Source organism: Arachis hypogaea, chromosome 8 (genome assembly GCF_003086295.3).
Source record: "Arachis hypogaea cultivar Tifrunner chromosome 8, arahy.Tifrunner.gnm2.J5K5, whole genome shotgun sequence".
Taxonomy (NCBI): Eukaryota; Viridiplantae; Streptophyta; class Magnoliopsida; order Fabales; family Fabaceae; genus Arachis; species Arachis hypogaea.
In genome coordinates, this window is record NC_092043.1 from 28,604,319 (window position 1) to 28,676,407 (window position 72,089).

At 32.3% G+C, this 72,089-nt stretch overlaps 5 protein-coding genes across 9 annotated transcripts; 4 read left to right on the plus strand and 1 right to left on the minus strand.

Annotated features, from left to right (window-relative positions):
• Positions 1-13,370: 13,370 nt before the first annotated feature.
• Positions 13,371-14,504, plus strand: LOC112706795 (protein S40-4). Its single transcript, XM_025758275.3, has one exon. It carries the CDS (start codon positions 13,718-13,720, stop codon positions 14,204-14,206), a length of 489 nt encoding a protein of 162 aa, XP_025614060.1. The 5' UTR covers positions 13,371-13,717; the 3' UTR covers positions 14,207-14,504.
• A 2,002-nt stretch (positions 14,505-16,506) lies between these two features.
• LOC112706794 (vacuolar fusion protein MON1 homolog) lies at positions 16,507-22,118 on the plus strand. 4 transcript variants are annotated; one of them, XM_025758272.3, is made up of 15 exons: positions 16,507-17,286; positions 17,524-17,603; positions 17,726-17,797; positions 17,915-17,954; positions 18,278-18,379; positions 18,555-18,676; positions 18,951-19,083; positions 19,160-19,251; positions 19,415-19,496; positions 19,589-19,653; positions 19,801-20,118; positions 20,208-20,299; positions 20,913-20,977; positions 21,497-21,622; positions 21,711-22,118. In XM_025758272.3, exons 1-14 carry the CDS (start codon positions 16,894-16,896, stop codon positions 21,590-21,592), a joined length of 1,752 nt encoding a protein of 583 aa, XP_025614057.1. In that variant the 5' UTR covers positions 16,507-16,893; the 3' UTR covers positions 21,593-21,622; positions 21,711-22,118. The 4 variants fall into 4 exon arrangements, with proteins under 4 accessions (XP_025614057.1, XP_025614058.1, XP_025614059.1 ...); XM_025758273.3 differs by having other exon boundaries at positions 21,497-21,616; XM_025758274.3 differs by having other exon boundaries at positions 19,822-20,118.
• A 1,260-nt stretch (positions 22,119-23,378) lies between these two features.
• Positions 23,379-29,491, plus strand: LOC112706796 (double-stranded RNA-binding protein 2). Its single transcript, XM_025758276.3, has 3 exons — positions 23,379-25,894; positions 27,457-27,676; positions 28,100-29,491. Exons 1-3 carry the CDS (start codon positions 25,649-25,651, stop codon positions 28,852-28,854), a joined length of 1,221 nt encoding a protein of 406 aa, XP_025614061.1. The 5' UTR covers positions 23,379-25,648; the 3' UTR covers positions 28,855-29,491.
• Positions 29,492-33,515: 4,024 nt separating this feature from the next.
• On the minus strand, positions 33,516-34,835 carry LOC140174695 (uncharacterized). Its single transcript, XM_072200187.1, has one exon. It carries the CDS (start codon positions 34,833-34,835, stop codon positions 33,516-33,518), a length of 1,320 nt encoding a protein of 439 aa, XP_072056288.1.
• A 24,741-nt stretch (positions 34,836-59,576) lies between these two features.
• Positions 59,577-65,518, plus strand: LOC112706797 (homeobox-leucine zipper protein REVOLUTA). Of its 2 annotated transcripts, none has more exons than XM_025758278.3 (18): positions 59,577-60,629; positions 60,831-60,990; positions 61,127-61,224; positions 61,314-61,404; positions 61,561-61,656; positions 61,753-61,866; positions 61,948-62,031; positions 62,131-62,286; positions 62,367-62,441; positions 62,716-62,822; positions 62,918-63,101; positions 63,182-63,370; positions 63,595-63,675; positions 63,847-63,981; positions 64,137-64,468; positions 64,579-64,684; positions 64,775-64,924; positions 65,055-65,518. In XM_025758278.3, the coding sequence occupies exons 2-18, from the start codon at positions 60,895-60,897 to the stop codon at positions 65,202-65,204; spliced, it is 2,244 nt and encodes a 747-aa protein (XP_025614063.1). In that variant the 5' UTR covers positions 59,577-60,629; positions 60,831-60,894; the 3' UTR covers positions 65,205-65,518. The 2 variants fall into 2 exon arrangements, with proteins under 2 accessions (XP_025614063.1, XP_025614062.1); XM_025758277.2 differs by having other exon boundaries at positions 59,577-60,620.
• The last annotated feature ends 6,571 nt before the right edge of the window (positions 65,519-72,089 follow it).

A 72,089-nucleotide genomic window follows, 5' to 3' on the forward strand; every position in this document is an offset into this window, starting at 1 on the left:
AGACTATAATCTTTATATAACATATTCGCTCTCTATTAGTCACAAATTTTCCACCTTTCTCAGGATTTTGTGCTGTCACCTGCACTCCATTCAAAAGAGGACCTATAAAAAGTGATATATGGTTTTCTTTAAACTCCTTATATATCCAAAGCATCCTAATTATACTCAACATAATAAGAATCATAAACAAATAAACTCTAAAAAAGGAAAAATGATGGAAAAAAAAGTTGTTCTCCCGTTGTGCTAGAGCTTTCAAATCTTCATGCAATATCAATATATAGATGCCTTCTTAGAATATTTACTTGAACCTTTGTATATAAACTAAGCATTGTTGTGGTCCATACTGACAACGCAATTCTTGTAAAACCTAGAGAAAAAGAAAAATATAGTAGAAAAATACATTGTAATAATGGAATTTCATTGTATCAAAAACTGAAAAAATATAGTAGAAAATTCAAATACTCCCCATCGGTGTTAGATTTGAAGGGAAAGAAAAGTCGCTGAAAGAGGATTAGGGTTTGTCCTCGTAAAAGAGGGGAAGAGAAGGGACAGCACGAGAACAACGATGATTGACGACGACGAGAGTGATAGAAGTCCCAAAGGTGTTGATGATGGAAGAATGCGGTGGATGAAGGCGCTGAGGAGAAAGATTTGGAGTGTGAATGGAGAGAAAAATGATTGTGAATCTCTCGTTTGGAGTGTGGAGCTCGTGAGGATAGAGGGAGGGTTGGATTTAACTCAATATTTTCGACGAAAAATTTTAAATTACAGACGAATTTTTCGTCTATAATAATTTAATAAAACGCAGCGTTTTTGTCCCTTTAATTACAGACGAATTTTTCGTCTGTAAACATTTTCCACGAAAAAAATTAATTTTTCCGACAGAATTATCGATGGATTCTTTTTTCGGTCTGTAATTTATACTAATTCATTTTTTTTGTTTTTCAACAAAAAATTCTTCTGAAATTCTGTCTATATTTCTGTGGGATAAAATCCGTCGAAAATATCCATCTGTAATACTTAGTTTTCTAGTAGTGTGTTTTGTATTTATAATTTTATATTGTACTTTTAAATTTGCATGGAATTATGAATTATTTTTATTAATCAATTAACTTAGGTTTATAAATTTATTTTTTTACTAATAGAGAAATATTTCAAAAGAATATCATTTTTGGAGATTGGATCCCAAAACAATTTATCTACCTCTTTTAATAAAAAGAGGTTTTTAAAATTTTAAGTAGAAAGTCTTATAGCAGATCCACAACAACGACCAAGGATTTTAAGTTATTATATTTTACAATACCATAGTACAATTGTAAAAATTATTATTATATTATGTATATTTTACTCCTTCTGTAAAAAAATTCTAGATTTATCACTGTTTTCAAATGAGTCCAATAAAATATGTGCAGACTAAAGGAGATATTCTAAAAACTACCCGATTGACATAATCGACCTACTCAATACTGCAAACTCGAGCCCGACCTAATTTAGAGAGCAAGTCATTATTTCTCCTCTTCCACTACTTTGTTAAAAACCACATGAGGACATATTATTACCAAAGTATTGACTAATCGACTTCGACCTTTTCTTCTAGATATTGTTAGTCCTTTACAAGGAGGTTTTATTCCGGGTCGTGGTGCTCTTGATAATATTATTGTGGCCCAAGAAATTCTGAATTTCATGAAGCACACAAAATCTAAGAAAGGTACTCTTGTTTTTAAAATTGATCTTGAAAAAGCTTATTATAGGGTGGATTTGAGGTTTTTGGAGAGTACTCTCATTGCTTTTGGTTTTCCTATCATCACTGTTAATTTGATTATGAATTGTATCCGTGCATCATCTCTTTCTATTATGTGGAATGGGAATAGATTGGATAGTTTTACTCATAGAAGGGGGCTTAGACAGGGCGATCCAATATCTCCTTACTTATTTGTGCTTTGTATGGAAAGACTTTGTTAAGTTAAGAAATTAACTAAATAAATTAAGTGATGACAAACATTATTTTTGGGCAAGATAAATAATTAAGTGTTGATTATTTATATCTACCCATAAACTAATTGTTTATTGTTGTAGGCCAAATGTTAATAGCTCAAAAGAAATGAAAAACAAACAGAAAAGAATAATGGGCTGAAAACAAAATAGAAGCCCAAGAAAAAGAAAAGAAAGAAGTCAGATAGGTTGCTCAGATGGATACCTGAACCAAACCCAACTTAATTTCAATTCCCTCCATCTTGCTCCAACCAAAGCAACGTTCCTCTCCTCTCAAATCAAGTCAAATCAAGTTTCAGAAAAGTAAGAAAGAGAAAGAAAGAAAAAGCTTCCTTCATAAGCTAATAACCAAAGAAGCAAGAAAGAGAAAGTTTAAGCTTGAAGCACAGAAGCTAAAGTAGAAAATCTAATCCAAATCAAGCTTAGGTTAAAGGTAATCCATCTCATCTTGCATGCATCAGATCTTCCTCTCTTCTTCCCATCCTTCTGCTCTATCCGAAAATGGCATTCAAGGGAAAGTTGATCTCTGTTCTTCACTGCTACAAATCCACGGTCACTAGAGATTCTTGGGGACCAAGTTGCATCTCTATGGTTTGGATTTGGTTGACCATTGGAAGACAAATTCGGTTACTTCTTCCTGGCTTTTGGTCAAGTTGGAGGAGTCAGAAGCAAAGGTCCTACTTTGTTGTTTAAGAAGGAAAAGTGAGCCTATGGGTTGGTGAAGCTCAAGGCTCAAGGTGTTGACCTTGGAAGAAGAACCAAGTAACTTGCAAGGAGATAAATGAAGCTGGCTGGTTATTCAGAGAAAAAGGAGAGAAAACCAGTGAATTGAGGTTTTGTTCTGAGACGAGCTCTTTGAAGAAGTTCAACTAACTGGACAGTGTAACCTAATCAAAGGTGCATTCCGCCAGTATGAAGAACTGAATCAGAGGCTTGCCAATCTGGTTTTTCGCATAGCACAGAGGCTTTTGATGAAGTCAATCTCCTTCATGTTTTACTGATTGTAATGTACTTTTCTAAGTTTATCTTTTTGTAATTTCTTGTGAGAAAATGCATTGTGAGAAAGCTCAAGAAAAAGCCATGAGTGGAAAAAGGCTGAGTGAAACTCTTGAGAGAAAAGCCTAGAGTTATTTTCAGATTTCTTTAGGATGGTTAAGTGTCTTGTATCTTGTACCTGTAAGATATCCCTTTCTTAGTTGGGTTAGCACTAAGAGGTATAGTTAGGTATTAGCATAGCCAATGTCAAGTTAGGTTAGAACTTGAGTGTGAAAGGATTGGGTCAATCCTGTATTATTGGTGTATGTAATACTGTTAACTATAGTGAAATTCTTCCATAGTTGTGGAGGAGACTGGATGTAGGTTGCATAGCACAAGGCAACCGAACTAGGATACATGCTGGTGTTAGCTTTTCTCTTCTCTGCTGTAACACCCTAATATTCAAATCCTTATGCTCGAGTCATAAGTCAATGATATTACGGTGGTACGACTCTCAGGTGGATTTTTAATATATAAACATAGGTAATTTCGAAAGGAGTATTAATCGAGGAGCCTGAAAAGAGTAGAAATAAAATCGCGAAGACGTATCACTCACGTTTCGACAACGAAAAGTTAAAACGTGAAGTCGAAAGCGATATACGGACAAGGCATAAAGGAGATCAAGAGACAGATAACAGATAGATATATATAACATAAGTAAATAGCCACTAGTCGCGACCCGCGAAGTTTAGGCCGGCTAGGGTACAGTATGAAAGTAGTTGACAACAATATATCCTAATCTCTCCCAAAGGAAACATAAGAGCCTCTATAGGCAAGTTCCAAAGGAGTTCAATACATAATATAATCTTTTCAGAACAAAGGTGGAGAGATTCTAAGCAAAACACAAAGTAGAGAAAATAAATATCTTCGCCGTCTCTCAGACGAACCGCAGCTCACTTCTGAGCACCTGAACCTGTATCTGAAAAACAAGAGATATATACGGAATGAGAACCCCGGGCCCATGGGTTCCCAGTACGGTAAAAGTGCCAAATAAATACAATGCACTGCAATAAAAACTCACTAAGCATCCTAAACTCCTTTTCTCCAAGTATCCAGCCTAGATTCTCACTAATCCATGAATATGCATCTGTCGTAAGTGGATACTAAATCTAGTTTATGTTACACATGTTTTCCCAACTCGCTGATTCTTACACGAATCATACTCAGAATCATAAGCAAAACCATCACCAGTTGTTCTGTCTCAGCAACTCTATATCAATACATCATACCCTCGCCTGGAGCTAGTGAAATCACATCACTGCGTCTACCCAGGGGACTCAAATTATCTCATTCAAAAATCATCATCATCATGCAATCGCACTATCAATTCATCTCATCAAGAACAGCCACCAACATCCACCGACACCAACATGAGGGATCTCTCAGTTGTACAAACACAAGCAATACAGACAAGTAATACACAAATAAGGTACAAGTAGAACAAGTAGCACGTAATCAGGTAACATAGCATGTATGATATAGAAATCCAAAACAAATAGGCAAACCCAAACAATTCAAACATATGCAAATGATGTATGCCTGCCCTATGGCTGATGATATCATCTGTCGGTTATATAGCCAACCCGACATGTCCTGGTAGCTAACCATTGGATAGAAACACCCCTTGCGGAGCAAGTAGGTTTGAGCTACAACCCCCTTGCTACTACCCGCTCAGCCCAGAGCCAGTGGAACAACCACTACTGCGGCTACTACCCAGGCGGGTGTTTAAAAGCTCAACCTGGAGCGAGTGGATTCACCACTACTGCCGCTACTACCCAGGCGTCACAATCTCTGACCTGGAGCAAGTGGGACGAACCACAACCCTTGCTACTACCCAGGTATCTTAAGCATTAACCCGGAGCAAGCGGGACGAACCACAACCCTTGCTACTGCCCAGGTATCTTAAGCATTAACCCGGAGCAAGCGGGACGAACCACAACCCTTGCTACTGCCCAGGTATCTTAAACATATATTCATTCAATCTCAATTCATATTATCAATCTTCATCGTTATCAAATCTCAAACATTAACCTGGAGCAAGTGGGACGAACCCCAACCCTTACTACTGCCCAGGTATCAGAGTTACATTCATTCAAAACTCCATAATTAAACTCATTTATCATAAACATCCTTTTCCGTCTCACACCCGGAGCAAGTGGACAACGCCACTGCCTACTACCCGGGGTTACACATCACATTTCAACATCTTCCATTATTATCCATTTAACACATTCATTCATTAATCATATATGCAATTATTCTCAGCCATAATCAATAATGGCTTTGCCGTGACCCGGCAATAACTCAGCCATCCGGCTCATGGTCCAATCAAGAACCAGCCATTTATCAATAAATATAGCCCTTCGGCTCATGGCATACACGGTACTCCCACCGTCATCCTCCATATCTCATATAATCATCGTTGATCATCATTGATCATAACTTTTCCCCTTGCTTCACTCGCAAGTTACCACATCCCCTAGCTCCTTTCTCATTGCTAGGCATATCATAATGATTTAATACATAAGGGGTGAGATTGGAGGCTTAGAAGTATGAGATTTGGCTTTTAATACTCAAAAATCAACTTTGGGATGAAAACAGGGCCACGCGTACGCGTACTCCACCCGCACGCGTGGATGACCACAAAACTCATCGGCGCATACGCGCCATTCACGCGGACGCGCGGATTGAAAAATAGATAACGACGCGTACGCGTCAGCCACGCGTACGCGTGGGTACACTTGCGCCCCAGGCACAAGACTGGCACAACTCTGGCACAACTCTCGGGAAAATGGCTGGGCAATGGGTGCAGCGCATCGACGCGCACGCGCACACCACGCGCACGCGTGGATGGTGCCTTCTCGAAGAACGACGCGTACGCGCCAAGTGCGCCTACGCGTGGAGGGTCATTCTGCTAAAAATTTTCTAAGTTAAAAGCTGCAGAATTTACAAATTCAACCCCCAATCTTCCGACGGACATAACTCTCTCATTTTAAATCGTTTTTCACCCGTTCTTCGAACGGCATGTACATCCCGGATCCAATTTCATTTTTAAACAAGCTTGGCACAAAACAGAGATCCGTAGTCCAAGTTATGTCCCGTCAAAGTATGCCCAAAAACCATGTTTTTCATACAAAACCACAAAGTGCCATTTTCAAAATAAGTCATTTTCAACTCTTTTCAAGATCAATCAAAACATGCCAATTTCATCCCTTTTCTTTGAAATCAATCAGAATATATCAAATTCAATATCAAGCCTCCTCAACTCATACATTAACACTTTACTACGATTCACAAAACCGCCATATAACCATTTTTACCCATTTCAAACAAATGGCTAAATTACAAACACATCAACATGTCATACATCCTTTCTCATCTCAATTTCCAACAATACTATTTCCAATCAACCATCTTTATACATAATCAATATCATAATCACTATCACGTGGTTTCTCCCACAAATCAACCTTAATCATTCCTCAAGCATATATCACAATATATATACCTCTCATGCATCATCATACCATCAAGACATCAATAATCATAATCACATATATGACCACATAATATTTCTCAACCCAAAACCAAACATACCTCATCTACATAATTTCACCCAAAATTACCAAATTCCACACTTCAACTCTTCAAACCTTATTATTCAACAATCAACCCAATCATTCGCATATTCATTATCTGAAATTCATCCAATCACTTGTGTCATCATACAATGCGCACATCAACTTACCTTCCTTACCTCTTTCCGGCCTCCGGCCCAAAATTTACGGCCTCCGGCCCAATTTCACAATTTAAATGCATAAACCACAAATTAATACTCATTACCCAATACATCAAATTTTCAATACACCAAGCATACAAGGCCACACAATTCTTAATCCAATCATCAATTCACATTACATACCAACTATGCATATTAGCATCAACCATTTACACAATCCAAACTTAATCCTAGGGGCATCTAGCCTAGGAATTCTCATCACACCACACGGTACTTAAATGAAACTTAAACCGTACCTCTTGTAGCCAAATCAATTGAGCCTCTTCTTTGGGAGTCTCCACCAACCTTAGCTCCAAGCCTCACCAAAACTCCTCAAGCAACACCAATCTCCCAATCGTGCACCAAAACCATCAAATGCACTAACATAACCAATATTACATACATACATCAACCTAGGGCTCATAAAGATGATAAATCACAAGGGTTTGAGCACTTCTTACCTCAGCCCATATGAAGTAGGGATAGAACCCACTTAGAATCCATGTTGGAGTATCCCTAAACACCCAAAATCACAAGATTTCAACACTAACTTCCCAAAAACGTGTAACAGTGGGGAATTTCGAAAACTGGGCAGAGATGAATGGAATACTCACCACAAAACTTAGATAGAATTGTAGAGGATGAGAAGAGCGACGCGTGACCGCAAACGGCTCGTCAATCGGAGCTCCGTAGCTCAAGTTATGGTGGTTTGAAGATCAAAGAGGGTTAGGTTTTCTCTCTTCTCTTCTCTCTTCTCAATTCAGCGCCCCACACACCTTCTTTAGGGCAAAATGAGCTGAAATGCTCATGACTAATGTTTATATATGTTGGGTCTTGGGCCCACTTAGGCCCGGTTCACTTATTTTTGTCCGTTGGCCCAATTTTGGACCAAAACCTTTAAGATTAGCGCTCTAAATCGCACTTCAAATATTTCTACCTCCCCTAATTATAATCCCTCATTTCTTAATCTTATTTACTCATAATCAATTTTCTCAGCTGCAGTACCAGACAGGTCTCAGCCGGTACTGTCGGTCAAAATTCCACTGCGCGCTTTTACGCAGAAAACTATGTCTTCCGACTCGAAAAAATTCACTGAATCCAAAAATCATATTTAAATCATCAAATTCCAATTGCCAAATATTCCAACCATATTCGCTCCTACTTAACTCATTATTTAATTAATTTCGGTTAGACCGGGTATTACATCTGCTGTGTTCTGTTTTCTGATATTCATGAGACAAAAATAATTGTCTCATAAATTTTCGCTGCTGAGTTCAAACAGAATCAAAACTGCAAATTTGTTTTAAAAGGGTAATAACAGCAACCAAAAGGAAGGCATAGATTCAACCCCCCTTCTCTAAGCCTACCACAACCTTCAGACTTGCTTGCTATATATCTCATAAGATGGCCGAGGGTGTGGAAACCAGTTTCTGTCACTAGGGGTGGCCCAAAATTTTCTCATTTGATGTTTGCAGATGATCTCTTACTTTTCTGTCAGGCTACAAAGAGTCAGGTCCAAATGGGCATGCATTCTCTTAACATTTTTGTAAGGCATCTGGCATGAAAGTAAATCTTGAAAAGTCTAAAGCTTTTTGTTCTAAAAATGTGATTGCTCGTAGAAGAGATATTTTTACTAATGTTTCTTCAATACATTTTGTTTTGGACTTAGGAAGATATCTTTGAGTTAACCTTAATCATTTCTATACCAGTAGGGCTTCTTTTCATTCGGTGATTGAAAAGGTGAGGGGAAGATTAGCTAATTGGAAAGGAAGGCTTCTAAATAAAGCAGGGAGACTTTGCCTGATCAATTCTGTTGCAACATCCATTCTTGTCTATCATATGCAGGTATCTTTTTTTCCAAATTGGGTTTGCGATAAATTGTCTTCTATGATGAGACAGTTCCTTTGGAAGGGTCAACTTGATGGTATAGGTCTTTCTCTTGTTAATTGGAGGATCGTGATCACTCCAAAGAAATTTGGTGGCCTGGGTGTTAGAGATCCTGCGTGTGTTAATATATCTTTACTTGGTAAATTGGTTTGGCAACTTTTTCATTGTTAGGACAAGTCTTGGGTTGCTCTATTGAGGGCGAAATATTTGAGGAATAAGGGAGTTTTAGATGGCCCTATCATTTGCAATGCTTCTCATGTTTGGAAAAGTATCTCAAAGGCTTTTGGTGCTCTTAAGGATGCCTTCTCTTGGTGCGTTGGGTCACTTGATCAATCTTTTTTATTTGACAATTGGAGTATTGAGGGCCCAATTGCTCAAGATGTCCCTTTTGTACATATATCTAACTCTGATTTAACTATTAGAGATGTTTGGAAAGATGGTCAATGGAATCTCCATGATATTTTCTCTATCATTCCAGAAGATGTCAAACAGCGTTTGAATGCTTATAATCCGGATTTGAATGTTGGAGAGAGTTCGGGTTGGTCGTGGGGTGTGGCATCTTCTAGACTCTACTTAGTTAGAAGTGGGTACAGTTGGCTAGCCAAAAGAAAGTTTGACTGGAATGAGCATGATAATTAGATGTGGGTATGGCAACTGCATATTCCTGAGAAGTACAAGTTCTTGATTTGGCTCCGTCTTCATAATGCTATTCCTACGGCAGAATTTCATTTAGGTCGTGGCTTAACTTTATCTAGCTCCTGTCATCGATGTCAGAATGGTTCTGAATCCATTCTTTATTGTCTTCGGGAGGGTCCTAGTGCCAAGGAGGTCTGGAACCTTTTAGGCCTGTATTCAGATAACTCGGATTTACGTGATTAGCTCTACAGAAGTGTAAGGAGTGGAGATATTTTTCTTTTCTTTTCGACTATCTGGTGGATTTGGAGAAGCATGAATCATGACTTATTTAATATAGGTGATTCTTGGAGTGCTAGTAAAGTGGTGAGTTTGATTCGTAGTTCAGTAAGAGAGTTTCACACTATTTTTGCTATGCATCAATCTTTGTCTCCTCCTTCGCTTTGTTTGCATTCGATTCCACCTCCAGTTTATTCTGTTAAATTGAATTGTGATGCTAGTTGTTTTGCTCCTTTTGGCTATGCTGATTTTGGTTGTATCATTCGCAATCCTGGTGGATATTGGTTGAAAGGTTACACTTGGAAAGTCGAAGTGTGCAGTGTTTTTTGCTGAATTGTATATAATTTGCAGAGGTTTACTTCTTGCTTGGGAGAGTGGATTTCGTGAGGTTATTTGTGAAACAGATTATTTAGAAGCTCTTTTCTTGGTAAACCAAAGAATGCTTGGTAAGGATATTTCGGAATGGGATTTGGCAAAGCATATATAGGAGGTTACGAATTTGAATTGGAGAGTCTCTATTCTTTTAATTCAAAGGAATGCAAATAGTATTGCAAATTGTATGGCTAAAGCAGCTGCTTCTGACGCGGACATTCACTCGAATTAGAGCTAACCATGGAGTAAGCTTCAACATCTAATAGATTTAGATATGAACCTAGCCAATTAATTTAGTTTTGTGTCTATTTTTTTTCTTTCTTTTTTATTTAGTCACAAAAAAATATAAAATAGGCTAACTTCTCACCCAATAAGAGAAAAATCACTTATTATTTTCAAAAAAAAAAATTTAATAAATGATAACCAAATCATCACCATTCTCTATAATTATTCCATCACACTTAGGTATTTTTCAATTTCAATTATCATAAATCTGTTTAAATTTTTACTAACTTAGCTCGCAATTGTCGTCTCAAAACTGACATGAAGGTACTCTCAACACTCTTATCATTACCTCCAACTTCTTTTACGAAAGTCCAAATTATTTATAGTTTGTTTTAGGTACGTCTTTTAACAGACACCAAACCCACTTTTTTTACATAAATTTGTTTTTAGCGAGTTTACAAAAAAAAAAAGCAATGTTGATTTTAAAATTCAATTTTTAGCATAAAAAAATAGCTTTCATAATCTTACTTGACATACAATATCTGAGAAAAGAAGAGGGAGATTAGACTCCAATTTTACTGATCATTACTCATATGATTAGCCATCATCGAATTACTCGAGATTGGTCTAGGAACGAGAGTGAAGAGAAGAGCCTGAAGCAAAACCAAAATCAATTCTAATCATACAAAACTAATTTTTAACGAACTAGTTTATATTATAAATGTAGTTTTGTTTGGCTTTTAAATTTAAAAAACTAGTTAATTTTAAATGGTTTGATGTAATTTTAATTTGATTTGGTTCACATTTATATTTTTTAACACTTCTATACACAAACATGGACATTAATTTTGGTTGTAGACTAATATCCTTGAGTTTTGAGGGAGTATTCCAAGACATTAAATACAAAACACTTGGTTGCGAACTTTTATATTATTAAGACCTAATTAAAGAATAAATTAATTATTAAAATTTATAGAATATATAATCATATCTAGATCATATTATATTAAATAACTTTTAAATAATTTAAAAATTAGGTAGTATATATTTTTGCTAATTAATAATATGCCGTGTAATATAACTTAATTTGAAGAAATATCTGTTTGATTTGCCTTATCCTATATAGTTTTAATGCCTTGAAAATGAATTAAATACAAAATTCTGGTAGTTGTTGGAATGTTGGCTATACGGGTAACTTTAATATCTCACATTCTCACATATTATATCAGAAAACCTTATATATAATAGCATGCTGTTGTAACTTTATGTGGCGCGAAAAATAAAGGCTACATAACAATATGCATTAACTAAACAGCAATATAATATATCCCCAGTATTAATTAAAGTGCACACCTGAGGACTTAAAAGGAGCAAGAGAGGGAGATAAAACAGTTTGATAGGTTGCAAATTAAATCATTAATTTAAATGTGTTACTCCCATCCGGAACCCAAAAGATTAGTTTATTACCATTGACTTTCTAAGGGAGATAAATTAAAATTTCAACATATTGGATGAACTTTTATTGACATAGTAAACCAAGCATATATACTTCAACATTATTATACATGAAATAGGATCTGTAACAGTTTTAAATTGAACAAATTACATAAGTGATATTATATAATAATGGTGTACTTCTCAAACTATTTTTCTCGATAATTAGATTACATTACTCTTAGTCCTCTTGTATTTTGTTAAACATGTTGTTGATGTACTTCAATTATATATTCATCTCTAATATTATAAATTTAGAGGTTCAATCCCTTTTGGGCGGCGAGCTAGGTGAGACACTCTGAATGCACTTACTTGCAATTAAAAAAAAAAATCACCAAAAGTAAAATAAAATGTTAGTGGACATCTATGCCATTATATATTTAGGCTTTAGGAATTAGGAAATCGTTTACAATAGTACAGTACTAATATATATACCCACACTTGCTTTGTTTATTGCAACTCAATTTGTGAGGCGCCTAAATTTAGAGTGGGTTAGATACTTTAAACTTTAATTACTATATGTATTAGGTGGGCATGTCACATTAAAGTTTACATATGTTATATAATTCTTATTATTATGAGAATCGGAATCAAAATTAGGACACGGTTGCAAGATGCCCGATAATTATTAATTGTACAAGTGAAGTTTTATATGTTAATTAAGAACAATGAACTCAAGTTGCTAGCTACCAATGAAATGGCAGAATATGTTTTTCATCTTACATGATTGGACGATATATCATATGAAAAATATTTAGAAGATAAGAAATATTAAAATTATTTATTTTATATTTTTAATTATTATTTATTTTATTTTACATAAATACTTAATTATTGTCAAAATAATTAAATAATATTAAATATACTAAATATATAATTATAAATATTATATATAAAATTATAAATATTAAATTAAATTCAATAAATTTTAAATTATTATCTCTTTAATCTTATAGATATCATATATTAGATATTATTAACTATACCTGATGCCAAATAGCCAATTATATAATTATCATATTAACAATAAATTTTTGTTATTTTTTATTGAAAAAAAAAGTGTGCATAGTGCGTACGAAAATATATAATTTGATTGGATTTAATTAAAAAGTAGTTGGCTGTCTAATATTTTTATAAGTAACCACTTCTATTTATTTTATAATAAGTCAAGGAAAAATTGTATAAAACTATGTAAAAGATTAATATTGTGAAAGAAAAAATATTGAGTTAATTAGACTGTATTTATTTTTGAGAATAGGACACAATAAGATAATAAAAATAAAATATAAATAATAAAAATATAAAATTTTATATTTTTGTATTTTATTTAATAATAAATTAAAATAAATTATAAAAATTTAATTTATTTTTATTTTTTTAATAAAATTTAAGACAAAAAATATAATAATAAAATTTTAACAAGATAATTAAAAAAATAAATTATATTTTTTGTTAGTATTTTTATTAGAATGAACACAAAATTATTAATTTAATGTCACTAAATACATTATTTCCTGTAACAGACACGGTCATAAGGTTTTTATTTTATAAAGAAAAAAGAAAAAAAAGAATGAGTGAGTAAATTGTAAATTCCATTGACCTGGAAATTCTCTTACCGAAAAGGCGAAAACAAACTACCCCAAATGTGAGGGCCTGTTGGTAATTTAGCACACACCAATCCAGTAGCTTAGTTACAGCTTCAGCTACTCAGAAGAATGCCTTATCCACAACGCTAATGTAAATGCGACCTAACTTTCTCTTTCTCTCTCTTTCTTTTCTTAACTCCATTCATTAATCACTTTCTTTTTCTTTTTCTTTTTCATTTTTTTCTTTTCCAAAAAAGCAAACGAAGCTTTATAAAAGCACTTCCCAAGGAACCGAAACAGAGTTAAGACCCGCACCGAAGAAATCAAAGAAGAAGAAGAACCTCTTCGCTCTCACCGCTGAAAACTGAAAACCCAGCCAAAATAAAACCCTCTTAATTTGATCAGAATCGGGGGAAAAAAAAAATACAGGTTTGACATGGCGACAGGTAAAGGCCACATTGCTAGGTCAAGCTACCGCTTCCTTCCTTCTTCCATTGACAGGGACACTTTCACCGATTCCGCCTTCGAGTTCGACGAGTCAGACCTTTACAGTAACTCGGCCCGAGCCAACTCGCCCGAGTTTCGCAAAACCGTTCGCGCATCATCCAGACTGTCCAGCAAGAGCAAGTCATCGTCTGCGTCGTCGTACTCCGGTGGTCGACCGGCGTCGGTGCCGATGAACGTGCCGGACTGGTCGAAGATCCTTGGGCAAGAGTACAGGGAGAATCGGAGGAGGGAGGTTGAGGAAGACGACGATGCTGAGACCGACGACGGTTGCGAAGCTAGGGTTCCGCCGCATGAGTTTCTGGCGAGGACGAGGATGGCTTCGTTTTCGGTGCACGAAGGAATCGGTAGAACTCTCAAAGGCCGTGATCTCAGTAGGGTCCGAAACGCGATTTGGGCCAAAACCGGGTTTGAGGACTAAACCCGATCACGCCCCGAGTTGACTTCGAGAACAGGACCATATAATTTGGTAAACGGTAAACCACCACTCGCGGAAATTTTTCTTTTTTCTTCTTTCAAATTTTTTGTTTCATTTTTCTTTGACAGAGGTTCTACAAATTGGCAGGTTTGTTAGCTTTTCCATTTTTTACTTTTTTTTTTGGGTTTTTAGATGATGAGTTTACATGTATGAGAGGAAATGGAAATGAGGTTCAATTTGTTAAACGGATATCTGATATTTTAATTTTCAATTAATTTTGCTTTAGGAGCTTTTGTTCTGATTTCTATGGTTCTTTTTCCTGCACTACTAGATTTCTATTTTTTATTTTTTACAAATCAACGTTATGTGGTTAAGTTTCATTTGATTCAGCATTTCGCATTCGTACTAAAATCAAAATCTAAAACGGTGGAAATGGTGGGGCCATGGTAGTAGCAGTAGTTCAATGATTGGTGGGGTTTGGGTTCTAATGTGGTTGGGTTTAGGTTGGACGTTGGAGGCTAAAAAGCTAAGCCTATGAGCCTGTGTCCGACAATTCATAGAATATATAGAACATATATCAAAACTAAATTGGATTAGTTTATTCATTAGTTCATTAATCCACTTAAATAAGTGTATAAAGTTCAAATTCAGTTTTGTGTATACAACAACTTCTTAATCAAAAATAAACTCTTAAATAGAATTTTGATTTGAGACAAATTAATTTTGGTCGAAGAGGATATCGGAAAAAAATATATATATATATATCAAAATTTAAAAGTACCCATATTAGTTGTCAAATTATTATTTTTGTGTTAAATAGTGGACATTAGTTATAATATATCATATATTCACAACGAGGATTGTGTGAGATGCAACCTGCTATAAAGTAAACTAGTTATTTGAGATGCAAGTGCAATACAGATCATCCATCTTTTGATCGGGATTAATGTTATTTTTATATATGAATGAGTGGTGATTACTCTAATGGTTTATTCCAATTTTATCAATTTTGACAACAATACCAATGAATGCTAATTTCAATTTTCAAATGTGAAATTGTACTAAAGAGTGGCTTTGATAAAAGTAGTATTAGTATTGGGAAAATGCAATAAGAATAAAGCACGTATAAGCAAAAATTAAAGGATAGAAATTGTGAGTTGGTCTTTTTGTCGATAAGTCCTTTGGGTTCAATTTCGAAGTGGGGGGCCAACTGCATAATTAGTGACTGACTAAGTTGATAGGTGACTGTCAAATAGGGTATAAAATGTGACAAGAAATTGTATGAGATTGGTGAAGTTTCTTTAGAACAAAGGTATTTGGGATAGATTAAATTTATCAGCAATAGTCATAGTCTAAGACCTGTCCAAAAATTTAAAATAAAGAAAGGGTCTAAGAAGCGAGAACTAGATAAAATTAATATTTAATACATGGACAAGATGGTGTGGTGAATTGGGTAATGTCGACATCATAAGAACAGTATTAAACTGATATTTTTGGCATCAGGACAACAACTTCATAGCTACTAACTGGAAACACTATCTTCCGTTAATAATTTTGGTTGACTGAACGGAATGATACTTCTTTGGTTATGTAACTTCTTTGTTCAATGAATGTTATCAGGATGTGCCATTTCAGGTTTTGTAGTCTTATACTTTTTAAATTATAAATAGAAATCTGATGAAGCATATTGACTCAAAAAATTACACAACTGATAGCAAGAATCAAACGCAGGCTGTTACGGTCAAAGACTGTGAGCTACATTGACTGGGCCTGAAGGCCCATTACATGATTTGATTTTGGTCAACCAGCTTTACACAGAGCCGGATAAAGTAATAGTAAGAGTTAAAACTTAAAAACACGAGGTGGTCGCTTCCATTATTGACCTTGAACGGATCTAAAGCAAAGCATCGGAAGCAATTGTAGCTACCATAATCTCAACTCTCCTAGCCATTCCTGCCACAACACAACTACTAACAATGTAGCATCTTGCATATGACACTTGGCACAAATAATATATTTGAAACATGGGTTTGTTTATTCCATATTGTGGAATAAAGATCTAGGATTAGGAGTTGTCATCGATCTGATAAAAAAAAAATGTATTATTATTATTATTTATGCCAAACCTTCAAGTAATGAGTAATGTTTTATGTATTTATTTTGTAACTTGTATCGTAAGTCAAGTTGATGTACATTTTTTTATTGCTAAATAAATATTGAACATCTCATGTAATTTTACACTTCATATAGCAGGAAAAACAATATATTTTTACCATGTATAAGAATAAGATAGTAAATACAAAATATCGCATACTATATAAGGTAAGAGAAAATAAGACCAATTACACAGTAATGCACAACAAATAATTAAAACTCGTAATCAATAATAATGCAAACAGCTCAGAATGTATTGGACTTTTTGGCAAAAGAAATAAGCAGGCCAGATTATCAGGACAAAAATATATTGGGCCAGAAAATCGTTTGGGTCCTGAGCTGACTCCAATACTGAAGAAGAGAATCAACTGTTTGCAGTGTCAGCCAAACACAAAGCTACAAACACTGAACCCAGCACGTTGCCATGAGAAGCCGAATCACGAAGCCAACAACACAGCCGTAACCTCTTTTACATCCGATTCCAAAATATCGAAATTCTCGCTCCAATCTACTCAGAATCGAATCTGCAATTTGCAATGAGTGAGATCACTTCACCTTCGCCGGAAATTCAATCCAATTCGAGTTCTGCTAGCTCCGATAACGACCCTGACCCTCCCATCCACCTCCGGTTGCCTCCCCTCTCGTACTCCCTCTTCGACGCTGAACCCTCCGAACCAAACGGCGTCGTTCACGGATCCGCTTCTTCTGAACCTCCAAAACCCTCGCAGTCGCACGAGGTTGTGATTCGCGGCTCCTCCGAACCTCCCAGCCCTAGCAGCAGCGGTTACGCCGGGGAAAGAGGCAGCAGCAGCGCCACCAGCATCTCCGCTGCCGATGACCTAACTCACCACGAAATTGAGGAGCTCAGCATCCACGATGATCCCCTCCCTCCTCCAACTTCGCTCCCTGGGAAAAGGAATGCCGATGAGGTATACATTTTCATTGTCGATTTCTTCGTTCACGAATTTGATTCCATGTAAATTTTTGACGTGCTCGGGTCTATGATGATTTACATTTTGAATTTGGTTGATAGAGAAGAAAATGTAATTAAATAAGCGTTAGTTTTGTTATAAATTCCGGTTAAGCGTGTTAAATTTGCGTAGCACACATTTAACTTAAGGATGCATGTGATATCATATTATGCTTGATTAATAAATAAAGTGCAGGATGATGCTTCCATTTCATGGAGGAAAAGGAAGAAGCATTTCTTTGTTCTCAGTCATTCTGGCAAACCTATATACTCTAGGTTAGTGTTTATTCTGTGAATACTATACTCGTCTATATATCTTTCTAGAATTTCTCCCTTAAGATTCATTTCCCCATCCGCTCCTCTATTTATTGTTTTGCACCGTGTTCCTTTCATTCCAGGTATGGGGATGAACACAAGCTTGCTGGGTTTTCAGCAACGTTGCAAGCTATCATTTCATTTGTGGAAAATGGGTACTGTGATGTCTTTGCTCTGGTTAAATATTACCTAATAGTATCTACTTGCGGAGATATTATGTATTTGAATGATTTGAGAGGGACCATGCAAACATTTCCATTTTCTATTTTCAGGGGTGACCGTGTCAAATTGGTGAGGGCCGGAAATCATCAGGTCTGATCACATGCTTTTCTCTCTTAAACGTCTTTGTTCATGGATATACAGTTTTCTTTGCACATTGCTTCATTACAAACTAGCACTTGGAGCCATGATAATATTGTTATGCAAAATGACATTTTATCGTTGCTTAGAAACTAGAAAGTTTTAATTGGACTTATTGGCTGTTTGCTCTAGCTTTTGGTTCTGAACTGCCATCTTATGTTTTGCGCTTAAGTATTGCTTAGGAGAAAGAGTGTTTCTTTTTTTTTTTTTTAATCTCAGGTCTTCATGGCTACAATCCTTGGTGTTGCTAATCTTATTTTGGAGCTATGTTGCAGGTGGTTTTTCTTGTGAAAGGGCCTATTTACTTAGTTTGCATTAGCTGCACAGAAGAGCCTTATGAGTCGTTAAGAGGGCAGTTGGAGCTTATCTATGGCCAGGTATGATTGAGTTGACACTTGTATACAAAATGTTTATGGATTCATTTATTTTACTGAATAGGCCTGCTTTTGCTGCTTCTAATCATCATAATTTATTAAGGCATCTTTCTAGTAAGTAAATGGACTAGTTTTGTTGTTGCATTCATATGATACATGTCGTTGATGCATATTGCAGGTGATTGTTATACTGACAAAGTCAATAAACAGATGTTTTGAGAGGAATCCAAAGTTTGATATGACACCCTTGCTTGGTGGAACAGACACCGTCTTCTCTTCACTAATTCATTCTTTTAATTGGTTTGTCTCTCAACTATGAACTAGTCGGGTTATATTAAAGGCGAAATAGTAAAATCTCTTCTCTAGTATGGGGCTACTTTAGGTGTTTTTGTATAGTCTTTCTTTTGGGTATGCCCCTTCCCCCAACCCCACCCGCTACAACGAGGGAAAAATAAGGAGAGACCCTTTTTTTATTTTATTGTTTTATTTTGGTGGGTTGATTTGGTAAGATGGAGATTATTTGTGATTTCTAAATATCTTTTTTTAAACATTGCTTTTTGTCTTTTTGAATCAGGAATCCGGCTACATTTCTTCATGCTTATACCTGTCTGCCCCTTACATATGCAACAAGGCAAGCTGCTGGTGCTATCTTGCAGGATGTTGTGGATTCAGGTGTTCTGTTTGCAATACTAATGTGCAGGCACAAGGTTTAACCCTGTACATAAATTGTCTTGTTATGAACTGACATAAAATAATAAAATAACCATTGAATATTAAATGCAGGTAATCAGTCTAGTTGGTGCACAGAAAGCCACACTTCATCCAGATGATATGCTACTGCTGGTCAACTTCATTATGTCAACAGAATCCTTTAGGCAAGTAGAATGCCTTTTTATCTTTCAGATAACATCTCCATGTTGTTTGTGGCAGTCTTTGCCATCTGTCCTTCATTAACAAATTGTTTGGACTTTGGATTTCTTTTATTTTTCATACTGTTTTTCAGTTTCTTACCCTCTCTCTCGGGCTATAATTATGCAGGACATCTGAATCATTTTCACCTGTTTGCTTGCCAAGATACAATCCTCTGGCATTTTTGTATGCTTACATCCATTATTTTGACGTGAGTGAGAAATGATTGCATAGACAATTGGCACATTTGGCGTATATAGTTGTTCAGCTCATAAATAACAAAGCTATCTTTATATGTGGCAGGATGATACATACTTGATGTTGCTGACCACTCGTTCAGATGCTTTTTACCATCTCAAGGATTGCAGGTATATAATAGTTTAATATCCTGATCACTGTTATTCTTGGACTTTTTTTAAAAAAGAATTTAAAAAGTAAAGAGGTAAATAAACAATGGTTAAAAATGAAGATATTTTAGGCCTTTCTGTAGAGGTTATTTTTCTTGCATGGTTTAGAAGTTACCTGCCAATTCATAGGATTCGTATCGAAACCGTCCTGTTGAAGTCCAATGTCCTTAGTGAAGTTCAGAGATCTTTGCTAGATGGTGGAATGCGTGTTGAAGATCTGCCACCCTTACCTCCTCATTCTGGATCATCATCTCATCTGGTCTATCCCGGGCTTCCAACAGATTCTCCTTATAGATCGAGAGAACCGGGTTCTGGCACTGGTGGTGCTGCTGGTTTGTGGCATTTCATATACCGAAGTATATTTCTGGATCAATACGTATCTTCAGATTTCTCATCACCAGTGAACAGTCCTCGGCAGAAGAAAAGGTTAAAATGTTATGACAACTTGCGTGCTTCTTAAGCTTCCATCACTGTGTTCTTCTGGGAATCATACCTGATTTCATTTGTTTCTGCAGGCTATATAGAGCTTACCAGAAGATTTTTTCTTCAATGCATGATAAAGGAATTGGCCCTAACAAAACTCAGTTTAGAAGGGATGAAAACTATGGTAATTAATTTCATTTGTTAATTCTAGATAGTTATAGTACATCTCAGATGTGGATGCATGTCATGTATATCTTATTTGGTGTTGGTTTGTATCTGAAATATTTTGGAGAGACTGATTCTTGGTGAGCCAGGCCCATTGTTTATTGTGAGGTGTGTTTAGATCTTTGTGCCAGTAAAAAGACAAGCAAATTTACACAATATGCTGCGATAAACCAACTTTGCTAGTCAAAACTAAACCCTATTTAGTGGTATATCTGAAGAATATAACATTTTGGTAGGAAATGCATTAGAGATTTTTGGGACACAACTGATGATGGAAAATATGGTAGAATTTTTCTTTAGGTGATTCTGTCACGTGACAATAAGATCTGCATAAGTTCAAAGAAGAGTATGCCAGATAGATGATAGCATAATAATTATAGGTAGAGACAGACAGAAAACTTTGGGTTATCTGCAAATATGGTTTATGGCATTTATCCATTCAAATATCTGAGCCAACCTAGTGGTAGAAGACTTTGTGTTGTTCATGTTTTGTGGCTGACTTGTAAATACCTTTGCATATACAATCTACATTGAACTCTGATCAAATTAATCAGATGAATTTCATTTGGCAGTTCTGCTCTGTTGGGTAACACAGGATTTTGAGCTTTACGCTGCATTTGATCCCCTTGCAGACAAGGTACCATTTTTGCTTACACACAATATTTCTCAAATTGTATTTCTAATCTTCCATTTTTTTATGTCGTATATCATTATACAGGTGTAAGTTAATGATTAACATCCAAAGAAAGATCTAATAAAATTTTCACAATTTTGAAATCTAGCAGTTCTGTATATTACTGTGATTTCATTCATTGGCTTACTTTTACTGTTACAGTTGCTTTAGTTGGTTTAGATTATGAAGATAAGAAAAAATCGGTATTTTGTTTTGATGGAAAAAGGTTTTATAGGGGAGTTTGAATCCTCTCAAATGAAGTTTGTAAAGTGAGAATTATTCTTGGTTCATTTGGATCCATTTGAAACTAAATTTATTGATAAAAAAGCGGTTTACTCTTCCTTTCTCACATTACAAACTTGTTGAATTTGGAGGTATTCAAATAACTCCTGGTCTTGGATGAATGGTAAAAACTTCACAAATCCTCGTTATATTGTACTACTGTGGATAAATTCTGATTATTTTCCCAATGATTATATGCAGGCCTTGGCAATAAAGACTTGCAATAGGGTTTGTCAATGGGTAAAAGATGTTGAAAATGAAATATTTTTGCTAGGAGCTAGCCCCTTTTCATGGTGACTTCCTATGAAATACTGTAAAGATGTACGAGTAAGTTTATTTTACATAATATCTTGTGAGTTTATTCTTTTTTTCTATCTTCGTTTAGAAACTCAAATGTAAAATCATTATTCATCAGTTTGTCAAGTGTCACGCCCACTCCCAAAATGTTTCTTAAGTCGTCATCATCAGCTGTTAAGAGTATATGAACTAAAGGTGTTGCTGAAATGATGATTCCTGTGCCTGCATTAATATGGCACTCTTGTTTTGGGGGAACCAACAGCTTGCTCATTACTTGCCACAGTACCGCAGTTTGGTTGTTAAGTCACTACAAAGTCTGTTAGTTGTATAGCATATAGATAGACTATTGATTCTAGTAGATTATTTTTGGGGAACTATCTCACAAATAAGCTTATATTCAATTACAATTTTGTTCCGGTTCCATTCATAGCACCTTTGTATCAATTTTTAGTTTGTACAAGCGATGAGTATTTTATTCTGATCCCTTTTATATATCATCCGTCAGACGGGGCATGCTTGTGTATAATGTGCAGTATAGTTATTTTAGTTTTGTATTAACATCTAAAGAGTAAATGCATCCACTAAAAGAATTCCATAAATATGGGTAGAATTAACTTTTTTTTTTTGTCGTTGGATTGGACAACCCCTAATCCTAGGCATTACACACACCACACCCACACACAATATATCCCCTTTTTTGTCAAGTTTGTATTAGATGAAGTTCGAACCTCAGACCTCATAATAAGAAAGGAGGACATATGTCATGTGAGTTAAAACTCATTGGCGGGAGAATTAACTTTAAGCTAGGGATTGCACTCGCAGAGACCCTTGCTGTTTTAATGTGCTTGGATTGGGCCTGTTAAATTCTTAAAGATGCTGGCAAATAAGTAATATTCCAACTAAATGTTAATTTGATGGAGTTGGTTCAACATGGGTATCATCATTTTTTTCTGGGTAGACCTGTCATCATATGTTGAATGAGCGTATTATACTTTGTGCTTATTATGTATACAAGAATTTATGGGATGGTGAGAATTTGGAAATGGGTAAATCATTTTGGGTAAATTGGAATCATTGGGGTGGAAAAGAAAAGAAAAATATTGCCTTTATAGTTGGTTTATATTCAGAAAATATGTAGCATATGCATATGGTTTTGCAGTATGAGCTTCGCCATAAGAAGTCAATTTCCTTTACAGTGAAAGCAAGACAATAACTAGCTCAACTTGTTCACATAACATGGCCTTGGAGAACATAATTCATGAAGTACTTTCAATTGGTATCGTTTTGATTTTCTCCATGCCTTTTTCCTGCTTATTTCCCATATGTTATACAAGATGGAAAGGCATCTTAATTCGTCAAGATGATTTCACATGCCATTGTCCATATGCAATGGCATACTGCATACATTTGTTTTTTTCTTCCCACCTTCAATAGCACAATGTTATTTGGATCTTTGAAAGCTACAATACGAGTAGTATTAGTAGAAGAACAAGATTATGAATTTATAACACTATATTGTATTTTATTATTTTTTAATTTTATATGCATGAAAACAATGTCAGTAGCTAGTAATGGCACATGAATACATGGTTCTCATTTAATGCATGATGTCAATAAGGACAAGGTGTGTTAAATATAGTTGGGTGGGAAAAAACCAATAAATAAGAAACTCAAACTCTTTTTCCCCCTAAACACCTCCATTCATTTACGTTGGCCATCTTCACTGTGAATTCGGTGGCTTCAATTTGTCAAAAAGCTCCATTTAACCCCTTTTATGACGTACCCTGAAAAAAGGGGAAAAAAACTTTTATGATCACTTCGATATACTTTTCCCCGAGTCGAACTTCACCGATTTTGGAGAATGAAAGTTTTTGCTTCCCACTTTCTGCATAATAATAAATCCTATTCCTATGGGCTTTCAAACCCTCAAAATGGCCATAATACCATCCCACTCCCCCTTGGCACCTCATCTCATTGCTAGACTGAAAAAGAGTACGTGGATATGCATTATGGCAAGTTCCTCAATGGGCTTTAGGGTTCTTCAATGTGGATATGCAAACTGAATAAAATTAAAAAACAATATTTATTAAATCTAATTCCTATCACGTGATATGTTATAGGGTTCGTCCCTGGTTCAGTGGCTTCTTAACGTTGCATTTATACGCACCATTATGCAAAGTTCCTTCGTTACTGTTTTACAATTTTGACCTCCCCACTTCAGTGCTATGTAGTGTGTCATTTCTTTGCACTATAAGATTAATCCCATAACTAGGTCAGCACAAATAGAGTCAACGTCAGCATTGAAGATCTTACATTCACAATTTCACTTTTGTTGTTAGTTTAGAAAAGTCATGTAAAGGAACTTGAATTACAATTTGTCATATTGTAAGGACTAGCATGGTTTACTACTTTCAAAAAAATAAATCTCCATTTCACGTTACAAACTTGGATTATATTGATTATTGGAGCCACCAGCGGGACTAGGTGAAATGAATATATATAGATAATAATAGACACGTGGTCCAGATGATTAAATATGCAAAATTTTTAGGTGTCTTTCACCGAATTGTGATATATTGGATATTGAATAATACTTATACTGAATTCTTTACTAGACAGATAGCTATCGTAGCACATGAACATGCCATTAGGCAGAGAAGCATAGGTTTCGGGAATTAATGCAAACAAAATTAGATTCCGCCTGCTTCATTTATGTTATGATAGGTCGTCATTTTTTTTAATTTTCCAATCGTATGACTGTGAACTATGAAGCTCTCTCTTTATTATTGTTATTATTTTTAATTAAATCCTGTGTTGAATTTTGTGTAGCGTAAATATAAAAGTAGGTTACACGTTTGCCTGACCCGCGATTTAAGACTGAATATCATTTATTAGGCCTAGCTACTTGAATTTTTCATGTAAATTAAAATTCCTTTATTTTAATGTAAAAACAATATCTTCATTTTAATAAAGCTGTGACAGTAAATCAGCGGAACGTAATATATAGGGATGTCAGATTTCTTTTCAAATTTTCAATGTCTTTGCAATTTCTTTTAAGAAGGTATTTCATTAAGCCAATATGACTGAATTTTAGATAGAATGAGGTTATAAATTTAGAAAAAAAAAATCTCATTAATGTTAGGTGAGGTGATTTATTATAGATTATTAGTCTATTAGTGTTAGAGAGACAAACAAAAAATCAAAATTTATTTTATTTGATATTTATTAATTATTACAATAAATAATATTTAGTTATTTACCATGAATATAGCAATTTCTTTTTTCCTTTCCTAATTAACTTGCATGATTGGTAAGCAAAACAAAGTCAAAATCCTAGTTCATAAATTTTAAAATAAAATTGAAATTCCTGAATGGATTACCACACAAAGATGGATCTCCTCATAGGTTTCGTACATTTTTCCACACTATTATTCTTGTACTTTGAAACTTGGAACTAAAACAAATGCAAACAAGAACAAAATGTAAGTTGCCAAAGTCTAGTTTGTCGTCTAGACAATACTCACTTAGTTATTACCTGGGAGTTGAAGGTGTAATTAGGCCACTAATAGGTGGCTTAGTTAAATATTACTAAGATTTTGTATAAAACTCATTAGCAAAGAGATTAAGAAAAGGTCAATCACAACACTACTCAGAAAACAACAAAACACCAAAGTAAACACAACTGTTGTAGATCATAATTACAATTAAATATTTCAGGAAAAAATTATTAAACCTTGTGTTGACCTAGAACCAACAAAGAACAATAAATAACTTCCTCAATATTATAATACAATAATAATAAATAAATAATGGAAATAATAATAATTACCTTCTTTTTTTTTTGGTTTTTCCTTCTACTTCCCTTTCTCTTTCTCACTTTTCTGCACAATTTCACTTTCTCTCTGCCCTTTTCTCTCATTTCTGCATCAAAACAAACCCTAAAACCCCATTCTTTCTCGCCGGAGACTAAATTTTCCGGCGATAAAGCTCCGATTACGACCCGATCGGGATCTATCTCCGGCGGCCATTTCCACCGGAGAAAAATAGAGAAGAAAAATGTACAAGAACCAGCTGCAGGAGCTGGCGCAGCGGAGTTGCTTCAACCTGCCGTCGTACACGTGCATTCGGGAAGGTCCCGATCACGCTCCGAGGTTTAAGGCGACGGTGAACTTTAACGGCGAGACCTTCGAGAGCCCTCACTACTGCTCAACGCTACGCCAGGCTGAGCACTCCGCCGCCGAGGTCGCACTCAACTCCCTCTCTCACCGTGGCCCCTCTCACTCCCTCGCCGCTAAGATCCTCGTGAGTTCTTCTCCTTCTTCACTGTCGCTTCGTTCTTACTTACTGTCTTTAACTTCATTAGTGTAGAGATTTAGGGTTTTGAGGAGAAAATAAATAAATGCAAGTTGCAAATGTGTGATGAACCTGGATAATGTGAAGCTAGTGGTGTTCGCCGTGAGCGTTCCGGAGCTTACCAGGGTCGGTTATTGTGGAATTACTGGAATGCCCTTGCACTTGAACTTGGTCTGGTCGTTGTGTGTGGGTAGTGAAAGAAATTTTTCTTTTTCTTTCTTTCTGTTTTTTTTTTTGGATTAGTTGACCTTAGTGGCAAGAGATTGTGGGAACAGGATTGGGAATTGGGATTCTAGTTCTCCACTAGTGGTGTTTCGATGTGAAAGTCAAACATTACTGACAAACTTAGGTTTTGAATTTCAGTAGTTTTTCTACTCTAGATGTGAGGACTTCTTGTATCCTTTAGTGAGAATCTAGTCATCTCAAGGAACTGTTGTCGCTAAGAGTGCAAACTGCCAGCTCAACTAACTCAATTTACTAGAAATGCAAGCCAATTTTGTTAAGTCAATTACATTTGAATATGGATATTTAGTGATTCTATGTTTTATATAAGTCCAGTCATTTACTGTTGGTTGAATATTGTAAACGGCTTCCAATTCATCAGAGCTATTTTAGATGGTAAATATGCCGACTCAGGGTGATGCATGAGAAATTTAAGGTGCTTATCTTGTAAAATTGCTAACAGTAATACCCTACGGAAACTACAGTAGTCACTTATTTTAAGTTGAGCATTGTTAATATCATCCATGATTCTACGATTGTTGTGCTAATTATATGTGTTCTTGGTTGACTGATGGTCTGATGTAACTGCCTCCCTTTTTATTTCAATAAATTATTAATATACTAGCATTATAGTTTGACAGTGAACCATGACACTACAAGTCGTTACTATTTCTAAAGGAAGGCTGGGGATATTGGTTGCACCTTGCTGTTAATACTATTAGTTTTCCTTCATAAAGGATGATGGGTGTTGTTAGCCTACATTGTTCAAGACAATAATCTGTTTCTGGAAAAAAGGATTTAACTTTGTGCTGCTCTGTTCTAACTTCTATCATGCAACTGGTTCACCTGCTGTAACTTTCTAGTGCTTGTAATTTTGTCTACACCATCAATGTTGGTATTTCTAGTGCTCTTTTTCTGGTGTTAAATAACCAAGAATATTCTCTGTAAGATCTGCTGTGTTCTCTTATTTGTTTGGAGCCTTTGACCTTTGACCTTTGCATGTCTTTTAAAGTGGAATATGTTGGAACCATGAGTGTGGTAATGTGGTACAGCGTAGCATGTTTTCTCCAATGTATACATTCATCTATCAACAACATTCTCAAATAAATTATTACGCAAGTTGAATGGCTTTTGTTATCAAATTGATATGGAATTTCCCTTTGAAGTATTTATTTTATTGGCCTTTATTATTGTTGTTAATATGTCTGCAGATCCACATTGCATTGAATGGCTTAGTTGCACCCTTAGTATTATTTCTGTCCATGTACTTATGAACATCCGACTTTCAGGATGAAACTGGAGTATACAAGAACCTCTTACAGGAAATTGCACAAAGGGTCGGGGCACCATTGCCTCTGTACACAACATACAGGTCAGGCTTAGGACATCTACCTGTTTTTACTGGGATGGTAGAATTGGCTGGAATTACATTTACTGGTGAACCAGCCAAGAATAAGAAACAAGCTGAGAAAAATGCAGCAATGGCGGCTTGGTCATCTCTTAAACAATGTAAGTGGCTGGATTGCTTTTGTCTGAAAAATTAATTGCTTTCATGGGAATATGGCGCTTTACATTCATATGTCCTGGATGTATAATATTACTTTATGTAGACTACAAAATGGAACAGGGACAATAACCAACCTGGCCTGTTTCCTTTATTCTCATTATTGTAAGATATGTGGTAAATCCTTTGTTCTTCAACACATTGTAAACTTGCCAACCAGCAATCACAATAGAGTATGCTGCCACCTTCAACCTGGTGTGGTAGTACTTTTCTATCACCATTCCAGATTAAAATTCTCTGATAGACGTAATATTACATGCCAGATAGTTTATTTCACCTCCTTTTTGTTTACCCCTTTTTTTACCAAAAGATTAACAAATCTATGTAAATAATTGAATTTTAACTAGCGATATTTTTTTCCTCACCAGTGGCAAAAGAAACTGCAAGCTCTTCAAATGAACCAGAGATCAATGATGAACTTGAACAGATTACAATAGCACGGGCTTTACTGAACTACCGCCAGAAGGAAAAAATGGCAGTGTCAAATCCAAATGCTTTAATGCCGTTCCAAAAGAAATTTCATATTCAACATCCCAGGGCATCCAGTCCACAACCTCTACCTGCAACTACATCAAAGATCCTTCCCCTAATTTGCCTAAAGACAGCACCTCGAAATAAGCCCTCATTGGCAACCGCAAACGAAGGACCTCGAAGCAGGCATCCTTTAACAGCTAGTGACAGTTCCCTGTTACCACCACAATCTTCTGCACTAGAAAGCCGAGTTGCCCGACCCATAAAGTTCCCTGCAGCAGGAGCAGCACCATATGTTCCCCTTCGACATATGAGATCATCATGCCATGGAATTGCTCCTGCAGTGAATATACGGTCAGTAGTACCTGTCTATGCTGCACCACCTCTTCCACCACCCAGCACAGTGCCCCAGCAGGTTATAAGGGCCTCTACTGTACAACTTGCTCCTCCGGTCACTATTAGGCAAGCTATTCCAGTATATGCTGCTCCGCCAATAAGTAAAGATGAACCTGCTCCTGTTCAGAAACAAAACCCCCTTACCCCGGTTAAAGAAGAAAAATTGCCACCTAAAATTAAAGAGACGGATGCCAAGTTTGAGAATGCATTAGCAGAATCACGGACAGCACAAATCTTGGAGCAGCTGAAAATTTGAAATATATAGAATTCAGCATCCATGGGAATGTAGCCAACTTGTCATAGTTTTGTGCTGATCTAGAATTTGCTTCTCATCTTATAATGAGTGATGTTAAATCATCCCTTCCATTTTACTTCTCTACCCCCATTTTGTCCTGTTAAACGCAACAATTGGTCGGGTTAATTAGCACCAGCAGCCCAATATATGTGAAAATTTAAGAGCAGTTTGGCATGTCATTTGCTCTCTCCGCTTTTTTCTTTCCATTTTTTTCCCTTTTTTTTAAATGTATGTCATTTCTTAGTATTCCTTGTCAGCAAGTCTGCCAGTTCGATCATCTTGCATTGTTCTTGCGAATGGTCTTTTCTACTCCTGCATGTGGAATTCCCTGACCAACATTGCAAATACCGTTTCAGATCAGAGATTGAGTCTCTGCCAGTGGAGGAAATGAAAAAGGTTGTGTTTGAAGCCAGAAGCCTTACTCGTTGAGGCTTGCAGATCACATTAGGAAAAAGGATCTATCAGAGATCATTTTTTAGGTTTTCTAGGTTCCCCCTGGACTCCATGGTGGTTATCTATACTTGTTATTCATGTTATATAATCGAGCTACATCAGGAGAATCTGATTCTTCAGCAAGTTACTTATATATTTTTTCACAGGATTGAGTTGTGCATGTGGAAGTTTCTTGCGGAATTCTAACAAGTAATCACTCATATTTGGACAAACTTGCATTTAAGAGTAGGTTTTACTAATTTTGTCCAACATTTTATGGGTGTTGTTAATTTTCTTGTTTACCTAAATGTAAGTGATTAGACTTTTGCTCATTAGTACGGGAGAAGTTACATCATTTTCAAAGGTTCTGAGACTATGACACCAGCTTGAATAGTACTTCGATTCAAATCCAAATATTGGATTGTAGTTTACAAAACAAAATAAAGTTATTTATGTTTGAATGTTACTCTCAGAAATGTCATTTATAATGTATACAAATAGTTGAATTTATGGTAAAAGGGATTCACAGCTAGGTTTTAGGATGAAGCTAGGTTTTGAATAAGTTGAAGTTGGTTGTATTTATTGGGTCAAAATTAGAATTTACCACTGCCTTCTCACTCTCAAGGTATGAAACGGTGGTTGATTATTTTTCTTCTTTTTCCCCTTTAGAGAGGGAACAGTCTTACACATTAGTCTCATAAAGTAGACCTTTCTGGTACTGAACCAGTAATCACAACCACTGTTGAGGAACTTGGCACACCCTTTTATCTTAATCATCTTTGTCACGTACCATTCAATTCAACATGCACTCTTTAAAGTTGTTCAAATGTGCAGTAAAGTTGAAACACCTCCCCCTTAGCTGTGAAGTCATTTTCGTCCTGTCGTTGAATTACAAAGCCTTTCCTGTGTAGTAACAGATAAAATAGCATTCAAAGTTGCACACTTTTATTTGTTTTTTCCCCTTTGTAAATCACCATGATACAAATCTCACATTCTATAATTGTACAGGGCAGTGCCCCAGAGTGGTCATGTGGATCCTTAACTGTGTTGGAGTCTTAAATGGAACTGCAGAAGTACTCTTGGTGAAGTAGTTGGTGTGTGTTTAATGCCTCTGAATTTCACAGACCACAGAATTTGAAGTTGACCCTTGTTCTTGTTTAATTCGCTTTATGAAGAGAAATACTTGCATGTTCTTTTAACACATTTAATACATATTTTAGAAATATTTGCAGTCACTCATTTTTCATTTACAATATTTAAAAGTTATATGAAAAGTAAAAATAAACTTGTAAAATACACGTTAAATATGCTTTAAGAACATGCAAGTATTTCTCATTAATAAGAAGCAGAACCTCTTTGCTCTAAACATTGCTATCAGTAACTGCAAGTTTATATGCCATAACTGAGTCCACACACCCCAAAACGCATAAATGGTTAATTCTCATAAATTCATTGCAATGTAAAACTTGTTTTGTCTGCCACTGGAGTCTGGACACTACTCTCTGTCTCTCACAACACCACTTCTTATCCTATCTTTCTGCATGATAATCAAATTCAAACCAAATCCACCCTCATATATATTGGGATTAAAGAGACATAGAGACATATTAAAATCAATTGGTAGGTTCCTTCAGACACAATGTTAGATAAACAGCATTCAACATGCAACAATGTGCATTAAAAACTCAATGCCGTGCTTCGAAAATATCTTTGTCTAACTTGATTGGTTTCTACTTTCTACCAAGACACAAAAGTTAAGGTAATAAGGTTAAATAATCAGTAACCGTTCACCAACTTAGAAAAAATTGGTTAAGATGATAAATGCCTTAGACTTCATTTAGATCAATCAAGATATTATAGAATTTTTCTTTTTCTATATTGTATTAATAATTAACCATGATACGTATAAACAAAAAATCAACCACCAAATAAGTTAAACAATATATATATAATGATTAATTTAGTGACTGATTTTTAGCGTGCATATAATATTTTTTATTAACAATATACAATGGTAAGAGTAAAAGAAAAGGAATTATTTGACACTGTAAAATGTGAAGAGAGTTCCAGGATGGCATATAGAGACAAAAGATATGGAGAAAGCTAGCTATGCAATGGATCCCTCAATATATTCCCTTGAGCATCTCACATCAAAGGTACAAATCTTCAAATTTATTTGGTGCTGTTTGTTTGCATCCTGCTTGGGAACCTTTTACTTGCCTAAACTTTACTCATAAAATATTAAAATCACAAGAAGGAGGATTTTTTAACACATGATATTGGTTAGATAACTTCAGAAGTATAAAGATATTTAAAAAAATGTAATTATCTTCTTTTTCTTAAGGTAATTTAGTTGTTTTTGTTCTTCCTTTGTTTCTTTTAATTTCCTTGACTAATTTTGAAAGACAGAAGCTAACAAAATCTACAAAATTGAGAAGGGAAAATACAATTTTGAATCTACTAGAAGCTATATGTGCACTTATGTAGATCTATCCCGTGCTGAAGTTAAAGATGTAACTAGCTGTCTCAAAAGAATATAGAATAAAAATCAATATGCAAGAATTAAAATTTTGTACTTTTAATTACAAATTATCATCTAGAACTAGAATCGGTGATCACCTTGATGAAATGACTAATGGGTCCCTTGTGCCTTTCCCCTTAGCCTAATTATACTGATCTTTCGGACAGCTTAGAGGTTACATCAGGTAGTTACATAATTGATTTGTTTGTCATGTAGTATGAAAAAAAAAAGGAAAAGGAAAACTTTTTAAAATATTTAATTTCAATTATTTGAACTTATTTAAATAAACCAAACAAAAATTACTTCCAAAGTTAGTTTTCTATAAAAGAAAATTGTATAAGAAAACACATCATGTGAGGATAAAAGGAAAAATTGCATATAAAGAAATTAAAGGATAAATTATTATACGAGTTTAATTTTAATGTACTGACAGTATAAAGCATTCTATTCTTTTAGATGACCATTTATATGACTATTGAATACACATATAAAATTGCTTTACACTAATAGTGCATTAAAATTAAAGTCAAACAAAAATTTAAAAAATAAATTTCAATTTAACTTTATATTTAGAGTTCAACATATTTTGTAATTTATAATTATCAATTAGTTATCATTCATATTTTTAATAATATTAAATTATATTTAATAATATAAAATTATATATATATTTTTTACCGGTTAAATACGAACTAAATTTTAATAAAAGTGTTGGCGCGACTTTCTCTTATGTGTATATATAGTATTAGCCGGAATAATAGGGTTTGTGGTGCCCTCCATTCAAACCAAATGCATAGTTGTGGTTTGGCACCACCCTTAACCACCAAGACAGTGCAGGGGGCATCTTTATCCATTTGTGGGTTAAATCTTTATGGTGAAAGCAACAGAACCTCAAAATTGGGAGGGTGGTGTGATGTGATCAAATACAAAAAAAAAAAAAAAAATAAATTGTAGGACCAATCACACTTTTGTTTCATTTTTTTTTTCTTACAAATATTATAAGAAATAATCTTTTTATGTAATTGTATATATTATTTAATAAATTTAAACATTTAAAATAATTGTTTATTTAATTAAAACCATTTTATTTTTAGTTTTATAAAGCAGGGAGGTTATATGTTATTATTTGAGCAAGGTGCATTTTTTGATGATGTAAATCTCAAACATTAGGACAAATAATAAGTGTGCCGAACAAGCAAAGGTGTTGTGACTTGTGAGGGCCAACCCTACCAGGGAGATAGAGATTAGAGAGAATGTTTCACAATTGCTCTAGTTTAGTGGGGCCAACCCTCCACTTCTAAGACCATCTCCAGTAGGGAACTCATCCCAGTTTCTGTTTATGGCCCACCTGTCATAAAAAGTAACTCCACATCAGCTTTTGCGTCATAAACAGTAAATAGGAACTCAAAGCATCTCTCTCTTCTCCATTAGGAGGAACTAACTTTAGTCCCTGTTGTGGTCCCACTTAATTAATTAATTAAAAAACTTGTAATTAATGTAATTAATTTTTTTTAATAATAAAATTTAAATATTTAAATTTAAAAATAATTCACTATTAAAATATATTAATATTAAATAGATTCATATATAACAATAATACACAATAGATGAATTCGGGGTTACACTAATTTGTAAAATTACTTAATACAAAGAAAAACATAATTAAACTCTATAGTTGACGACAAGCATTGTGAAATTGCCATATGTGTTCAATCAAGTCCTCCTTCAATTGTCTATGCTGCTGCCTATTTCGAAGTTGGGCATTTCTTTGGAGAAATTGATGGTATGGTGCAAAATCTTCCTCTCCCAGCTGAAGTTGTGATAAGCCATTTTCAACATCATCATACTCTAAGCCTTGAGCAAAATTTCCTGCATAGCTGTCTCTTTCATCCTCAACAATCATATTATGCAATATAATACAAGCTCTCATTATGTTGGCAAGCTTTTTCTTTTCCCAAAAACGAGCTGGACCACGTATAATTGCAAAGCGTGCTTGCAACACTCCGAATGCTCGTTCCACATCTTTTCTTTGCCCTTCTTGGTATTGTGCAAATAACTTGCGTTTCTCACCTTGTGGCTTTGAGATTGATTTGACAAATGTGGCCCATTCAGGATAAATACCATCTGCTAAATAGTATCCCATTGTATAATTATTACCATTAATTGTATAATTTACCTCCGGAGCACGGTCGTTTAGAATATCATCAAACACTGGAGAACGATCTAACACGTTGATATCATTATTTGAACCAGAAACTCCAAAGAATGCATGCCATATCCAAAGGTCTGAAGATGCTACAACCTCAAGTACTATGGTTGCAACCCCACGATAACCACTCATGTACATACCTTTCCATGCCTTTGGACAATTTTTCCATTGCCAATGCATGCAGTCAATGCTACCCAACATGCCAGGGAAGCCACGACCTTCCACCATTTGTAGCAGGCGTTGTACGTCATTTGGATTAGGTTTTCGCAAGTATTCATCCTGGAACACGGAAATGACACCTTCAACAAATTTTTCCAAGCATTCGATTGTAGTGCTCTCGCCTATGCGCACATAATCATCAACAGCATCAGCTGCAACGCCATATGCTAACATCCGTATCGCAGCGGTACATTTCTGAAGTGGCGACAAGCCTCTTCTTCCAGTTGCATCAACCCTCTGTTGGAAATACGGATAGACGTTTGAGAGAGCGTCTACTATCCGAAGGAACACATCTCTTCTCATTCGAAATCTCCGTCGGAAAATGTCAGCATTATACACCGGTTCATCTGCAAAGTAATCTTGGAAAAGGCGATCATGTCCTGCTTCTCGATCTCTGTTGATCCATCTACGAGGAATTGGGATAGGGCTTCTATCGATATCTTCTTCTTCTGAATCTTCGAGTAAATACTCATCGATCCAATTATCTATGAGTGTGTTATCTTGCCGTCTTCTTTTGCCATACAAAGCCTCATTGAACATATCATCAAAATTTCTAGCCATATGGAGAAATGTAATTTTTAGTTCTTTGTCGATGTGAGAAACAAGAGTTGAAGTGGAGTTGTGGAGTCATTGATAGTTGATATTTATAAGTGTGTCTGCAATAAGTACCTTAACGGCTAGTTTTGCAACGGCTAGTTTTGCAACGGCTAGTTTTTCTTAACGGCTACTTAACGGCTAGTTTTGCAACGGCTAATTAACGGCTAGTTTTGCAACGGTCACTTTAATGAACAACAACGACACAATAATATTGACTAATTTCAAATCTTACATCAGAAATAAATAAAACAAACTACATCACATACCAGTAATACGCAATAAATAAATAAGAACATACTACATAACTCTACGAATACAAGGAACCATTAAGTAAACCACTTGGCCATTATTTTCTCACATGCAATCTCATGAAGAGCTCGTCGTTTCTCACTCATTGTAGACGTGTCAGCATTAAGTATTTGCATATCCATTTCCCTTTCTTTTGCTTTTATCTCCATTTCTTTAATATACCTCTGAGTTTGTAATTCTTGTTCTTTCATTGCCGCTTGAATTTGTATCTCCTTCTCTTTGATTGCCATCATCTTTGCTCTATGTTCCTTCTCCTCTTCTCTTTCTTTTTCCCTTTCCATTAGTTCCTTTTCTCTAACATTCTTAATATCTTCCATGAGAGATAATTTTTTGACAACCGATGATTTTCTTTCGCTAAAATCTTCAGACATATGTGCTTTTCCCTTACCTCTTCGCTTGCTCTTCTTTGATCCTTGTGGGCGAACGGGAGAGTCCACACCGGGTTCGTCAGCCAACGGTGTTTCTGGGTTTGATGAGGATGAGTATGCTCCAGTTGCACTAACCTTGGTTCTCTTTGAGCCGCCACTCTGTGTAGGTAGTTGGCTTCTCCATTTTTGCTCCAATCGAAGCATGTTCCAATGCCTCTCAAAAGTGAACTTTTGACCATAATTTGTGGAATAAAGTTTATAAGCCAACTCCTTTATATCATCAGCGTTCGAACCACTCCTTATGTTTCGACTAGCTTGATCGTAGCAACCAGCAAATTGTGCAACAGCCTTGTTGATCTTATACCATCGTTTCTTACATGCAACTACCCCCCTTGTCATGTCGGTGCAAAATTCTACACAGTAGCTATGAATTCGACTCCAAAATGTTTCCCCCTTTTGATCGGTACCAACTACAGGGTCAGTTGAAATATTTAACCATGCACTGATCAACATCTCATCCTCTTTCCAATGCCAGTGTTGAATACTATCTTGCCTCCGATCTTCAATATCATCATTGAGGTCGATAGCATCTAATCCATGAGGGTTGGCAAAATCTGAATATTGCGAATTTGGACTAGATTGTATAGGAGTCTGAGAGGATGGGTTAGAAGAGCCACCAACACCAGATGAGTTATGTCTTGATGCACTAAATTGAGTTGGAAACGGCAAGGAAGTTGGAGTAACATTTCCGATAGAAGGGTTAAATATGGATGAAAATGGTAAATGGGGTGTTTGTGAATTTTGATTTTGTGGTTGGAATATAGGAAATTGATTATTATAAGGAGTTTGAAAATTGAAATTAGAGAGATTTTGTGGATTTGGATTTTGAAATGTATTTGGTAGTATGAAGTTTTGATTTGGAACTTGAGAGTTTGAGGTTTGAGATTGTTGGGTATTTGGAATTTGAGGAAAGTTTTGTAAGTAATTGAAGAAAGAGTTGAGTTGGTTTGGATCCATTTTTTCGAACAAAAAATAATAGTAGCAGAATGATGATTTTGTGAACTTAGAAGAAGATGAAGAAGAGTTGTAGAGAGTGTGAAAATACAAGTGTATCTAAGTGGTATATATAGAGTAACAAAATATTAATTTATTAATAATAACGGTAACATAGTAACGACTAGTTTCTAACGGCTATTTTTACAACGGCTAAATTAATATAATAATATAAATATAAATAATATTTAATATTAATTATGATATAAATAATTAATATAAATTATTAATTAAATTAATATTTCATTATTTAATTTATTTAATTATTATAATTATTAGTAAATTAATTATAATTTAATTACTTAATTAATTATTTGTTAATTATTTAATATAAATTATTAATTAAATAAAATTATCAATATTTAATTTAATTAGTCATTACATTTATTATTAAATTAATTATTATTTAATTATATAATATAATTATTTAATTATATAATATAATTATTTAATTAATTAATATTTTATATAATTATTTATTATTTATTTTAATGCCAAATGGCAATTGTTTATTACTTTATGGGAGTCCCCATTCAGAGGAACTCCCTCTTCTCTCTCTCCTCTTGAAAAACGTGAAGGACTTCACGTTAATTCTCTCCAACGGTTCAATTTCTTCTTTTTTTGACTAAACAGTAGCAGGGCTTCTCCATTGGAGATGCTCTCACACCAATAACCAAAAGAGATATCATTTTTAGAATAATATTATTTCTATATTAAATTTGATATTTTATTTTTAAATATTTAATTTATAATTGTTTAATTAGTTATTTATATTTTTCTATTTATTCAACATTTTTTTCCAAAAATTAGACCTTTTAACATTTAAAATATTATATTTTTGTTCAATATTTTATTTTTTAATTTTATTTTGTATTTTATTGATTAAAATTAAAATTTTTCTTTTAAAAATAATTATTTTTTATTCTTATGTTATTTTTATTCTCAAATTATTAGAATTACCATCATAACTATTATAATTATAATTATAATTTTTGTCCGTATCTAAAAAAATTATAATAAAAAAAAGAATATCTAAAAAAAATACTATTTCAGAGAATTAAAATAAGATAAAATAAAATATAGATCTAATTCTAAAAAAAAAATTTGTTTCAGGCGTTAGAAATTAAATTATTCTTTTACTCACTTAAATTTTTTTCATATATACAATTTTCGTCCACTTTTTGTTTTTTTATCAAAGATAGGGATATTCGAATCCGCGATCTCTTAAATGAGTATAGAAAGATTATGTCATTTGAACTATAACTCAGTTGCTCAATTCTCCTCCACTTAACCACACCCATAATATTAAATATCATATTTGATAAATAAAACTCTTTTTTTTTAACTAACAAAAAAAAAGTAAAAAATAGAATATTGAAGAAGTGTGTATGGAGCCAGGCCAGAGATGAAGGGCCCACATGATTGGACTGGAGATGGGGCCCAAAAGATGGTGTTTGAGAGGAGGCAAGTGTTTAATATTCCATTGCTATGAGTTATGAGAGATATAAAGCAGTGGCTGAATGCAAAAGGAAAAAATGGAAGGCTGCACCAATTGCCATTGGGATTTAGGAAAAGAGAAAGGGAAGAAGATACATTAATTAATAATTTATTAATTAATTAAACCAAAGAAAGCAGAAAAGGTGAAACTATCAGAGAAGGAAGGGGACAAAGTGGAAGAATGTTAATCCCATGATTGTAATAAAGCTTAGCAAACGAAAATATTCCTATTTGACTTTGTTATATCTCATCATACACCATTCATTCTATATAAATTTAGCTTCGCTGTTCATTCATATGTCACAACTATTGTTGTTTTTAGTGCTTTTTTTTATGGTTGACAATTAATTTATAGTTAGTTGTGTTTCTAATCCGGTTTATTAGCTCTTGACAATTACTCTTATTTATGGGAAAAAAGTTAAAAGAAAAAATAAATAACTAATGCATATGTTAAAGAAGCGTTATTTTTTGTTATTAAGATATCATAATCGTTTCAAAAATATATATAAAATAAAAATAATTCTATAATGGTGTTTATAGTTAAATTTTATGAATGACATAATCAAACTTTATACTTAGTATAATCAAAGTATATTAATATTTATAGTCAAAATATGAATGAAAATACAATAATGGATGACTGCTTTTGAAATTCATAAAAGGTTTAATTATTTTGGGAGTAATTATTCAAATCGATCTCTAAAAGTTTTAAAAATTGATATTTTAGTTTCTAAGAAAAATTAATACACAGATCGATCCTTAAGATTTTACTCTAACAGAAAAATCAGTTTCCAGATCATTTTTCGGCAGAATAATTACTCAGATCAGTCCCAAGAATTTTAAAAACAGACATTTTAATTCCAAAAAAAAATTAATACACGGATCAATCCCAACATATTTTTTGTTAGACGTAACAGTTTTTCATCTATTTTACTTTTATTCTATGTCAACTTTTATTATTATTAAATTAACTTTGTGCATGTGAACGATGACAATAGCATATTAATGCATTCTTTTTGTTAGAAACAAGTAAGGTGAATAATGAGCGTTTTTAATTTTTCGTGTGGGAGAGAGAAACGTGTATGATAATATGGTGTGAGGAGAGAGGTGTTTTATTTGACTATGGGATGACACCAATCAAAAGCACCGATTTGTTTGCATTGTTTTGTTTTTTAAACAAATAATCACAAATTGGACGGTCCGATTTATGATTTCGAAAATAAAAAAAATTTTAATGTTAAAATCGGACCGTCCGATTTTTATTTTAACAAATAAAAAAAATAAATATAAATCGGACCCTCCGATTTGGAGTTTATTTTTTTCTTCGAGCAAATCGGACCCTCCGATTTGTAATTTATTTTTTTCATCAAACAAATCGGACCGTCCGATTTGAATAAAACACCATATTAAAAAAAACACCTAATTTTTCAATAACAATGTATTACACATATATTTAATCAATATAAAAAAAATTAGCCGAATAATGATGGTTTGAAATTCAAACTAAAATATTTTCTTTTAATACAAACATGTTTTTTAAAATAGAACATCTTTTGATTATATTAAATACAAAAATATCAAATGACTTTAACCTTGAATTTCTTGTAGAATAATCTTTAATAATCTTTAATAATCTTTAATAACATTGTGTGTTTTTCTTTGATATTGCACTATCTGTTGTTATTCCCTAATATGGATAAAAAAGATTAATTGTAGCTAAACAAATCGGATCCAATAATTTGTTTATTTGTTGTCCGAAAATTTGATGTTAAAGTCCTAATTCGAACCCAATAAATTAATGATAATGAGAGAATGAACAAAAATAGTATATTTAATGAGACTTCGAATGACACCTAAAAAATATTTAAGAGAGATGTAATAAAAAATTATACAATAAAAAAATACAAATCAAACCATTCAATTTATGTATTTTATGTCTTTGGAATATTAAATTTTGATATGTCGATTTCAGTATAATTATCTTCCACAAGATGATTAAACATGCTTGTTTCAATATCCTTACATAACACTACCGTCACCTTTACTTTAAAATTGAAAAATAAAAACAAGTCATACAATTATTTTCCACGTGGATTTTTGCTATTGGCATGCGTTCAATGCTTGAGATGGAATTTAACCCAAAGTCGTATTAGCCAGATTGGAAAAATCTTTTCATATCTAAACAAAGATTTTGACGGTTCTGCTTTTAATTTGCTTTGATTAATTAATTTAAGTTTCTTATATATATGTTTGTTGTTGATATGTCAACTTTTCCTGTTTATGTCAACTTTGCGTCTTTTCAAATGACCTATTTTCGCATCCAAATTTGTTATTATTTTGAATTCAAAGTTTTTTATTAAATGGTTTAATTCATTCTATAATAGAATAAGTTGAAAAAGTTTTTAAATATATCAATATACCGATATTTTAATAATTTTTAATTATTAATTTTAATTATAATTAATAATTAAATATTATTAAAACATTCATATACCAATACACTTAAAAAAATTTTAATAGATTGATGTGCATAGTTCGTCCAGGTGAGATGTAAACTTTTAATCTTATTCCTGACGAGTTGAATATATCTGAGCGATACAAAAAAGGTGAGTAGATATTTACAAAAAACATTTCGAAGCTCAAATCAATATTTGAACAAGATTATTTTAATAAATTTATATATAATTTTGGTGTACTTAATCTCCATATGAAACTCTTATTTTATAAGTAATTTTTTTTTTCATTTTAGACTTCAAATATAATTATTTATAAGTAATCGGTTATAAACAGAGTAATAAACAATCATAATGAGATTATTTATCTTAATAATATATGAAGTATAACGTATTATTTATAGTATTAATTAATGAGACATATTTTGGATATAAACGAGTTATAATAACCAGATCAATATTGATCAAAAAGAAAATAAAAATTCTAAAAGGTTTGTATTATATACATTAAGACACTTATTAATAAGTTGAAATTTATATTTAAAAAATTCAAATTTTCAAAGTATTTATTTTTAAGAGAAATTACATACAAATTTTTTTAAAAAAATTCAACATAAGTAAAATTAACAAGTTTCTCAGCGAAATCCAAATAATAATAATAAAGAAAATATCACTCCTTTTTTCTGTGAGATATTAAGATGACACTCCCTTCTATTTATAAAATATATATTCCCCTCTCTTGTAATTCTAAAAAATCTCCTATTTAATCCATTTTAAATTTTTTGTGTTATAATTAATATTAACTTTATCCATTTTTCAAGAAAAAATAAATTATTTTTTACAAAAATATCTTTTAGCAAAAAAATTATTTTTTATCATTAAATTTTACTTACCAAAATATTCTTTAATAAATTATTTTTTTATTGATTAAATTGTATTTTTACTAAAATATTTTTTAAAAAATTAATAATTAAATTATTTTTTTGAGATATCCTTCAATAATTTTTTAATTATTAAATTATAATTTTAACAAAATTTTTGTTAACCATTTTTTTATATTTTACTATTAATTTTTCGATATTAATATATATTATTTTAACATTAAATAAAAAATCTTAGTAAGATTATTTTTCAATAATATAAATATATATTAATTGTTATAAATACTAACAATAGTAAAAAAATTTTATTTAATATTAAAATAATATATATTGATATCGAAAAATTAATTGTAAAGTATAAAAATAATTGTTAACGAAAATTTTGGTAAAATCACAATTTAATAATTAAAAAATTATTGGAGGATATCTTAAAAATATAATTTAATTATTAATTTTTATAAAAAAATATTTTGGTAAAAATACAGTTTAATTAATAAAAAAATAATTTGTTAAAGAGTATTTTGTTAGGTAAAATTTAATGATAAAAAAATAAAATTTTTGTTAAAGAGAATTTTTGTAAAAAATAAATTTTTTTTAAATGAATAAAGTTAACATTAATTAACAAAAAAAAAATTAAAGATGAGTTTTTTTTTTAAATTATAAAAAAAATATATTTTATAAATAAAAAAGAGAGGAGTATCATTTTAATATCTCATAAAAGAGAGAAATGGTATTTTCTCATAATAATAATAATAATAATAATAATAATAATAATAATAATAATAATAATAATAATAATAATAATAATCACATGATTGCGCAACCAACCTTCCATGTTATTAGGGAACTTTCATTTTTATCTTATTATATATATATATAGAAGGAAAAAAAAGGTTCCAATTAATAATATGGAATAATGTAGAGAAGTAAAAAATATATATAAAGAAATAATGGAGATTAGAGAAATGGATATATAGAACTCTGCAACTCATATAGCAAAAAATTAATTAAAAACTAACTGCATACATCTTTTTAAAGGGAGAAACTTCTTCCTGTAAAGTAACTATCCACATGCTGTACCATAAAAAGTAATAATAATGAAAATAAAAATAAGAAATTCACATGCACCCGATCACACTGTAATATATTCAATGAGAATGAAAAAGCAAAATATATAATCATTGTAGCAAAAAGATTAATTTCGACCTAAAGTAGTGTCAAATTTTTAGATGAACTCCTCCATGTTGCTTGTGCTGCGATGCAAATGGTGACCTAATTAATATAATTAGGAAACACTGCATTTGAACCATAAAGGATTCTCATGCCACATGACTAGTTAAATTTAAGTTATTAATACTTGTCCTTTTTAAGCAACATTTCAAAGAAAAAAAATATTATATGTATCACACGCCAAAAATTAATTAATATATATTAAAAAATATTAAAAAATTATCAGAATTTATTATTTTTTGTTATTAATTAATCATAAATATTTAAAATTATGAACTAAAATATATTATTGAATTAATAAACAAAAAGAATTGAGTTGATGACTAAAAATAATTAAAAAAATAAATTTTAATGATTTTTTAATTTTTTATATTTTATATTCTAACACAAACAATTTTTTTATATATATTTGAGTATATATATATTGTTTTATATATATTTAATATATATTTTATATTCTAATATAAACCATTCTTTTTAATTATGTCTTTGAGTGTTTTGTGAACAATAAAGAGAAATATTAGAAGAGTTTTATTATCTTCTCAAATGAGCAATCCAGCTACCTAACAAAAAAAAGTTGAATTTAATAATGTTTAAATTTTAACTACTTAAATAAAAAAAATATTTAATTCATCATTTATTTATGCAGTGTTAGAAACATATGATACAACTTTTGGCGCATGCCAAAAGCAAGGCGAAACATGGAAATGGGACGTCATACTCATACATCTTTTATTTTATTTGTTTTCTCTCTTTTCTTATTTGATTTCCTTCTCATTTGAATTTTTTTTCCCTTCGAAATTCTTAATATGATTTGAATGTAGTTCCAAAAAAAGGCCAGGTAAGAGAATGACAATGTGACACAGAATTCCGAAATACGGTAATAGTAATTAGTTCTTAAAAAATATTCGTTTTTTAAATTTTTCCTTTAAAAATTTCATTATTAAATTGATCGATCAAAAATTATAAATTAATTATTTTTGTTATTCAGTTATTCAATTAATAATTTTTAATAACAATAAATGACATAAAATATTAATTTACATCATATATAATACTTAAAATATCTAATTAAATACTCAATAAATATATTTATAAAAATTTATCAATTTAATATTTTTAGATTATATTAGAATTATAATTTATATAATTAAAAAATAAATTAAATTGATATATTTTTATAAATATATTTATTCAGTCATTTAATTAAATATGTTAGATATCATATATATTATTAGTTAATATTTAATATCATTAATTGTTAACAAAAAATATTAATTGAATGATAAAAAATAAAATTAATTTTATTAATAATTTTTTTTAAAATAAATTTAAAAATAATTTATTTTTAAAATCTAATTCAACTATTTACTTTTTTCATATGGATAATCTCACTCAACAAGGCTTAGCAGTGTGGAGTGTGGACCGCGCCGTAAGAGTAATAATAAATTAATACCAAATATTAATGATTGATTAAAAAAGCTAAAATAAAATAAATTAAGTGGATAATGAGCATTATGGTTGTGTTGTGGAGCATGGACCCTATCAAATTTTGGATTTTAAATTTGTCCTTACTTGACCACAAGAATATCCAAACTGCCATACACATTCCCTGCTTTAAGTGCCAACAACTTTCTTTCCGCTCATATTCTTCATTTTTAGTATTAAAAAATGTAAATGATAAATAATCATTTATATTATAAGCTACGTGGTCTTGGAAAAACTACTACTATAAAAACTATTTATATTAGCGTCCATCTACTGTATAAATGGATTAATACAGATTTTTGTCTTTTTATGATTTAAAAACGTATCATTAAAAGTGTTACTTAAAGAAAAAGTGTTATCCTTAATCGTTAATTTGGCTCTGATACCAATTTTTATAATGTAATTTCTTTTTCAAAATTTCTATTAACTCTTCATATTTTGTTTCGAATAAGTTTATAATTTGTATAGATTTGGTTGGTGATACTTTATAATTTGTAATTTCATAATCAAATGTATTGACTATTTCTACTATTACTAATTCTGATTTCATTTTTATAGTTTTTCAATCTTGTTTTAGTTTATAATATTCTTTTTTGCATGGATTATTGTATATAAAATTTTTTATCTGTTTGTCTTTTTCTTTAATATAATTTTTCAAATCCTCAAAAACTTCTTTTATTTCTACACTTTCTGTTGTTTCTAAATATCTTTTTAATTCTTCAACTTCATTTTTCATTTTTTCTTTCAACAGCTTTAATTCTTTTAGATCATAATATGGTGTTTCAGACATTTATAATTTTTTTAAGTTTAGCTCCAACTTATTTATATTTGTTCTTATTTCTATCCTTTTTATTATAAGGTCATTAATTTCGTACTGAAGATTATTTAATTCCCTTTTTATACTCCTTTATTTTACCTTTTAATTTTTTCGCCCTTTTTCTTTTTATTTTGTTTTCTGGTCTTTCAATCTTTGTATACTTCATTATTTATCTTAGAATTTCTGCAAATTCTATTATCGATTCATCACTATTTTCTAGAGATTCTATTAATTTTTCTAACTCTTCAACTTCCCCTTTCAATTTGTCATAGATTATTTTTAGAGCTTCAAATGCTCTCTAATTTATTTCAGAAAACTGTAAATAATTCAACCGATTTTCTCTTTCAAAGAGCTCTTGTTTCTTGTCTTGATAGGTTACATATATTTTCTCTTTATTTATTGTCATAACTTAGTGTTTAGGGTTTCATTTAATTTTTCGACCTTTTTTGTTAATTCTTTTATTTCAGAATTTTCTTCTTTAATCTTTAACTTAGATAAACTTAAAGGGCTATTAATTTTGGATTCTCTTATTTTAAAATTCGATGAAACTAATTTTCCTGATGGTTCTTTTAGTAAAAGAACTGGGTTTTCAATAGCTTTATACTTTGGTATTTCTGTCTTTACAATTTTCTGGAATAATTCATCGACATAAATTCTTTCTCTGTTTTTAAATATTATACTATGATGGCTATTTGTTAAAGCATAATTTATTGCATATGTAATTGAAAATGGTTCATCGTCTTGTTCCATTAGATTCTTTCTGTGAAATTTATAAGCCAAACTTGTAGATCTTCCAAGATTTTCAGTTGATAAAGGTATAGCATATCCAAGATGGGCATTGAATTTAACATTTACGTTTGCCAAGTTTCCATGAACAATTTCAATTATTTGATCTATTGGATCATCAGTAATTCTTTTATCACAGATTGCTAAGCTTATTGGTGAATTAATTCCTTTCATATATGTAGATTTGATTAAGACTTGTATAGTACTAATATGAATCCATCCAATTTTAGATCTTTTTTGTTGATCCTTAATTTTTTCAATCTGTTTACCCAATTCTTCATCATTTATCAAAGCTATTTCAAGTTCTCCATTGGCGGATTTTATCTTTATAGGGGCTTCAAGTTGAATTTTTCCATAGTATATTATATTTTTTCTATTAAAAACTTCTTTTAAAATATTTTGTTTATTAAAATTTTCATTTGATTTGAGATTTAATTCTGTTTTTAGAACAGCCTGTTTTTCATTATCTAATAAAGCAGGTAATCTATAATAATCAGATTCTTCCGTTAATTCTAAGCTTTCTAAATAATTCATAACTAAGAGATTAGGATAAAGGCGTATCTTTCTGGAGAAAAACTTCCTTTATTTAGTATATTTTACATAAGATATTTTTATCTCCAGATGGGAGATTGTAGATACTAACTCCAGAGGGGAGTTTGGAATTGGTTTTTCCTAAGGGAATTCTCCTCAAACTATAGAATCGCCTCAGCAGCTTCCTCCTTGCTCTCCTAGCATATGAGTACTCTTAGCCTCCTGCTTTCTATTGTTTGATGATTTCTACAATTGCCTAAGCAACCTATTTATAATGGTTGGGTCTGATGGACAATTCCCATCCTTACCCTTCTTATGACGTCATTGCTTACGCCATTGTTTATTATCTTGCACCAGCTACATTGTTGGTGCTCTATGGCCTAAGCGCTTACGTCACTATGTAATAATGTTGAGAGATGCTTCGGATGTGCTGTCCTCCTCTTTCATTATGTGACCTTCAGATGCGTTGTCTTCTTCCTTTATCATGTGGGTTGACTCCGTTTCATTATTGCTTTCTTCAGATAACTCTGAGACACATAACTGGCACTTGTGGTCTTCTCTGTCTTTTATCAAATAGCAGAGATTCCTCTTTATCCCTTCGGGGAGCTTTTCTAAGAGTCCAGATAAGTTGTAGAATGCTGATTCAAATTCCACTAAGAGTCTCATCTCTCCTTCTTCAATTTCATTCCTTTTACTAGACACAAGCAAAGTATTTCTGCTTTTATAATTGATTCTTGTGTGAGATTCCCTTGTTATCTTTTGAGTTCTTTCGAAGACCCTTGCTAGTGTGCTGGCTAGTCTTCCTTCATGACTGTAGATTGTTAAATCTTGAACTTGATCAATTGGTTGAAAATTTCCTGGGAAGACGGACATGAAGATTACTTGATATGCTGGAACCAAGCATTCTTCTTCTTCATTAAAAATAGGTTGACTATTCGTAAATTTTAGGGATATATCCCTTGGATTTACGTTGTCAATCATATTTTTAAATCTCTTTACTGCATTAATGAATCTTGCAGGAAACTCACTAATAATTTTCAAATCATTAAAAATTAAAATTGTATCAATTAATCCATACTGAAAAAACTGATAGGTGTCAGATGGGGAAGCATCTGGAAATATAACCAGCTTTGTTAGCTGTTCTTTGGCAATAGGATAATATCCCAAGATTGCCCTTTTTTCTTCAGTCCAATTTAGGACTATGTTAAGGGTTTCTCTGAGATTTGATCTACAGACCCTTTTCTTTTCCTTGATTTCAGCCCTTGTAGGAATGTTTCTTATTATTCCTGTTCTCTGGGTTTGAATTGGAGCTTTATCTGCTCTTTTTAGGGTTTGCTCTGGATGAAGAGCTTCATATTCCCTGAAAGATTCTTTTGCTTCTTCCAGTGTTAAAAACCCTCCTTTATGAATTATCCTTGATTGATGTGTAAATGGTGCTGCTTTTTCCCAGGCATCATATACTCCTTTCATGGGGCCATTATAAATTACATAATATTTTTTATCTTGGGTGGATTTTTTGATAATTTCAGCAATTGTTTTATTTTCTGGAATTTTTTCTTCACCTGATTTGTCCACCACGCTTAGCTGGCTGAACTCTGATGGTTTTTGTTGTTGTGTTGATTTCATTGCTTCGATGGCCTTCTTGAGGGATTGGATCTGTGTCCTTATTTGCTGACAATGCTTGCATTTTTTGAGTTCTTGTTCGTATTTCTGAATTTCTTGATCTAATGCGTTGTAGACGAACTCCATTCTCTTGTTAATGTATCTGCAATAACATTTTTGTCACCTTTAATATATTCAATTTTTATTGGATATTGTAACAAAAATAATTGCCATCTTACCAATCGTCCATGATTATAATCAACTTTTAAATTATATCGTATGAAACCTGTTAGGTAACTTGAATCTGTCCTTAATGTAAAATCTCTGGGTAGTAAATCAATTTTTCATTTCTTAAGAGATTTAATTGCTACTAGAGTTTCCTTTTCATGAGTGGTATATCTCTGTTTTGTTGGAGTAAAAGTCCCTGAAATATACCTGCAAAGTAATTTCTTTAGGGAATATTTAGAATCTAGTGATTCTTTTTCTTGTTCCAAACTTTTTATAGCTTTCTTAACTTTTAGACATCCTGACCAGGTTATGTCTGAAGCATCTGTTTCTACTATTAAGTAGTCATTTTCTTCTGGAATATAAAGTTCTGGAAGTTTTTCACAAAGTTCTTTAATTCTTTGAATTTGCATACTATCTTTTTCATCACATTTCCATTCTTTTTTAGTACTTATTTTTGGAAATAAGCTTTTAGTGTATTCTGTTATATTCTTTAAAAATCCTTGATCGGAAATATAATTTATACACCCTAAAAATCTTTGTAATTGTTTTCTATCTTCTATTTTATTAGGAAATAAATTTACTTTTTCTAGAACATTTGGTTGAAGTTTTAGCTTACCTTGAGTAGATAGAATTAATCCAAGAAACTCTATTTCTTGTTTTGCTATTCTTGCTTTCTTTTTGCTAAGAACTAATCATTTTTCTTTACATCTTTCTAAAACTATTAATAATTTTTGAAGATGGTCTTCTTTATCCTGTTTTGTAAAAATTAGTATATCATCAATGTACACTAAAACAAATTCATTTAATTCTTTTAGATTTTCTTCCATAAATCTTTGATAAATACCTGGGGCTTGTTTTAATCCGAATGGTAATACATTCCATTCATAGAGCAACACACTTGTTGATTCTTTTGTTGGGCAAGTAAAAGCAGTTAATTTCTTTGTTTCTTCGTCTAAACGAAGTTGCCAATATCCTGATTTTGCATCAAGAGATGAAAACCAAGTTGCTCCCTTGATTTTTTCTAAAATAGAATCTTTTCTTGGAAGTTTATGAGCATCACCAATAGTTGCTTCATTCATCTTCTTATAGTTAATAACCATTCTTCGTTTTCCCTTTTAATTTCATTATTGTTTTCGACATAAAAGGCTGGAGCCGCACGAGGACTCTTACTTAATCTTATAATTCTTTTTTCCAAAAGATCTCTACATTCTAAAGAGAACTCTTCTCTATCTCTTGCGGAATAAGGAATTTTATTTGGAACATTTATCTCTTTTGTAGGATCTTTTAGTTTAATGCTTACTAATTCGTTATTTGTATTTTTAATATCTAAAGGATTTTCAGCACAAATTTCATCCAAAAGTTCCTCTATCTTTATTTCAAGATTATTTTTTGGAATGTTTATTTGAAAGTATAAATTTAAATAACATGTTTCTAATATAGAAAATATTTTAAATTTTAAGATCTTATCTATAGTAGTAGTTGGTATTTTTATACGTTTTGATTTTTGATTTATTGAAGAATCGTGTGGAGCTTTTAGAACTATATATGTTAATTCTTGAATGAATGGATGATATAGCTTTAAAAAGTTATTTTCTATGATAAAATCCATTATAGAATCTAACATATATATAGATGGAACAATGAACCTATAATTTTGAATAAAAATTTTAGCCATCTCTGCTTTTTGGTCAATTTTATGTATTGATTTGTCAGCTATTCTCACTCTTAATGGTTTCTTTAATTTTTTCCAATCAAGTTTTATATTTGAACTAGCAAAGCATTGTGTTGCTCCAAAATCTATAAAAGCATTTATAAATTTTTCTGTTATTTTTATAGTAATAAATGTGGCATTATTACTCAGTCTCTGAGTCTATTTCTGAGACATATTCAAAAATATAGTCTAAGTTATCATCAGATTCCTCTAAAGGTTCCATGAAACAAGACTTAGCAATTTCTATTTGTTTAGTAAGATCTTTTTTATCCTTCTTTTTCGGACATTCATTTGCATAGTATCCTTCTTCTTGGCAATACCAACACTTACAGTTTTCTTTTTTATTTGGGCAATAGTCACTTTTTTGCCTTTTGTTTTTATTGTTATTTCTTGTTCTAAAATACCTCTTTTTTCTCCAGTTTGGATAGTATTTTCTTTTTCTAAATTGGTATTTTCTTTTTCTTTGAAAATTTTTATTAAGCCCATATTTTTTGGGTATCTCTTCATTATCCTGACAGCAAATTCTAATTATATTTGTAAATCTTTTTTGAGTTGCTTCTTGCATACAACGTTCTTTTATTTCCTCTCTTATTGCAGCGGTTGCTCCACCAAAATTATTTTCAATTGTCCCTCTATTTATTTCTCTTATAAATCTTCCCATTATAAATTCATTAGCAGGATATGGAAGTTTTGTTATATACATACTAAGATAATGGTTTTTATCTTCTTCTTTTAATTTATAATAATGTATTCTATATTCATATATATAAGACTCTACATTACATAGATCATATATCTGAATATTAGCTAAATGGTTTTTTGCTTCTTGATATTCTTTATTATAGACTTCTTGTCTATGGTCTATAATATTTTTTCCAAAAAATTCTTTATATAGAATCATCATTATATATAATATCTTATCATAAGCTGTTGTTTTTGTTGCTAATTCTTCTATTATTTGATTTTCTATTGATGTCATATAATCTCTTATGGTTCCTTTAGTATGAAACCCTATGTAATTCCAAATATCTCTTCCAGACAATTCACTAAGTTTTGGATTAGTAAAGGCTTCTAACAAAAAGGAATTCAACCAATTTTCGAAAATTTCTTTTTCATTCTTTTTACAGTCTAAGTCAAGCATTCTTTCTCCTTCCATTTTCTGAATTTTAGGAACGTATTTTGATGGTATTTTTGTATATTTTGAATCTTTATTTATAAATCATTTTTTAAAAGCATAGTTATCAAAACATGTTTCCCATTTAAATTGAGATTGATTATCCTTAGATGTTCCAGCTTCATTTTTTACTTGTATTGGGATTGCTGGTTCTTCGTCACTTGAATAATCTAAAATGTGTTCTTCATTTTCTATATTTTCAGAATTTACTAATTCTTCTTCTATTTGAAATCCCTGCTCCATAATATTATTTTCTTGAGCCATTTTTAATTGTTTAAAAAGCATTGTGACTTCTTCTAATTTTTCTTCAATGTTCATAATTTTAGTGGTGGTTTCACTTTTAAATCTGTTATGTTGATTATATTTTGAAATTTTTCTTCTTTGGGATTCTCTTTTTCCTTATTTTTTTGAAATTTTATGGATACTAATATTTCTTCAAGCATATCTACTATAGAATTTAATTGTGGGTTAAAAGTATGATAAAGATGTGGGGAATCATTTCCATGGTAACATTTTTTAGAAATTCCATGTGAAAAATAAGTTTTTTCAGGTTTTTGAAGTCCTTCAATAAAACTTATAGTAAAATAAAGATTTTGAGAAAAATCATTTTGTATTGATTTTAAGAATTCGGTGTCATTACAGTTGATATTAGTTAAAATCATTAATTTTTGATCTATTAATTTTGATAACTTAATTATTTATTCTCTTAATTCTTCTAATTTATTTTTTTCCATTAGGTGACGCTTTTCTTTGTAAAGAATTACGGTTTTAAGTGAAAAGTGTGACTTTAGAATATATAGTTTAGATTTTGCCACGTAGACATATCTTTAAATTTGCATCTGTACCTTAAAAATATCCTTATAGGGTCATGATAGAAAAGTCCAAATAAAATTTTATAAGAATTTTTCAAATATTTTTAACCCTTAATGTAAGATTTAAGTATTAATCTCTCAAAATTCATTTTTATGTAGAATAAAATATAAATAAATTTATACTTCGAATAAATTAATTTTAAAAAAAATATCAATAAAATGTTTTGAAATAATAAATATAAATAAATTAATTTAAATTAAAAATTTTTGTCTTAATTTAAAAATAATGTGTCATATTTATTATTTTAAAAAAATTTATTAATATTTTTTTAAAATTAATCTGTTCGAAATATAAATTTTTAAAAATTTATTTGTAATTTTACCTTTTTATGTAGTTTTATGATTTTTTTTTTCACATCTTACCCCTTTCCAATTCGTGCATTTCTACGTAGTATATTATTGTTGTCAAATTTCAAGTTTATATTGTGTTCGAAGGAATACTATTTTAAACAAATATTAGGTGTGGTTAGAATGTGAGTAAAAAATATTTTTCATCAGAATTTCTTTAATTTGTAAAAGCTCAATTTTCGAGATAGTAAAAGACATTCTTAAAGCAATCATGTTATATATATATATATATATATATATATATATATATATATATATATATATATATATATATATATATATATATATATTAAATTAAATTAATTATTTATATAAAATATATGATAGAATATAAAATATATATTAAAAATAAATAAAATAATATATTTATATATAAATATATAATAATTAATTTAATAATTAATTTTTTACGTATATATAATATTTTTGTTGTTAAAATATCAATTGATATAAAATCTGATGCCGTCGTCAATTTTTTTTTCTTATAAATTTTAGGAGCTTCCAATAGTATATAATTAGGAATGAGATAATTAAATTAAATTACTCTAGTAATTAAGTCAATAATTTAATTAAATAAGTATTAAGAATTTAAATTATATTTTTATATATAATAATTTATTAATCAATAATAAATTTTTAAATTTTAATTTACGATAAATTAGTTCTTATACTGGATAATACTGGAAAAAAAAACATAATTAAGGAATAGAGATGGAGACAAATATGAGGATGTAAATATGCAACCTCGATCTAATACCGAACCCATTTAACAAGAACTAAGAGATAAGCCAGCCAATTTACAGCTCATTGGCAATTTATTGGGAAGTTTTATGGTTTAATGAAAGTTAGAGAGCGTCTAATTTATATTTTTATTTTAGAATTTTGTCAAAAAATAATAAAATGTATATTTTTTATTTTCTATTTTTTATAAAATTTAAAAACAAAAATACTAAAATAAAAAATAAAAAATAAAAACGCTGTGAATCAAATATAGTCGATGTGTATTGATGAATTTATTTTTCAATTTTTTTTTCTTTTTACAATAATGATTAAAACTTTTAATTATTGTTTATTAATTATTTTTTACGTCAGGACGTCTTTCGTCTTACAGATTTTAGTGAGATTAGTAATTTTATTATAGTAAAAATAATCATGAATTTATTTTGATTGGTCAAATTAAGAATGCACATTTTATTTTTAAAGAACTTAAAAAAAAATAATCGCACCATTTATTTCATATTTAAATCAACTTCAATTTTATTTCATAAATAAATGATATATAAGTTATTTATACTAATGAAAAAAAAATCACATGATTTGAGTAATATGATGAGACTAATAAATAATAAAAAATTTATTATTTTAAACAATATAAAACTTATATTTTTTTTACAAATAATTAATATAATTAACTTACTAACTCTATTTGTTTTTGAGCCAATTTTATTAGCATATTATTAGTTAAAAAAAATAGTTTCCTAATGAAATCATGAAAAATAACATTGATGAGTCCTGGGTGATGTAATCATATTCACTTTGTCTTAGAGTGTGCTTCATTTATAATTTTTAAATAGTAATTTTATTTAGTTAAAAAGGGTTGAAGTATATTGAATTAGTATGTCTCAAAGTAATTTTGTTTAATAGGTTACATTGAATTAAAACTTAGTTTACATTTCTAAAGCATAAGAGTTAATTACAGACTCTATTTCAGAAAGAAAGAAAGAAAAAAAGAAAGAGGGGGAGGGAGGGGGGGACTAAGGTAGCATAGGTTTTTGGCGATGATTATTGCATCTTTTTATAGGTGAGCGTGACATTATTATTATTTATTTATTTTTGGTCATGGAGTGTGACATTACTAGTAGCAGTACTCACTAATTTCTTGAGAGCCTTGTAGTGAAAGAAATGCCAGCAACTCCTTTTTTGGTTTTTGCTATTGAGGGGCAGCATAGTAAAACCAACGGTTATCTTGCAGATTTTTAATAAATAGAACATTTAAATTATTAAATTTCCATTGCAAATACAACTACAACCTATGTTAATTTTCAAAATTCAACTGCCATTATTAAAATTATATTTATAGCATAATTATATTGAATAACGTCTTGAATCAAAACATTTTGTTTGTTTAATTAATTAAATCAACTCCAACAATTTTCGTTTATGGGAAAAATAGTTTAAAAACCTTAATTTTTTTAAGGGTAATGGAGATAAATCATATTGTTGTGGACAAATAAAAAATATTGAGTAAACATGTTGATTACATTTGAAGAACGTTATACATTGATTCTAAAATATTAAATGTAATTTATTATCTGCCAATAAACTATAATTTAAATGATATAATCTTTTATATTCATGTAGAGATCGTGAGTTCGAGTCTCACTTATAACTTTAAATTAAAAATATTAACGACGCTTGAAAACTTAAAATGATTAGATTATAAATATTAGTTAGAATAGTGATTTAGAATATTTTATTACAATTTTTAAGTTAGAAATGTTAGTGACAGTAGTGGTTTAAAATTATTAATCATATCTAAATTTAAATAGATAATAATTATGAGTGAATATAGATTTGTGGGAATTTGGTTTATATGGATAAGACTAGAATAGCATATATAGTAGATACACCAAAATTAAAATTTGTATATATGATATAATTGAATTTTATTTTTTTAAGATAAAGTTGTCATGACTTTTTATAAGGAGTACTTGATAAATTATAAAATTATGAATCTGGCTATTATTTAATTTTTTTCAACAGATTATAAATAATGTTAAAATTTTATAATCGAGTTATTGTCGATGGTGTCAAATTTATTATGAATTTTTAATAAATATTTTTTATTATTATGTAATCGATCCGATATATTAGCACTTTTAGCAGTATAAGAAGGCAACATTGTATGTCTCTAGATGACCGAATCATATTATATTTGTATACCTCTAGATTATATCATTTTATGAGACTCAATGATCACTAATTTAAGCTAGATGAGCCATTAGTAAACACTTGTGTTGAGAGATGGCGTTTCAATACGCATACGTTTCATGTGTCATTCAGGAAGTTCATCATTACGTTACAAGATGTGGCATACCAGTTAGGCCTTTTGATCGATGGTGACTATGTCCGTAGGTATCTTCTAGACTTTGAGAGATTTGTTAAGGACGACAGACCTGCCTGAATTTCGTTCGAGGAGTTGCTCAATTGCTATTTCCTACAGACTGCGTTGACAAGTTTACTGTGAAATACACGTGGTTTCAAAAGATATTCAGTAAACTTCCTCCATATGCAGATGAGGAAACCGTGAGGAGATGTCCAAGTTGCGTAAACTATGATGTTACTATTGACTTAGTTGTTTGATGACAAGTATGAAACATATCTTTATATCTAATGGCTGCCTTACATAGCTAGGCTAGACAACTTGAGCAGATATAGTTAGAGTTTCGCCTCTCTTGCATGGTTGTATTGATGCATGTGTTGTATTGCCAACAGGAACATCATTAAGTTAGCTGGTTTATTGCAGTTAGGGGTGTACAAGACTCGGACCGGCTCGAAGATCCGGCTTGGACTCGAATACTTTGGAGATAATTTGGTGTGCTTTTACTGGGTTTATGGTCTAATAATGGTCTCAAAAATAGACCTGATAATTATTTAGGATTGGGTCCGAGTCAAGGCAAACCTGCCTTCACTCAACTCTTGTGCACCTTGCGGAGACTAAAAAAGATATATATATATATATATATATATATAATTAATGTTAATATTATGTTATATTAATTATAAGCTTGTTATTTTGTTTTTAATCACATTTGTTGAATTAGGAAATAGATCAAAGAAGTATGAAATTAAATTTATGGACAAATTCAAATTCCAAATATGGATATCAACTTCTCGGTAACAAGTATGTTTTTATCTTCTTTATAAATAAGTGCATCATAATTTTTTAGCATAAAATTTATTAAGACCCGTATTCACCAAGTATAGACCCGATTTTAATTTGGCTCGAAAGTAGTATGATTTCAACGGATCTAGAGTCAGGTTAGAATCTAAAAAATAGATCCGATCATTATTTAGAACAAACCTAACTTCACCCGGCCCCACCCCTAATTGCTGCAGCTACAACAGTTATGGATCTTTGAGCGTTTTCCTACTTTCATATTCATTGGGTTTAACGTATGTCATTGGTCATTAGCGTCGAAGTATATATGTTAAGTGTGTTATGTAGGTTACTAGTCATTCTATACCTTATCATTATTGATCTAATGTAACAGATTGCAGGTTAGCGGGATATCAACCATCCTCGAGCAAGAAAGAGCCCATAATGATGCAATGGAAGTTGATACTAGATTTATTGTAACTCGAAAATGTGAGTATTATTATAACTTCATTAACTAAGTGTTTTATTCACAAAGTGTATTCCTTATCAGTAAGATAATTTCTCCACACATTTGATGCCATAGACTTCCAATTTTTGTATTATAGTACTTTGCAACTCAGCAAAACTGATAGAATGTCTAATAAATACACTTATTGAATCATTATCAGTAAATTTTATTCTACTTTGTATTTTCTCTTGATCGTTTTTCTGTAATGCACAAAAACTAAAAAATTATCATCACTAGCCATTATGTCACTCTGATTAGGAGTAAACGTTTTGGTTGTATTTATAGGACATACCTATTGTTAAATTGAATTAACTAATTTCGATTTACTATGTGTTACATTACAGCTAATTTGAATTTAGGTGATGTGATTTATCCTGGAGATTTGCATCCTCTTATAATTCAAACTCATTTAGTTCGATTTACTTGGGACCAAGCTTTCTCTTGTTCCTCCTGTAGTAAATCGAACTATCTTATTTTGAATGATTTTGTCACGTGCTAATTCAAATTGGTTTGATTCGATTTTACGTGTTGTTCTTGCGTGAGTTGATTATGGTATAACTCGTTCCTTGGTGACTTCCTTCAAGCCTTCCTTCGAGGCCGGTTATACCTTGGCACATTGGGAACAGGAAGATGGGCACCTACAAAAAGATATTCCAACGCTCAAGTCAGTATGTATTTATCAAATGCACCTACTGAGCTAGTCGCTTTAACAGATCTTTGGCTATAACGCACTCATCAATAGTGTGTCTGTGTTTTTGATGAAAAGTGCAGTATTTTGATTTATCTACATTCATAATGTCCTGGTAATTTCCAGTTTTTCGATGGTGCCTGATGAGCTTTGCATTTAGGATTTCTTTGATTATTTTCTCCCTTTTGGTGTTGAATTGTGTAATGAGTCATAACGGTAGGTTAATTTAAAGGTCTTTTTATTATCCCGAGATTTATCATTGTCCTTATTGTTGTGGGTTTTTTTCCGACTTTCGAGCGCAACGGAGTTCTTTAATCTCTCTTTGACCTTTAGCTTTCTCGTGAAATTTGGTGAGCATTTTTGGTTTTGCGACTCTGATTGCTTCTTGGAAATTTCCTAGATGAAGTCCGCTTTTAATTGCATTTAAATGTACTTCGGGATTGAGATCTGGGATGCTAATTACCCACCTTCGTAAAATAAGTAATATAGTCTCTCAGATTTTCATTTTGTCTTTGCTTGATTGTGTTTAAGTAGTCAGAATTATGTAGATAAATGGAAGATGTAGCAAATTGATCCTCAAACAACTTTGCCAATTTCTGAAAACGAGAAATAGAATCTACAGGAAAAGAACAAAATAATCAAGTGCAGGACCATCTAAAAAGGTAGGAAAACAACAACATAAAATAGGGTCAGAAGTACCGTTTACTATCATTATAGATCAAAATTTCTTAATGTGCTTCTTCAAGTCGTCCAATCCATCATAAGGAGTTAAAGTCATTGGCAAAGTGAACCTTTTGGGCATTTGAAAATTCATAACATTGGCCGTGAATGGACCAACAACATATCCAATTCATCGTCGTCATTGGCTTGTTGATCTCCTTCTTGCTGTTGAGTTTCAGAGACGTATGTTGGATCAGAATTTTCTTCCTCGTCTCAGGTTGCTCATTATGATTATTATTATTTTCAAACCGAGCATTAGTTAACTCAGCTATCTGGTCTACCATTCTTTAGTTTTTTTCTGTCATGGCGCTGATTAACCTGTTGTAACTCTGTTATCATCCGAAGAAGCTCGAATGGTGTTGAAGGAGGTTGGTCAGCCATAAGCAGATCTAAAAATTTTGGGGCCTAAAAAAAAGGTTTTTGTTTCTAGGCCACACGGTGGGCGCTAATTGTTCTTGTGTGGGTTGGTTGGGGTATAGCTCGTTCTTTGGCGACTTCCTTCAAGTCTTCCTTCGAGACGGGTTATACCTCGACATCTTGGGAACAAGGAGGTGGACACCTGCAAAAAAGTATTCTGACGCTCAAATCAGTATATGAATAAGCTTTATTTTTAAGTAATTATTGGATGAATGAATGCTCCACCTTTTTTCTGATTACTTTCTTTTATAACGAGAATAAGTAGTCAGAGGTTATTTTTTACCGTTATCGAATTATAGTGATAACGTATAGAGGTATATCAAAATGTTTTGATTTGTTGTTATGATTTTAATAACTGATTTATAATGTATATGTCGATTTTTTATAATCGACTTATACCGGTCGTATCACGTGTAAATAGCTAAATCGAGTTATACTGATTCAATTTATATAAGAATCCTGATAGGGAGTCAATTGAGTATTTATACAAAATGTATAATTAGCTGTTTATTTGGCCTTATATGAGTTAAAAAATGAACAATTAGAGTAAAATACTACTAATTTCTCAAACAGAATACATCTATACTATCTGGAATAACCATTCGAGTACTAGAAATAATAAACATTTGATATCCTACTGAATCGAACATCCCTAAACCCCATTGTACACATTATACATATATTCTATTAGTTCTCTATACTTTCTCTTTATATAAATATATTTAGAACAACGTGTAATTAATTTAGGGTAAGAATACCTGCATAATCTTGACTCTAATTATTTTATTAAAGTGAATTACTCAATTTTTCATTTTGATTGTGTCATTTTTAGAATTTGTTCAGTGTTTTTATTTTTAGTAATATTATAAATAAGAAATAAATAGTTGTTTTAACATTTATTTTGACAAAATAAATATTAAATATCAGTTTTATTTAATAAAATAATTTAAATATTTAAAATAATAAATTAATAATTAATTTATTTTATCAAAATTAAAAATTTTTCGAATGACAAAATAGTTATTTTTTCTTGGGGCTTCATATTGTTGGGACTAATGGGTGATTGGAAAGAAAAAGGAGGGGCAGGAAGGTAAATTCAGTCCAAATTATTACATACTTAAAGAAATTAGTAAAAGAGTGTAGTAATATGATCCTCGATATGTGTGCATGCTTCCTTTCTTCCTTCTCAGTTCTTACTTCTTACTTCTTACTTCTTACTTTATTCTTCTCTCTTTGCTTCTGCGATCACTCTCAAAACTTAAACCTTTCAAATTCTTCTCTCTTCTCTCTCAATGCTGCTTCTTCACAACTCAGAACAACAACAACAACATCATCATCAAAGAGCTTAACAAATCCACTTTCCCTTTACCACCGAACCAAAAAGAAAAAAATAAAAATATAAACAAAAATTCCAACTACCTCTTCCCTTATTCCATTCTATTCGTTCCTTCTTCCTCAAGCTCCATTATTCTCAACTCAATCTCATACCTTTCTTCCGCTTCTCGAATCTCCTTCACAAAAAGCTAAAGCCTCTTCAAAATCCTCGCTTACTTCAAACTCCAAACCACTACTCATCCATATCCCTTTCTTTTTTGTTTGCTTCACATGGATTTAAGAACGAGCCTTTACCCCAAACAAAATCAGAACCCCGTAATTTGTGGCGGTTCCCAGCTCTGAAACAAAGTCCCCTGCTTTCTGTTTCCAAAACACAATTACCGGTTTCCCCCAATTTCTCTTGTTAAAGCAACCGGTTTTTCAGTTCGAAGGTGGGAAAAACGAGGATTTTGTGTTCCTATAGCAACGAGTCACGCATGCTTCACTAAAAATACTCGCTTTTTACTGTCTTTATTATTGTAGTGTTAGTATATAATAATACATAACATTTATAAGATTCAGCATAAGAATCTTGTTGTGGAGTTTTGAGGAGGAGGAGGAGGAAGAAGAAGAAGAAGAAGAAGATGGCTATGGCTGTGGCTCAGCATCATCATAGGGAGAGCAGCATTGACAAGCATCTTGATTCGTCAGGAAAATATGTTAGGTACACTGCTGAGCAAGTTGAAGCACTTGAAAGAGTTTACATTGAGTGCCCTAAACCTAGCTCCTTGAGGAGGCAGCAGTTGATTAGAGACTGCCCCATTCTTGCAAACATAGAGCCCAAGCAAATCAAAGTTTGGTTCCAGAACCGCAGGTGATTCAGGTCTTCCACCCCCTTTTTTTGTTTAGCTTTGATTTTTGATGTGTTTAGGATAGGGATTAGGGTGTTATGTTATGGTCAAAAGTGTATGAATGAATGAATGGATGGGTGGATGTATGAGATTTTATTGGTGGGTTGTCAGGTTTGGTAATTGATATGGTTTTGATATTGTTGGGGTGTGTTTGAAATTGAATTACTATGCAGGTGTAGAGAGAAGCAGAGGAAAGAGGCTTCACGCCTTCAGACCGTGAACCGCAAGCTTACAGCGATGAATAAGCTGTTAATGGAGGAAAATGATCGATTACAGAAGCAGGTGTCGCAGCTGGTGTGTGAGAATGGGTATATGAAGCAGCAGTTGCATACTGTAAGTCTATCAGCATTGGTTTTTTCGTTGAATATATCGTCATCAATTGTCATGGTTGGGGAGTTATTTTGATTTCAGCTGGTGTATGATTTGGTCGCTTTGACTAAAATTGAAGTGTTTGATGTTATTGTTACAGCTTCAGCCATCAGCAGCAACCACTGATGCAAGCTGTGATCCAGTGGTTTCGAGTTCAACTACTCAGCAATCTATGAGAGATGCTAATAGTCCTGCAGGGTATGACTCTTGAAGTATAAGAAATTTTCTTTTATCCTGTTTTAGTTGTGATTCTTTCTCTGATTCATTTTCTTATGTGATCCTTGCAGATTCCTATCAATTGCAGAGGAGACCTTGGCAGAGTTCCTTTCAAAGGCTACAGGAACTGCTGTTGATTGGGTTCAGATGCCTGGGATGAAGGTGTTCTTTCTATATAAGAAACGATTAGTGGCCATGCTTCTAGTAGATAATTTTGTTTGTTTTTATAACCATGGAACTCTGCTGATTTGAGTTGAAGGCTGAATTTCATCCATTAAATTCCTTTATTAATGGTACTCCCGAAATTCTTTTTGTCAGCCTGGTCCGGATTCGGTTGGGATCTTTGCTATTTCGCAAAGTTGCAGTGGGGTGGCAGCTCGAGCCTGTGGTCTTGTCAGTCTTGAACCTACAAAGGTAAATCTGAATGAAAGCTGCAGTTAACACTTTTCTGAGTTCTATAAGTTTGGATTTTTGAATGGCTAAATGCCTTAATGCCATAATTTTCAATAGATTGCAGAGATCCTAAAAGACCGTCCCTCTTGGTTTCGGGATTGCCGGAGCCTAGAGGTTTTCACAATGTTCCCCGCTGGAAATGGAGGCACAATTGAACTTGTTTACACCCAGGTGAGAAATCAAAATTGAAATGTAACATCCCTTAGTTCTCTTTTGTTTGATCCTTGCAAGTAAACACGAAATTTGCTGCAGACATATGCTCCTACCACACTGGCTCCTGCCCGGGATTTCTGGACTCTTAGATACACTACAACTCTGGAAAATGGCAGTCTTGTGGTAAGTGTGTTTGTATTCCATGTTGTCTCAAAATCTTTAAACATTTCTTTTCTTTTCATTGAAAGGGAGTTGTTTAATATAATTTGCACCCTTGTGAAGGTTTGTGAGAGGTCACTATCTGGTTCTGGGACTGGGCCTAATGCAGCTGCTGCTGCCCAGTTTGTGAGGGCTGAAATGCGGCCTAGTGGCTACTTGATTCGACCGTGTGAAGGTGGAGGATCAATCATTCACATTGTAGACCACCTAAACCTTGAGGTTTGACTTCTTATCAAGTTTATATATGCTACCTTTCTTTTTATTATATATTTATTGAATTGCTTAGAATTTTCTTCTAGGCATGGAGTGTGCCAGAAGTGCTGCGACCACTATATGAATCATCAAAAGTGGTAGCTCAGAAAATGACAATTGCGGTAAGTTCACTCGATAATTCAGGGTTACACTGCTAATTGTGTTGGCTGTTGTGGACATTGTGAACAACATTTGAAATTTGAACTGCTGTGTTAAAAAAAGGTCTTTTGAGTACTCATCACCATATCTAGTCTTCGTCTTTCCTAATAATCTAACATTCTTCTTGTCAATTTCAACAAGTACATGACTGGTTTTTTAGACCTGTCTTCATTTCATCTTATTCCCCGGTGCCATGCTTTCTAAGACAGCTATTGATTCAAAGGGGTTTTGTGATAGGCGCTACGTTATATCAGGCAAATAGCCCAAGAAACAAGCGGTGAAGTGGTTTATGGCCTGGGTAGGCAACCTGCCGTTCTGAGAACTTTCAGTCAAAGGTTGAGCAGGTACAACATATAGAATTTGTTTCCTTGAAAACTATTTCAGCCTGCTGTTGTAAAATGATTTGTTATATGCCTGAAACTGAGACATACACTTGCAGAGGTTTCAATGATGCTGTCAATGGTTTCAATGACGATGGCTGGTCTGTACTGAACTGTGATGGTGCCGAGGATGTAATTATTGCAGTTAGTTCAACCAAGAACTTTAGTGGAACTTCTAATCCAGCAAGTTCCCTTACATTCCTTGGAGGAATTCTGTGTGCAAAAGCTTCTATGTTACTCCAAGTGAGTGTCCAAACCCATTGTTGTGAGGGAAAAAAACTCTCTTTGAAGTGTTATATGACAAGCTTCTGATTGTCTTGCAGAACATCCCTCCTGCAGTTTTGGTTCGTTTCCTGAGGGAACATCGCTCGGAGTGGGCTGATTTTAATGTCGATGCCTATTCTGCTGCATCACTGAAATCTGGCTCATATGCCTATCCAGGAATGAGGCCTACAAGATTCACTGGCAATCAAACAATCATGTCCCTTGGACATACAATTGAACATCAAGAGGTACAACTGCATTCCCTTTCCCAAGGCACTAAGCCATATATGTAAATTTGTTTGCATCCTGTTCTGGGATCCATTAGAGACTGGTCTGTGTGACCTTGAACTTTGGTGTTTTTAGATGGTCTGTTATGCTATTCAATAGTAATGTCAACGTTTTGCTGACAAATCACACTAAACCACTTGCTGTTTCAAGCCTGGTCCCTGCTAATGTTGTGTTAACTTCACAGATGCTGGAAGTTATCCGTCTTGAAGGACACTCTCTTGCTCAAGAAGATGCATTTGCCTCTAGGGACGTTCATCTCTTGCAGGTGCTGCCTCTGGCTAGTTGAAATATGAGTTGTCTGTATCAACTGCAGTTCACTTTTTTCTTATTTTTTCTTCCTTTTTTTAATATAATTTTAAATAGTATTGCGGTTTATTCATGCAGAAATGTAATAAGTAGACTGGTCCTATATAACCATTTTTTTTTCTTTGGACAGTTATGTAGTGGAATTGACGAGAATGCCGTGGGGGCTTGTTCTGAGCTCATATTTGCTCCTATTGATGAAATGTTCCCAGATGTTGCTCCATTGTTGCCTTCCGGTTTCCGCATTATCCCGTTGGATTCAAAACCAGTTGAGTTCTGTTTATATTTGGTCCTTTTTAGTGTTAAATCTCTTGATATTGCATTTGAATAGAGAAAAAAGTACTGTGCAAGTTAGAAAGGAGCTACTGATACTGATGTGCGTGTATGACACACTATAATCATGTTGATATTATTGTTTTCCAGGGTGATAAAAAGGATTCAATGACAGGAAGTCAAACCCTGGATTTGACATCTGGTTTTGAAGTTGGCCCAACAACAAATGGTGCACGCGATGCGGTATCATGTCATAGTGCACGGTCGGTGTTGACTATTGCCTTCCAGTTTCCTTTTGACAGTAGTCTGCAGGATAATGTTGCTATCATGGCACGCCAGTACATCCGTAGTGTGATTTCCTCTGTGCAGAGGGTTGCCATGGCGATTTCTCCATCTGGTATAAACCCGGCAGTTGGCTCAAAACTCTCTCCTGGTTCTCCAGAGGCTCTTACACTAGCCAACTGGATCTGCTGCAGTTATAGGCAAGTCTGCATCTGTCGTATTGTGTTCAAGCTTTATTGTTGAATATTCATTCTTGAAAAGTATCTAATGCTGCACTTCACTTCTTTGTTCTTTTTTCTTCTAAAAACAGTTATTATTTGGGGGCAGAGCTGCTGAGATCTGATTCTCTCATTGGTGAGTCGGTGCTTAAACATTTGTGGCATCATCAGGATGCCATTTTGTGCTGTTCGTTGAAGGTATGGCAGATGTTTTGTTCATAGTAGAGTTCATCATTTCCATGAAAGCCTTTAATTTAAGATATATATGATTCTCTGTCTGGATCGTAGTCGGTGCCGGTGTTCATCTTTGCAAACCAGGCCGGCCTTGACATGTTGGAAACAACTTTGGTGGCTTTACAAGACATCACATTGGATAAAATATTTGATGAGTCTGGACGCAAGGCATTGTTTGCAGATTTTGCCAAGTTAATGCAGCAGGTAAATTTCCACAAGAAAACATAAAACACATTCCCGTCTTCTCAATTTTGTTATTTAGTTTTTAGATTACAACTTTCACATTTTCTTTATGCAACAACCTTAAATGCTTTTTCATTTACTATACCTTCAGGGGTTTGCATATCTGCCGGCCGGAATTTGCATGTCAACGATGGGGCGACACGTATCATTCGAGCAGGCCATTGCATGGAAAGTACTTGCAGAAGAAGATAACAGTGTTCATTGCTTAGCTTTCTCTTTCGTGAATTGGTCATTTGTATGAAAATCCAATTCCAGTATTTAAAGGCCAAACTTTTTCCCACTTCAATATGTATGAACAAAGGAAAAAAGGGCCAATTTTTTTAGGGAAAAGGGAATTTATTTTCGCTGTAGGATTAGATTTGCATCTTATTCAGTTATTCTATTTCATTTTATTTCCTATTTCAGTTCAGAGACAAAAAAAAAAAAAACAGAAAAAATCAGCTAAAAAGTTTTGTAAATTTTTGTTAGTGCTAGAAAGATGTGATGTGGTCACATATTGGTAAACATGGAGCACCTTGTTTCTTTTTGCTGCAATATCAAACTATTTAATGACCAGAACACATGTCAAATGTCGAGAACCTCTGTTACATGTTTATTAAGAAAACTTTATAAACAAAATGTTATCATACAATGCATCCCAGTCAACCGAAAACAACAACAATAATGGTGATCTTAATGGCGAGATTGGTGAGCATATTGTTTTTTGTTGGGTAAAACAAAAGCAACAAATGCAATGTATGAGATAAAAATTTTGTTTGAAGTTCCGAGCTTTTTATTTGGTTAGATATATTAATTTTGGTAATAAGTTAGACAAGTTAGTTTTATAGATTTAATTTTTTTTAAGAACTTTTGAATTAGTTTTTTTTTTCTATATAGACGAATAATTTGAGTATTATTTATCAAATAATGAGGCCTAAAGATTATGAATTACTATATTTTTCTTTTTCTTTTCTTGGGATAAAAAATTATTGCGTATATAAATTAAAGCCATTTCCTTGTATGATAATATCGTTACACAATGCTGCTAGGGTCTTACTAGAAGTAGAAGGTTGTAGGGGTGGATGGGAAGACATCATTATAGTGTGGTGGAGGAGAGAGGCCGGAAAACCTCATGACGCCGGGTAGCTTAACATACACGGCACTACAACAATATCTTCCCAGCCACGGGTACAACGTTCCACGGGTACAACCTTCTACTACAATTCTAGCAGCATTGTGTCCCATCATCGCTGCTATTGCCGCGACCAAGTGTGGTCACAACTACTTATGGGTGTTTTTGTTTGTTCTCTAGTTAAAGTATTGATTGACTTTTGAGTTCTTGTAATTACATTTAAAGATTTTATATAACTATCATAGTTAGATATTCCTTGTTTTGGATACGAATCTTCTTCTATTTTAGAAGACTCTGAAAAAGATGATATATCTAATTGTTGTATAAAATTTTTTGAATCATTAGAAGAATATTCTTTTTCCGTTTCGATTTCTAATTCACTGTCAATTAGTATAGCCGCTAAAACTTTTCTTACTTCTTCGTTACTAATTTTATTTATTTTTTCTTCTCTTTTATAGTTATTAGTATAATGACCTGATTTTTTACACTTCCAACAAACTATTTGTTTCTTGTTACTTTTCTTTTGATTATTCCATTTTTATTTTTTCCTGTAATTTTCTTTTGGTTTATTTCCTGTTGTGTAAGGTTCTTTCGATTGATAATTATACCTATTTCCATAAATTTTTGTATTTCTTTTCTTAATAACTCTATTTTGATTGCTAGGTGCTTTTTCAGTTGTAATGCCATATTGTTGACAAAAGTTTCCTAATTCTCTTTTATTGCTCATATTTTCTTTTCACATTTTCTCTTGTAATCTAGTGTCAGTATATATTTCTACTCCAGTTTGTACTATTATATTATGTATTTGGCCAAAAATTAGACCTTCATATGATATTTGAGTACCGAATAAAGATTGTAGTTTTTGTAAATTTTTTTTGAAAAGAGTTTGGATAGGGCAGCTATAAATCTTTCTTTTTCATTTCTCCCCCCTCCCCACCTCAAGGTCTAGGGTTCAAACCCTAGAGAATGCAATTGAGGAAAATTGTGAAAATATGTGAGGAGTGTGTGGGTGTATTGTATATCTAGGATTGGGGGTTGTCCAATCCATTGGGGTACTTAGGATTGGGGGTTGTCCAATCCACCGACCCAAAAAAAAAAAAAGGGGCCGCTGCATCATCTCTCATCATAACTTTAGATATAAAAACATCTTTTTATTAGGGCATCGTAAGTTCATTAGTTGGTTCCTATTCTATCTTTAAAAATATTTGGTCTCCTAGAAAATTTTTTATAATTGTAAAAATTAAGGTTGCTATGGCGTCTTGTGATTGGTCTTCTGATTTTATACTATTTAAGATTAATTCTCCTTCTGGTATAGTTAAAAAGTTATCCTACCATCCTTTTAATTGCCCCGTGAACCCTTGTGTGATCATGACTACTGCTTCTCTATCAGTAGCTCGTTTTGCCTTATAAGCAATTACTGCCATAGTCATAGTACACATTAGATCTAAAATGGGTTGTTTACTTAAATCATCTAAATTCTATTCTACTAATTCGGATCCGGTAAAACTATTTTATACTAGCTGTGTTCTTTCTTCAAGGTTTATGTCAGCCGAGGTTGGTCTTGGATAATAATTTCTTAGCGTTGGATAATACTGATTCTTATGTGTCATTTTGTTAATTTCTATTGTATTAACAGCTGTTTTTTCTAGACTTATAGACTTAACTTTATCTTTTAAGTTTTAACTCATCAATGTCTGCTTCCACATTTGTTCTAAGTTTGATTACATCAGGACTTTGAAACTTATATATAGGTTTTTCTATGGGCTTAAGTTGTTTATGTTTATGTTCAATTCTTTCTAATTGGTTTTTCATAATATCTAGGACCGTGTTAGTGTAGTTAAGTTGTTGATATACCTTTTTAATGTCTCTTTTGTCTATACTTCCTTCTATTCCACTATCTTTATATGGAGTGGCTTCTAGTTCTAAATTGTGTGTTACCTGTAGTTTTATGATTTCTTTTGGTGGATATTGGGATTCTACGGTTTGCCCTATACTCATTTTTCAAGTAGTGGTTATCTTAGTTAAAGGACAAAATTCTTTTTTAAAATTATGAAAGTAATTTTTTAACCAGTAGAAAAAATATAAATTGATTTTATTTTTTATTAAGTAATTATAAAATTCTTTTCTTATTTCTATAGTTTTCTTTTCAGAATATCTAGCCAAAAACCATTTTCTTAATCATGTATTATATTCTCTATAAAAATCTTTACTAATCCAATTTTTATTAATTTCAAAAAGGTTCTTCTTTTATTATAACTCCTAGGATTTGAGAGGTAGTTGGTGAATAATTATTTTTTGTTCCATATAAGGAGTTGCTATATGTGGTCTATTGTTATTTATTCCTATAACTCCATCGTTTATGACGGAATTATCTATAGAATGTCTTGGTGAAATTTCTTCTTTATTCTGGTAATTTGGTATTCTTACTGAATGAGACCTATCATCAGATAGGAGACTTCATGTATTTTTCCACACATGTTCAGGTCTAATAATTGAATTAGAAAACAAAAGTGATACGTGGTCAGAAGGACATTTTCATCATTTTAGAGCTAAGGGATGGAATGATAATATTGTCATATTCAAGGGCTCTGAATTCTAGAAGAATTGTGTTATGCCAGTCTTGAACATCAAGAAGACCAAGAGTCCGTCTCAAAAACAGTGGTGCTAAAAGGGCAACAATTCATAAGGCCCATTGGGCTACGGCAAGACAATAAAAAGTCCAATAAAGCTTTTCAAAATTCAACGGGAGACATAATTTTTATTAATTTTTGAATTTTTAGTAATTTATTTTTAATTTGTTTTGCTGTCAGAGTTTGTTGGAAGATTTGAATTACTTCTGATTTGCTTAGTAGTATTGTTAGGGATTTTAAATTTAAATCAAATCTGATCTAATCTAATAAGATCAAATCTGATTTAAATTAGTTATTATATCTTTAAGATTTTAAAATTTAAATCAAATCTGATCTAATCCAATAAGATCAAATCTGATTTAAATTAGTTATCTTATCTTATCTTTTAGCTAGTTTGTTAGAGGTCTATTTAAACACCTTTGGTGAGACAATTTGGAGTAACTTTTGATGAATAAAATTTCCTTAGTGCTTTATGCATGTTTTTATTGTGTGATTAAGTGAGGTGAGTGATTTGCTTCGCTTGTTTTGTTGCACGGAGAAAATTGAGTGATTCAATTTTCATTCCTCTGATCTAGGTTGTCAAGGATAGGTTCTTTGAAGGTCTAGTAGGAAAAATCCTTCCAGTGACCAAGGTTGCTAAGAACAGGTTTCTTAGAGGTCTAGTAGGAAAAAATCCCTTATCTATCCTTTTGTATTTATTTTCCTTATCATTTGGTATGAGTTACAGGTCGCAGGTAAATTCTTATTTATCTACACGTTCCATGGGTCTTGTTTAGTCTCTTTGTTTTCTTTTTTCTTTAATTTCTGTAAATTCACGTTAGGATAAAAAAATAAAAAATGAAAAAAAATTCCTTTTTTAATTTTATTTTTACATTTATCCTATCTTTAAGTCAGTGTCTAAAAAAAATAAAAAAATGATTGAGGATTACGATAGTGATGATGAAGAAATCTCATATGCGAAAAAGGGTTCTCGGTTGAAAATTTCTGCTTTTAAAGGGAGGAACAATCTGAAGCTTATTTCGAATGAGAAAGGAAGGTAGAGTCGATTTTTGCAAATTGCATTCTTTTAGGGGAAAAGAAGGTTCGACTGGTACAACCCAATTTTTCTGATGGTGTCCTTATATGGTGGACTGAATTAGGAAGATCTAGAAGACGGTACGGAAAGCGCCCAATTAGCAGCTGGGAGAAGATGAAGAAAATCATGAGGAGGCAGTTTGTGCCATCATCATACCACAATACAATTTTTGGAAAAAAATTTTACGTTACAACAAGGCTCACAATCAGTGATGGAGTACCACAAGGAGTTTCTATATTTGATGGACATGGCTAATATTAAAAGGAGTCCTGAGGTTCTTAAGGATCGATTTTTGTTTGGATTACGTGAAGAACTTGCAGATGAAGTCCAACGTTACCGTTACACAACCATGAACAATTTGGTCAAATTGGCCATTGACTGGGAGCAGGTGCAACAAATGATAGCTCGCCATAACAAGAGAAATTCTTCTACACCTATCTTTCATTCTTCTTCAAAGCCAGAGATGGAAGAATTTGTTGAGTATGCTGTAGAGGGTGATATGTCCTTGGGAGATTCAACAGTACAGAATTTCTCAACTGGGTCCTTGGAATGTGAGCAATTTGAAGAATATGAGAGAAAAGAAATTGAGAAAGAGATTGAGTGTTTGAGTGAAAAGAATCCATGTTTGATTGAAAGCGAGGGATTTGAGAGAAAAGATGAGAATAGTGAGCGAGAGGAGTCAATGAGTGAAAAAGAAACTGAGTTCAATAAACACACTTGTGAGAGAGATCTAGAAAGTTCTAGCTTAGACAAGAGTGTATTAGTCTCATTAAAATTCACAGAGTCCTTAGTTTCTCATACATCTAATCATGAAATTCCTAGTAGTTTTATAACAAGTTTTCCAGGATTTGTAGATTCGCTGGTCAATTATGGAGGCATTAATAGGGATGAAAAGGAAGAAAGACAAATTGCACACTTTGGACAAGATGGTAAAAGTATGGTTGGAAATATTGAACTTGCACACATGAGGGACATCACCAGAATTCAGTGGATAGAGAAGAGTCAACAAACTATGGTATTTGAACCCGAAGATTGGATTTGGATTCCTTGGAGGGAAGAAGCGCTTCTCATTCAAGATTCGAGGATGAATCTTTTTGAAGAGGGAGAGAATGATACGTGGTTAGGAGGACATTTTCGTCATCTTAGAGCTAAGGGATGGAATGATAATCTTGTCATATTCAAGGGATCTGAATTCTAGAAGAATTGTGTCATGCCAGTCTTGGGCATTAAGAAGACCAAGAGTCCATCTCAAAAACAGTGGTGCTGAAAGGGCAACAATTCATAAGGCCCATTAGGCTACGGCAAGACAACAAGAAGCCCAATAAAGCTTTTCAAAATTCAACGGGGAGACATAATTTTTATTAATTTTCAAATTTTTAGTAATTTATTTTTAATTTGTTTTGCTGTCAGAGTTTGTTGGAAGATTTGAATTACTTCTGATTTGCTTAGTAGTATTGTTAGGGATTTTAAATTTAAATCAAATCTGGTCTAATCTAATAAGATCAAATCTGATTTAAATTAGTTATCATATCTTTAAGATTTTAAAATTTAAATCAAATCTGATCTAATCCAATAAGATCAAATCTGATTTAAATTAGTTATCTTATCTTATCTTTTAGCTAGTTTGTTAGAGGTCTATTTAAACACCTTTGGTGAGACAATTTGGAGTAACTTTTGATGAATAAAATTTCCTTAGTGCTTTATGCATGTTTTTATTGTGTGATTAAGTGAGGTGAGTGATTTGCTTCGCTTGTTTTGTTGCACGGAGAAAATTGAGTGATTCAATTTTCATTCCTCTGATCTAGGTTGTCAAGGATAGGTTCTTTGAAGGTCTAGTAGGAAAAATCCTTCCAGTGACCAAGGTTGCTAAGAACAGGTTTCTTAGAGGTCTAGTAGGAAAAAATCCCTTATCTATCCTTTTGTATTTATTTTCCTTATCATTTGGTATGAGTTACAGGTCGCAGGTAAATTCTTATTTATCTACACGTTCCATGGGTCTTGTTTAGTCTCTTTGTTTTCTTTCTTCTTTAATTTCTGTAAATTCACGTTAGGATAAAAAAATAAAAAATGAAAAAAAATTCCTTTTTTAATTTTATTTTTACATTTATCCTATCTTTAAGTCAGTGTCTGAAAAAAAATAAAAAAATGATTGAGGATTACGATAGTGATGATGAAGAAATCTCATATGCGAAAAAGGGTTCTCGGTTGAAAATTTCTGCTTTTAAAGGGAGGAACAATCTGAAGCTTATTTCGAATGAGAAAGGAAGGTAGAGTCGATTTTTGCAAATTGCATTCTTTTAGGGGAAAAGA

What these genes read in the sequence shown, in the direction of transcription:
- LOC112706795 (XM_025758275.3), top strand. Translation starts at nt 13,718, where the DNA reads ATGGCGACAGGTAAAGGCCACATTGCTAGGTCAAGCTACCGCTTCCTT.
- LOC140174695 (XM_072200187.1), bottom strand. Translation starts at nt 34,835, where the DNA reads ATGGCTAGAAATTTTGATGATATGTTCAATGAGGCTTTGTATGGCAAA.
- LOC112706794 (XM_025758272.3), top strand. Translation starts at nt 16,894, where the DNA reads ATGAGTGAGATCACTTCACCTTCGCCGGAAATTCAATCCAATTCGAGT. An exon ending in TACTAATGTGCAGGCACAAG is followed by an intron (nt 19,084 to 19,159) that starts GTTTAACCCTGT and finishes TATTAAATGCAG; the next exon opens with GTAATCAGTCTAGTTGGTGC. An exon ending in TACCATCTCAAGGATTGCAG is followed by an intron (nt 19,654 to 19,800) that starts GTATATAATAGT and finishes TGCATGGTTTAG; the next exon opens with AAGTTACCTGCCAATTCATA.
- LOC112706797 (XM_025758277.2), top strand. Translation starts at nt 60,391, where the DNA reads ATGGCTATGGCTGTGGCTCAGCATCATCATAGGGAGAGCAGCATTGAC. An exon ending in AAGCTTCTATGTTACTCCAA is followed by an intron (nt 63,102 to 63,181) that starts GTGAGTGTCCAA and finishes ATTGTCTTGCAG; the next exon opens with AACATCCCTCCTGCAGTTTT. An exon ending in TGGATCTGCTGCAGTTATAG is followed by an intron (nt 64,469 to 64,578) that starts GCAAGTCTGCAT and finishes TTCTAAAAACAG; the next exon opens with TTATTATTTGGGGGCAGAGC.
- LOC112706796 (XM_025758276.3), top strand. Translation starts at nt 25,649, where the DNA reads ATGTACAAGAACCAGCTGCAGGAGCTGGCGCAGCGGAGTTGCTTCAAC. An exon ending in CCCTCGCCGCTAAGATCCTC is followed by an intron (nt 25,895 to 27,456) that starts GTGAGTTCTTCT and finishes TCCGACTTTCAG; the next exon opens with GATGAAACTGGAGTATACAA. An exon ending in TTGGTCATCTCTTAAACAAT is followed by an intron (nt 27,677 to 28,099) that starts GTAAGTGGCTGG and finishes TTTCCTCACCAG; the next exon opens with TGGCAAAAGAAACTGCAAGC.